Here is a 72,089-nt window from a genome sequence, read left to right on the forward strand (position 1 = left end):
TCGAGGTGTTGTGGCTTGTACTATCCAATTACTTTAATATCAGGTGCCTGGGTTTGTAGTAGGCAATGTAAGAATATCAAGGAGTCTGACTTACCTGGGGGAAATGGACGCGGCACTGATTTTACCTTAAGATTGTTCCACGTTACATAGTTGTCAGAAATTTGTATTCTTATTTGGGAAGAGGAGAATCATTTGAGGGGTTTTTCCTCACCATAATTATACCTAGGGAGAAAGTGTCGGCATCCTGAAATGAATGTAAAGATCACCAGTAATGTAATATTGAAGTATTATTATTATTATTATTATTATTATTATTATTATTATTATTATTATTAGTATTATCTAATTCATTTAGAATATAAATATCAATACTTTAAAATGTTTGAAATTGTGCAAGTTAAATATAAATCGATATAAATTAGAAAAAGATAATCAGATTAATTGTCAATATGAGCTATCATTCTGAACATTTCATTTAATTACTATTATGTATGTTTATTTTTTTTTTACATAACCTGTATTGTATCATTCATTGTACTTCTACACATATATCTTTGATATTTTTGTGTAACAAAAAACTTAATATGTTTTTACATTCCAGAAAGTATCTTTAACCACTTAATTAATAGCCATAATTTGTAATATTTTACAAATACTTTATGTTTACATTATTAAATTAAAATGTTGATATTTATTGTATCGGCGGTGGGTTGGGTAATTAATGCTTTAATTTTGCGATGAGCGTAATATATAACAATCCCGTTATAAGTGGTGCTTTCTTTAGGGATTCTGTATTTATCTATTTTGAGACCTTGCACCCCAACATAAGCGCTATATCTGGGTTACAATGTATTTTTCTTCAATTTTCAATAAATGTATGTATGCATATTTGTTATATTGCGAGTTTGTTTTGAGAAAATTTTCATTGTATTTTCATAAAATTTATATAAATTAATCAAAGCATGAACTATATCATATTGGTTTAATCATCATGGAGTTACAATAAATATAGATATCTGTGCAATCATGAAAAAATCACAGATAAGTATATGAAATTATGTCCCATGAATAAATCAAAACAGAAACACAAATAACTAGGAGCGCAAATGTTTATTCAAACTATTAGCATATGTATATTGTTGTCTTTAAAGTTAACACAGATATTAAGTTATTTTAAAAGAGGATAAATTAAATACCAATATTTATACAGCTACACAGAGGGGCCGGGAGTGAAAATTAAGTTTGTCATTCAAAAGAAACCTCTCTCAGTACTTTAGAGATGAGCTTAGATTTGGCGAATTAGTTTTAACTGACATTTTTGAAATCATTAAACTTTCTTTAAGTGTGTCTAGAAATTCTGCGTTACACATAGAATAAATTTGCGCCTGGGACATAATACATGTATGCAAATTTTTGGTCATCCATGATTGATTCATAAAATTGTCTGTTACAGTAACAATCAAGCAGATCCTTTCTTAAGTATGGTGGACATGTAGAGATTTGCAGACGAAAATTGAACATTTTTACCGAAATGTCGCGCGGAAAAGCTATAGTATGAAGCTAACATTTTATATTTTAGAATATATATTATTTCGCTTAAATTACTACGAGAAATATGTTCCAGGATTTGACTGTATGTCTTAGATCTATGATTATGTTCAGCATTACCTATTGTGACTTGACTGATTTCAGTTTCATATGGTGGGTGGGGTGATAAATATCTTAAAATAGAGATGACATTTTCTGTGCAATATTTGAAAGCTGGTGATAATAAAATTGATATCGTATATATATATGTGTGTGTGTGTGTTTAATTTATGATATGATTTCATGATGAGTTAATGGACCGTCTTTTCATTTGTGAAGAAAAAATTAAAGTTAAAGTGGAATCTATTGAATAGAGCAAACTGGTTAACATGAGATGGCTGAGTACTTGAAGGAAGGCCTTGGCTGGCATTCTCTCTCCTTATATGTAATATGTTCATTTTTTCTGAAAGCACAAAGGCAAGAGCTTAGAAATTTGGTGTGAAACATCTATCAGGCCGTATGCCTTATTCTCAATGATTCGTGCCTTCTCATCGATTCATGACCTAAATAATTGTCTGGTATAAATACTTCTGCAAGGACATACACCATCCGAAAACTACACACGTTTTATTAGACACTCGATTTGACAATTCTTTCCAATCAAAATACGTAATTGTACAGGTGTAAATGAGCTTACCCTTCAATCAGCTGATGACCTAATTACTTTAAAATATTTGATATTGATGTTTTAATTTATCAAACACACCTACAATTAAGCCAAAAAAATATTCATTATGCTGTCAGAATTTACTTAAGACTTTGAAACATACATTGATCAGATCGGACTGGAAATAACCATGCGAACATTTAGTGGTGTGAGCACCTATATTTTGATGACGTCACAGGGTGAATCGGATTTCACGAATCGATGGGTAAGCGTCCAGCTGAGCAAGACAGTCATGGTTGACATGTTCAGATGCTCTAATCTTTGAGTGGTTGTTTTTAGAAGTAATTTAAAGTTTTTGAACTTTTAGATAATGAATTTATTTAACAAATGCACTAATTGAACTGTATGTATGTCTGATATTTGTTGTGCAAGTGCAATTTTTCCAAATAAGAGTCACGAATCGACAAGAGAAAAGCATACTGAATTTTTTCTGGGTCGCACTCTTCAAATTTTCTTGCCTTCAGAAGATGCACTTGCCCTGCATTTTGAAGGACAAAATTTGTAAAAATCAAACATAAGACTCAAATTTAATAAATACCAGTGACAGTCTATATTGATATAATTGGCTTTATTTATTTACATATTGATAAATAATGTTTATGTAATACTTTTCATTCTTTTAATATATAATCTTCACCATAACATGAATAGATATTTTATTTAAATTCTAACAAATGCGCACACTAGGCTAAAATATCTACCTCATGGCCAAGTATAAAACATTACCGAACACATATGTTACAGTGTTTCTTCCAGCTCCATTTTTTTGGGGGCCATTTCTGGCCCCCTGTATCAGATATTAGGGGTCACTTATAATTTTTGAGGGTCATGCCAAACCATTTATTTTATTGACCAAGAAATACATAGGAGAACTGGAACCATTATTTTATTAGCCTCTTTCCAATAATTCATTCCGCCATTGAAAAAATAATAGATGAATAGAAAAGAAAATATTACATAAACATAATTTGAAGAATCTCTATAAACAGAAAGAAATTCTTTAATGAATTTAATTACCCCCAGTTAGCTTCTTTCAAAAGCCACTGTAATACATGCAGCTTAATATGCGAGTCAATTGTTTACACAGTTGCATCATCCTTTTCATAATTTTGGCAGTATACTGAAAGAGAGGTTGTGTAACACATACAAGTTTGTTTTGAAAATTGGATGATTAATTGATAGAAAAGTGGACAATAATTGGATATAATTATATTGTCCTCTTTGGGGTGCATGAAAGGGAATTTTAGTCTGATTAACAGACAATTAAATTTAAAGGTATTAAGTCGTAAAAAACAAAGCAGTGCATGATTTGTAGTCAAATTTGTAAAACAGTTTAGAAAGAAATCAATATGATATTCTTAAACATGGAAGATTATCATGGTTATATAGTAAGCTATATATAGAGCCTGAATCATCATGTTATGAATCTATACTTAGGTTATACTTGCGGTCAAATTGGAACTCTCAGTGGAGGGTTGGGGGGCGTGGGTTTTCCTTTTTAAAAATGAATATAACCTTCTAGATTCTTCTTCACTGGAATTCCAACAGCTAAAGTTTAGATATTTGGCACAAAACATCATCAAGTGGACCTCCTACAAGGCTGTTGAAATTATGTCCCAGTGGTTATCTTTGGTCCTTTCCTGGGATGATGGGTTTTCCCTTTATGTACAAAGTAAACAAACCATAGGTCTACAGGTCTTAAGATTTGGTGTGGATGTTTTTCATGACTAATAGCTAACCCCTTTTGATTTTGAGTTTATTAAAGGCTTTACAGGTTGATATAGACTGTAGAGAGGAAAGACAAAAGTCACTTCATACACATACACATGGTAGCTCAGACAAGTATTTAGACAATATGTAGTACTGTAAATATGGTAAGTTTCAACTCAATGCTATGACAAGAGTGCTTTATGATGTTACTGTGAAAATAGGAGAGAGAAACAATGACAGTAGTTGTGTCTCTCTGGTAAACTGGTTTATATCAATATTATTTAAACAAAGAAGAAAAAAAAAGAAATCTCTATTTGCAGGTTGTAAGGATTCAAAGTCCTGATGCAGGCACAAAAAGAATAGATACAAAAGGAAATGAAAGTGTTGCCGAATTTCTTAATAAGGTAATGCAAATAAAAGACAAAAATTTAATATTTTGGTTATCATATATCACAGAGCTTCATTAAACTTCCCTATAATTTAAAGTTTTCAGTTTCATCTTAGTTAAAGGGGCTACACTGTGGTTTTTGTGTCGCCTTGAAAAGGGGACATATAGGGATTACTTTTGTCGGCGTCGTTGTCGGCGTCCCCTAAAGCTTGTCCAGAGCATAACTCAGTCACTTCTAGTTGGATTGACTTCAAACTTGGTATGCATGCTTCTTTCAATAACACGAAGTGCAGTGCCAAAGGACCGGTACTCTGCACTTTTTAATTTTTGAGTTATTGCCCTTTGTAAATTTTCATACTTTAATTTTGTCCGGACCATTTCTATTCAACTATAAAAGCTATGGACATGAAACTTCATATGATGATAGATCTCATTAAGAAGAAGTGCAGTGCACAAGAATCGGTACTCTGCATTTCCTAATTTTTGAGTTATTTCCCTTTGTTAACTTTCATACTTTAATTTGTCCGGGCCATTTCTCCTAATGTATAACAGCTATGGACTTGAAACTTCATAGGATGATAGATCTCATTAAGAAGAAGTGCAGTGCAAAGGAACAGGTACTCTGCATTTCTTATTTTTTGAGTTATTGCCCTTTGTTAATTTTCATACTTTATTTTTGTCCGGGCCATTTCTCCGAAAGTATATAAGCTATGGACTTGAAACTTCATAGGATGATAGATCTCATTAAAAAGAAGTGCAGTGTACTCTGCATTTATTATTTTTTGAGTTATTGCCCTTTGTTAATTTTCGTACTTTATTTTAACCAGGTCAATTCTCCTCAAGTATGAAAGCTATAGACATGAAACTTCTTAGGATGATAGATCTCATTAAGAAAAAGTGCAGTGTACAAGAACCGGTACTCTGCATTTCTTATTTTTGAGTTATTACCCTTTATATATTTTCATATTTTATTTTTGTCCAGGCCATTTCTCATAAATTATAAAAGATATGGACTTGAAACTTCATAGAATGATAGATCTTATTGATAAGAAGTGCAATGCATAGAAGCTGCTGCTCTGCACTTATTATTTTTTGAGCTATTTCCCTTTGTTAGTTTTCGTATTTCATTTTTGTCCTGGCCATTTCTCCTAAACTATATTGTTCACAAGGCGACACATCCGACTCGCGGAGTTCTAGTTTGACATGAAGAGACTTAAAATATACATGATTTGTGAATTATTATTATATAGGTCTGGACATACAAAATTTTCAACCCTTCACCGTTCACTAGTATTGTTTTGCAGAACAATAATATTTATTGAGCAAACTAAACCAAATTGAAAGTATTTTAGCTGGAACCAGACAAAGAATCACATTAAAAAATTACAATTTTCCTCTTGATATATTTCTTTATATACCTTTTGTATGTTTTTCATTTAAAGAGTATATTGCACAAGTTGGTCTGAGTTAGAATTTCAAATTAATGCTCATGGGCTTTTGGGCCTCAGTGGAGTTTATCTGAGAAGGTCAATGTGTATTGTATCCTTTTTTTCAGCAATACTATATAACCATCAAATATGTTTACATGTACATTTAATGCCTTATGGTTGCCAATTCTTACCACATTGGTGTCTTTTGTTTCTATAGATAAATATATATTTGTGCTTTTCAACTAACATTCATTGGTATTGAAAAAAAAATTCTATGTTTGCTTACCAAATAACCAATTGTATGAGGACTTATCATCTCACATACAGTTTTCAATTAATGAAGTAGGTTGTTATATGCAGCTAGCAGTTATACCTGTATATACTGTTTCTAGGTACAGAAGACATTTGAGATAGGAGATATTGGCTGGACAGTATACAAAACACGAGAGAAGAAAGATGCTTTAAGAAACTCTAGAGCTAAAACTCTAGACTCCTATAAGATAAAGTAAGTTCATTTTTAATGAATTTCAGTGTAAGAGATGTATCAATATATTCCTTGCTGTCCAAATATGTAATGTATCAAGAATTATAACATTGTGAATATGAGACAAACGTTATATAATCTTATCACTGGAGTTTTGCAACTTGTTTTCTTTCGTTGAATTTGTATAAATTTCTATATTTGCAGACATGGGGATATGTTGTATCTTTTCCCTCAGTCGACACACTCTGGGGCTGGGGAGAGACCAGGAAGCAGTAGTAGTGTTGCCATGGATACAAGTCCATTTACCACAGACACAGTAAAAGAAGATGAAGTAGATCTACTTATGTACAAAGAAGATGGCAAAATTTACAGGAAAAGAGATGAACAATTGTAAGTGAATTAAGAACTTAATATTTAAAAGTTATAGGATATACATAGAAAATTATGATAACTTCATATAAATACATTTAACTGATGTAATAAATTGATAAAAGCTTATAAGTTAAGATATTTATGTTATTTACATATATTAAACGCATTTGTAGATTTTTAGCTTGTCAACATTATAATTACATGTCAATGATAACTTTCTCCTATTTCAGATGCCATCATGGTCCCTCAGGAAAATGTCTTCACTGTGTTCCTTTAGAGGTATGAGTTTAACATTTTATCCACTTGTGTAATGTAATTTTCAACAAAACAAAGATTTAGGTAGAATTTTCTCAATTCTATACAAATAAAATTTTGTGAATTGTGAGCATCCCTTTTATTACCTGAATTTAATTACAGCTAATTTAAGATATACTATGCTCAAATTTCATATCTGAAAATATTTATAATTGCTACACAGTCTCTTTGTAAATATGAAATAAACATGTTTATGAGGCCCACAGGGTAGATTGCCTTTGTTGCAACTGTGTAGCGTCTTCAAATACAGACTTTATTATTATGGTTTGACTTCAGACAAAGTAGATATGTTGTTTTTAAAATTCTACACACTATAGGTTGTTATAATTTGATATAAAGTATCATTAAAAAAAACTGGCAGTTTTTTTTTTTAAGAAAAGACAAATTTTACTTGACCTGTAATAGGGAATGCAGCTTCCAGTACATACTGCATTCATATGTTTATTCAAATTGTACATATTCTGTAAGAATTTCATAGATTTTGATAGATTTCAATGCTAAAATATTTTACTCATGGATGATCATAGTATATCTATAATTCATTCATAACTTATGAATTTCTGTGTTTTACTTTCAGCCATTTGATGAAACATACCTACAAACCTGTGATCCTCCTATCAAATATCTCTGTTTTACTTTCAGCCATTTGATGGAAACATACCTACAAACCTGTGATCCTCCTATCAAATATCTCTGTTTTACTTTCAGCCATTTGATGAAACATACCTACAAACCTGTTGATCCTCCTATCAAATATCTCTGTTTTACTTTCAGCCATTTGATGAAACATACCTACAAACCTGTGATCCTCCTATCAAATATCTCTGTTTTACTTTCAGCCATTTGATGAAACATACCTACAAACCTGTGATCCTCCTATCAAATTTCTCTGTTTTACTTTCAGCCATTTGATGAAACATACCTACAAACCTGTGATCCTCCTATCAAATATCTCTGTTTTACTTTCAGCCATTTGATGAAACATACCTACAAACCTGTGATCCTCCTATCAAATATCTCTGTTTTACTTTCAGCCATTTGATGAAACATACCTACAAACCTGTGATCCTCCTATCAATTTTCCCTGTTTTACTTTCAGCCATTTGATGAAACATACCTACAAACCTGTGATCCTCCTATCAAATTTCTCTGTTTTTACTTTCAGCCATTTGATGAAACATACCTACAAACCTGTGATCCTCCTATCAAATTTCTCTGTTTTACTTTCAGCCATTTGATGAAACATATCTACAAACCTGTGATCCTCCTATCAAATATCTCTGTTTTACTTTCAGCCATTTTATGAAACATACCTACAAACCTGTGATCCTCCTATCAAATTTCTCTGTTTTACTTTCAGCCATTTGATGAAACATACCTACAAACCTGTGATCCTCCTATCAAATATCTCTGTTTTTACTTTCAGCCATTTGATGAAACATACCTACAAACCTGTGATCCTCCTATCAAATATCTCTGTTTTACTTCAGCCATTTGATGAAAACATACCTACAAACCTGTGATCCTCCTATCAAATATCTCTGTTTTACTTTCAGCCATTTGATGAAACATACCTACAAACCTGTGATCCTCCTATCAAATATCTCTGTTTTACTTTCAGCCATTTGATGAAACATACCTACAAACCTGTGATCCTCCTATCAAATATCTCTCATTTCACTCATATCTGAGAAAATTGACAAGCGGAGTAGACAAGTATGTATTTTGTCATTGTAACTGACATTCCACTAATTTAAACTGAGCTTTGGAATCAAAATTTGACAAATATTAACCTTATCATGCCAGATATCTTAAATGGACTTGTCTGTCCGAAGAAGGGGGCACAGAACAAAAGAGAACAATAGAGTTCATTCCGTAACAATAGAATAAGGGGCCATGGCCCTCTATTAAACAATAAAAAAAGAAATGGCCCCTTTGTCCATTTAAGTGGCACGTCCGTCCATTTAGATGAAATAATTCATCATTGTTAGGGAAAATTTTAAAAATATGTGGTAACTGAATAGCAAACAGTGCCGACCATAATCAAATGGCAGGGATATACAAAATAATATTGGGTCTGCACAGGTCAGATGGGTAAATTAGTTACTGCCAGCAGGCTAAGGGTTCATATATCAATAATGTTAGAGTTTATTCTGTTGAATGTAGTTTAGTGATGTAACATAGAGTTGTTTTTTTTTTTAAAAATTCATTGAGACTCTGCACTAACTTGTCACTAAATCTAAAAATGTTTATGATTCCTGTCCACCTTGATTATTCTTAATTAGGAATATATTTGATATTACTGTTAATTACAGAGGGAAGTTTGCAAATTTGGAGAATGTTTCTTGCAAAATAAAGGAAGGTTGTAAAGAGCATCCTCCCTGGCCAGCGGGAATCTGTACAAAATGTCAGCCTACAGCTTTAACTCTCAACAGACAGGTAATCCTTGCAATCTGTCATAAAATTATATATTGTTATAGTAATAATACAAAGAAGGGTGTAGATTATTTTGATTGTGAGAATAAGAGATAAGTATTTTTTGCAAGTGAATCATCAACAAGCAATAAGCAGAAACTATAGGTATTTTAAACGAGGTTATGCTTGGTTTACTCTTTGTTTCATTTCAACATTTTCTTACAGTTGTTGGTCTACAAGTATATATACTAAGATTTGATGTTAAACAATGATTCTTTACTTGTTTACCACGAGAAAAAAACTTGATAAATGTAGCTTTTAAACTGTTCATGGATTAAATACATGATTTTAGAGAGAACACACACATATAAGGCAATGATAATATTTGTCAGTTTGTTGTGTATATTTCAGCGATATAGACATGCTGATTACATCATGTTTGTTGTGTTTATTTCAGCGATATTGACATGTTGATTACATCATGTTTGTTGTGTATGTTTCAGCAATATCGACATGCTGATTACATCATGTTTGTTGTGTATGTTTCAGCGATATCGACATGCTGATTACATCATGTTTGTTGTGTATGTTTCAGCGATATCGACATGCTGATTACATCATGTTTGTTGTGTATGTTTCAGCGATATCGACATGCTGATTACATCATGTTTGTTATCCCCCGCCGATGGAATCGGGAGGGGGATATAGTTTTGGCGTTGTCCGTCCGTCCTTCCGTCCGTCCGTCCGTCCGAGCCAACATTTGATTATTATGAGCTTCATTCCGTAGTTAAATAAAGAACATAAACTCATAAAATTTAAAATTAAGAGTTTTTTTTTGTTTTTATGAGCTTATTTTGCTTATGGACGTTGGTCCAGGTGGTGTTTATGAGCTCATTTGCCTCATAAACATCAAATTTTGGTACGTCCGTCCATCCGTCCGTCCGAATTTCGTTTCCGGAGTAGTTCTCTGCAACTAATGGCTGGAATTCAACGAAACTTTATGGGAATGTTGATCAGCATGTGAAGTTGTGCACCTGGGTATTTTCGTCTGGATATTTTTAGTATTTTTAGAGTTATTGCCCTTGACTTAGTAAAATCCGTCCGAATTTCGTTTCCGGAGTAGTTCTCTGCAACTAATGGCTGGAATTCAACGAAACTTTATGGGAATGTTGATCAGCATGTGAAGTTGTGCACCTGGGTATTTTCGTCTGGATATTTTTAGTATTTTTAGAGTTATTGCCCTTGACTTAGTAAAAATTTTTAATTTTCAACTTGTGTCGCATGTAACTCAAGAAGTATTTGACCTAGAGTCATGAAACTTTACAGGAATGTTGATCAGTATGTGTAGTTGTGCACCTGGGTATTTTTCGTCCGGATATTTTTACTATTTTAGAGTTATGGCCCTTGACTTAGTAAAATTTGCAATTTTCAACTTGTGTCGCAAGTAACTCAAAAAGTATTTGACCTAGAGTCATGATACTTTACAGGAATGTTGATCAGCATGTGTAGTTTTGCACCTGGGTATTTTCGTCTGGATTTATTTAGTATTTTTAGAGTTATTGCCCTTGACTTAGAAAATGTTTGCAATTTTCAACATGTGTCGCATGTAACTCAAAAAGGATTTGACATAGAGTCATTAAACCTTATTGGAAAGTTGCTCAGCATATTTAGTTTGTTCCTGGGGTTTCGCTTGTGGATTTACCCAGTATTTGTAAAGTTATTTCCTTTGACTTAGTAAAAACTGTTTCATTATGTTGTTATTTGATCCTTGAGTGCTTGAGTTAGAATCGACCAACTGAAAATGGCAATAAAGTCTGGAGATTAAGATGTTTTTACATCTAGGTGAGCTATTGTGATCCCCCACCGTCCGTCGTCGTGCGTCGTCAGCAATTTCTTTAAACAACATCTCCTCAGAAACAAATGACTGCACAGCAACCAAACTTTATAGGAATGATCCTAGGGTGGTCCCCTGCAAAAGTTGATCAAATGGTTCCGGTCTGTTGCATAAGTAGGTCACAGGGCCAGAAAAGGAGTTTCAAAAATGCAAAATTAAAAAATCTTCACTGAAAGTAGAAGGCCTAGAGCTTTGATATTTGGTATATGATATAACATATAGGTCCTCTACCAAAATTGTTCAAATTTTAGCCCTGGGGTCAAAATTGGCCCCACTTCAGGGGGTCATAGATTTACCTTATATGTATATAGTGAAAACTTCTTCTTGTTTGAAGGTACAAGGCTTCAAGTTCAAAGAATATTACAGTTTATGCCATGATTAATATATAAATAAAGCCTTATGTCTTCAGTTGTTGTGTTAATAATATTAATAACCAGTACTCGGCGGGGGATATAAATTCAACGAATTTGCTTGTTGTGTATGTTTCAGCGATATCGACATGCTGATTACGTCATGTTTGTTGTGTATGTTTCAGCGATATCGACATGCTGATTACGTCATGTTTGTTGTGTATGTTTCAGCAATATCGACATGCTGATTACGTCATGTTTGTTGTGTATGTTTCAGCGATATCGACATGCTGATTACATCATGTTTGTTGTGTATATTTCAGCGATATCGACATGTTGATTACATCATGTTTGAGAATCCTAACATCTGTAATCAGTTCTTAAACTACTGGCGTAGTACAGGTAACCAGAGGCTGGGTATAATGTATGGCAGGTATGGGCCACATAAAGATATACCTCTAGCTATCAAGGCTGAAGTTGCTGCTATATATGAACCTCCACAGGTAACAGTCAATTATATACACAATGTTTTATCTCACTTAATTTTGTTCATAAGTAAAAGTTTGGTAAATCATTACATATTTTTTATATTTTTCCCATAGTAATAGTTTGAATTTTTTCTTATTAGTCCCCTACCGGTTTAACCGGAGGGGACTTTAGGTTTACCCTCCGTCCGTCTGTCTGTCTGTCCGTCAGTCTGTCAGTCCGTCAGTCCGTCCATCCACAAAACTGGATCCCGCGATAACGCAAAAAGTACTGAAAATATTTTTATGAAACTTGATATATGGATAGATGGCAGTATGGAGATTATGCACGTCTTTTTTTTTTCTTCCTATGTTGAAAATTCTGGTTGCTATGGCAACAAATAGTCTGAAAATATGGCAAATTTAACACATAAACTGGATCCAGTGATAACTCAAAAAGTACTGAAAATATTTTTATGAAACTTGAAATATGGGAAGATGGCAGTCTGGAGATTATGCACATCTTTTTCTTTTCTTCCTATGTTGAAAATTCTGGTTGCTATGGCAACAAATAACCTGAATTTCAAGATTTCTGATTTAAATTTTTCAGCTTTTTCACTATATGTTCTTTATTTCTTAAGGTGTTTACTTCAAACTTTAAATATAAGTTTCTGGTCATCAACCACATCATATGTGAACAAGGTTTATAACTCTAGCACAAAAAATATCAGTATTACCTCCCTTGAACTTAGATTTTTTAGGGGAAAAAAATGTTGTCTTTTTTAAATAACTTCTTTATTTCCTAATACTTCATATATATGTTTCTTATTATCACTCGACATTTTTTGAGAAGGTTAAATACTCTAGCAAGACTATTTCCAGAATTATGTCCCCTTGAACTTAGATTTTTTTCGAGAAACTGGTATTTTCACTCCAACTTCTTCATTCCTTATAGGATTTACTTTAAAATCCCACATCGTAATAATATGACAAGGTTGTATAAACATAATTTCCTTACTAAGCATGGAAACTTAACACATTACTGTGATATAGACAAACTTATTTTATTAGCTCGACTATTCGAAGAATATGAGAGCTATTGTAGTCGCCCCGGCGTCGGCGTCAGCGTCCGCGTCGGCGTCTGCGTTGGTTAAAGTTTTTTGTAAATTCAAATATCTCAATTATTACTTGAGATATTCAATTGAAACTTACAATACTTATTTATAGTAACAAAGTACATCAGATTGACAAGTTGGATAACTCTGCCTACAATATTGACAGAATTATGCCCCTTTTTAACTTAGAAATTTTGGTTAAAGTTTTTTGTAAAGTCAAATATCTCAATTATTGCTTGAGATATTCAATTGAAACTTACAATACTTATTTATAGTAACAAGGTACATCAGATTGACAAGTTGGATAACTCTGCCTACAATATTGACAGAATTATGCCCCTTTTTAACTTAGAAATTTTGGTTAAAGTTTTTTGTAAAGTCAAATATCTCAATTATTGCTTGAGATATTCAATTGAAACTTACAATACTTATTTATAGTAACAATGTACATCAGATTGACAAGTTGGATAACTCTGCCTACAATATTGACAGAATTATGCCACTTTGAAACTTAGAAATTTTGGTTAAAGTTTTTTTGTAAAGTCAAATATCTCTTTATTGCTTGAGATATTCAATTGAAATTTAAAATACTTTTTTATAGTAACAATGTACATCAGTTTGCAAAATTGCATAACTCTGCCTGCAATATTTGCAGAATTATTTGCCCCTTTGAAACTTAGAAATTTTGGTTAAAGGTCTTCAAAGATATTTACTTGAAACTTTACACATGCACTTAAAGTCATAATTGGAGGGTCATAATTGTATGTCACTGACCAAGTTCCATAACTCTGTCTTGCATTAAGGCTGATTCATATCCCCTTTTCTACTTAGTGTCTTGGTTAATGTTTACATGCAAGTTTTACATATCTCAATAACTATTAAAGATATTTATTTGAAACTTCACATATGCATTCAGGGTCATAATTGTAGGTCACTGACAAAGATCCATAATTCTATCTTGCATTTAGGGTTAATTTTTCTCCCCTTTTTCAACTTAGAAATTCATGGTAAAGTTTTGCTTGTAAGCTGTTATCTCAATAACTACTGGAGGGTTTGTGCCTTTTTTGGGACAATTTTATGCATTCATAATAATAAAGCAGTGATTTACTTGATAAAACATCTAAATAACAAGCCTTTGTACCTTTTCTGTCAAATTTATGTATTCATAGGTAATTAGTATTATTATACGCAATAAAACACCCTTGTGACATTACCTTCCAAATAGTCAAGCCAATACTGTATAATTAGACTCTCTCTAAGGCCTATAACATGAATTTATAAAAAAAAATTAGCCCTTTTGTGAACTTAAAAAATTTAACAGTATCAAGGCTCTTTTACTATCAAGCACTTAGAATAGTCGAGCGTGCTGTCCTACCGACAGCTCTTGTTATGTTTTGTGGTTGATATTTTCAAATACAGACTTCATCCTCAAATTCATTATAAATGGCAATACACAGGAGTGTATGACAATTAAAGAACTTTTTGAGGGACCGGTAGGGGACTACTGTATTGCCCGCAATACTATCAAATGCTTGTTTATTATTTAGTTTCTGTGGTTAGCTTATTTTGTCATTTTGTTGAAATAGATGTGATTCCATGTTTATGTATATATTTCAGATCAATAGTAAGAACAAGATAGAGTTACTGGAGGACCCCCAGGAGGAAGCTATACACAGGTTAACACTGAGGCTTGGACTTGTCCCTGTAGGCTGGATCTTCACAGATCTGGTTGCTGATGATCTCACTACAGGAACTGTGAAAAACTTCAGAGGCAATGTGGTATGTTGATTATAGCTTTTACTGTATGAATACCACAGTGTTCCATCTATAAGTACAACATAGTGCAGTATACAAATTTCTTTGTACTATGACTTGTACCAGTTAATGCCCTTTATCTCACAAGATTTTATAACAAAGTTGTGTAGTTTACCTGTTGTCACATAGATAGTATTTGTGTAGATTACTATTAATATTATGATAATGCGGTGTCACACTAGATTCATGCATAGACATTTCCATGACTATAAGAAATGGTTAATTGAAAGAAAAATCATAAAAATTCCTTGACTAAAACTAGAAATTATATTGAAGTTTTAAATATGAGAGCTGGAACAGAAGGATGACCTGTTTTCTAAGATGATGATTAACATTACTTGATAATTATACGTATTTTCAGGACTCTCATTTCTTGAGTGCGGAAGAATGTATAATGGCTGCACAGTTTCAAAATAAATACCCAAATCCTTGTAAATATTCTAAAGATGGTCATTTTGGGTCTAAGTTTGTAACAGTTATTGTTACAGGTAAGATATAAATTTGTTCAACCCTTTCACCCAGAATTTGTTTGATAGTGTGGCTGTGCTTTGAATTGGAAATGATCAATTTATGTTACTAGATTAAGTTTAAATGTTTCATGAGCCAACATTGAAGATCTGATCATACTACACAGGTATGTTAGTTGGTGTGAATACACAAGTGCCTTGAGTAAATCAACTTTCAGACTTAAGTTTCAACAGTTGATTATGGTCCTGATTTGTCTTGACAAAATCTGGAATTTTTTTCATAAAAAGATATGATATACTTGTCATAAAACATATATCTTGCGTAAGTTTACACAGAATTTCCTCTGATGTGATTGGCTGAAGATCATTTTATGTCTATAAGTAGTAACATCTGTTTGGCACCAGTTAGATGAAGGACATATTTTATTTCTGCTTTGCCTGTGAATATTTATGATCATATATTGGGGTTGAAAGAATTACATAATATGATACAATAAGGTATATTATACTTACAATTTACTTTTTATAATATAATACATATAAACAGTAATAGAAAAAGCATCGAAACACGAGGCTATCTGATTTGTTCTATAGGGTGTAGACCAAGATTATAATCCAGACTACTGAGTTTAGATGTTCTTTCTCTTGTATGGTAGACAAATATAAAAACATGTTCCCTGTTGTCACAATATAAAACCCCAGAATAAATGAACCAATGTAAGAGCATCTGAATACAATATTTCTATCACTATCCCTTTCTCCATCAACACAATAAGTAAACCCCAGAAAAAAATGAGCCAATCAATGGGCATGCGCTGGAGTATGGGTAACTTATACCTGAACTCTAGTTTATGCACTGTGCATGTATATAGGATTTAACTGTGACACATTTTCATCAGAAAGGTCTCCAAACTATGATACAATTGGCTATAAAATACCGGTATATAAAACTTTGTATCTGACAATTAGGAAATATATGTTTAATTATTGAGTGAACTGTTGAACAGCGAAGCTATTTAACTTTTGTAATCTTTTCAATAGCTATGAATTGATCATTGAAGGTTAGTGTTTTTTCTTGACCAACCAGTACAGTGTGTGTATATATATATATATATTTCAGGTGATCAGAATGGTCAGATACATTTTGAAGGTTATCAGGTATCAAATGTGTGTATGGCTCTGGTTAGAGATGAATGTCTTATTCCAACTAAAGATGCCCCAGAACTTGGTTACATCAAGGAATCTTCAAATGAACAGTATGTCCCAGATGTCTTCTTCAAGGTAAAAGTTTCTTAAAAACGAATTTTCCTTAGAGATATGTTTTGAAAATATATGTTAGCTTTAATTTTCAAAGAAAGAATTATAAAAATTGAGATCTTACAGACAGCTCTTGTTTTACAATTATTTATAGGAAAGTAATTAGTTGAAACGCAAGCTAGCACCTGAAATTGTCGATTTTTGTTAACATTTTTTCTGTAATTATTTGCAGTAAATGTCCATGTATATATGCATATTTTTAATATTGCCAGTTAGTTTTAACAAATTACCATAGTATATTTATCATAATATATTTCTTGCAATAGGACAAGGATGAGTATGGTAATGAGGTTACCCAGCTTGCCCGTCCCCTACCTGTTGAATACTTGCTTGTTGATATGGGGGCAGCATTTCCTGTTGAACCACAGTTCACATTCAAAATGGCAGATAAACCATTCCCAAAGGAGAACAGAAATGCCACTGGAGAGGTTCAGGTTAGTAAACTTACAACATGCTTAAATATTTAGCAGTTCATGTCTGATGGAATCAGTACACTCATTTGGAATGCTTTTATGCACTGGATTTTATTCTCCATAAAAAACACTTGTTTGTATATAGTCTTTTTCCATCTCAAAGTTTCAATACCACATTTTGTTAACAAAAAGTCAAGCATATTTTCTTTGGACAAGTATCTCTTGTAATTAACCATTTGGCAACAGTATGAAGTACACTTTTTATGCCACCGCAGCATCTGCGATGCGGTGGCATATAGCGATTCACCTGTGTGTTTGTTTGTGTGTGTGTGTGTGTGTTATATAGATTATATAGTGAACTTAAAAAATCTTCTTGTGAAAAACCAGTAGTCCAATTTCAACCAAACTTGGCAGGATTGATCCTTGGGTGAAGGGCTTCCAAAGTTGTTCAAAGAATTTCGTTCCATGCAGAAATCTGGTTGCCATGGCAACCAAAAGGAATAATAAGAATAAATTAAAAAAATCTTCTTGTAAAGACCCAAAAGGCCTATAGCTTAGATATTTTGCATAAGGTATTGTCTGGTAGACCTCTACCAAGATTGTTCAAATTAAAGCCCTGGGTTCAAAATCGGCCCCGCCCCAGGGGTCATTGATTTTCACTATATGGACATATAGTAAAAACTTAAAATACCTTCTTGTAAAGACCCAAAAGGCCTAGAGCTTAGATATTTTGCATAAGGCATTGTCTGGTAGACCCTTACCAAGATTGCTCAAATTATAGCCCTGGGGTCAAAATCGGCCCCGCCCCGGGGGTCATTGATTTTCACTATATGTACATATAGTAAAAACTTAAAAAACCTTCTTGTAAAGACCCAAAAGGCCTAGAGCTTAGATATTTTGCATAAGGCATTGTCTGGTAGACGCTTACCAAGATTGCTCAAATTATAGCCCTGGGGTCAAAATCGGCCCCGCCCCGGGGGTCATTGATTTTCACTATATGTACATATAGTAAAAACTTAAAATACCTTCTTGTAAAGACCCAAAAGGCCTAGAGCTTAGATATTTTGCATAAGGCATTGTCTGGTAGACGCTTACCTAGATTGTTCAAATTATAGCCCTGGGATCAAAATGGCCCTCCCCGGGGGGTCATTGGTTTTCCTTATATGTATATAGTAAACACTTATAGTAAAAACTTGTGCAAGTGGTTAGATATTTTGCATGAAACATTGTGAAGTGAACTTCTAGCAAGATTGTTCAAATTATAGCCCTGTGGTCAAAATTGCCCCTGTGCTCCGGGGGTCATTGATTTTCAATATATACATATAGTAAAAAATCAAAAAACCTTATTGTCTGAAGGTACATGGCTTAGAGCTTTGATATTTGTTAAATGATATCATCTATAGGAACTCTACCAAAAGTTGTTCAAATTTTGCCTCTAGTGTCAAAATTAGCCCCGCCCCCGGGGCCATAGGTTTTCCTTATATGTATATAGTAAAAACTTAAAAAATCATATTCTCTAATAATATAGATAAATACAGAATCCCTAAATTTTTAATGGCTAGAGTTAAGATATTTTGCATGAAACATTATGTAGTGAACCTCTAGCAAGATTGTACAAATTATAGCCTTGGGGTCAAAATTGGTTCGCCCCGGGGGTCATTGTTTTTCATTATTTACATGTAGTAAAAAAATAAAAAAATATTTTTGTCTGAAGGTACAAGGCATAAAGCATTGATGTCTGCTATATAATATCATCTATAGGTCCTCTACCACAGTTGTTTCAAATTTTCCCCTGGTGTCAAAATTGGCCCTGCCCGGGGGGCAGTGATTCTCATTATGTACACATAGTAAAAACAAAAATAAAACAAATTAATGTTTTCTGAATGGGAGAAAGCTACAGCTTAGATATTTGACTTGAAATGTTGTTTGGTGGACCTGTATCAAGATTGTTTTGAATTAAACCCTTGGGTCCAAAATTTTGCCTTGCCCGAGGGGGACAGTGACCTACTTTCTTGTCCTTTGATGTACAGCAATGAAATTTTGACCATGTGCACAGTTTTAGTTGTAAAATTGAACTTTGATATCAGGTGAATTAGATTTTGATGATGTGACCTACTTTCTTGTCCTTTGATGTACAGCTATGAAATTTGAACCATGTGCACACTGATTAAGATGTAAAGTGAACTTTTATTTCAGCTGACCTAGATTTTGACAAAGTGTCTTACTATGTTGTCCTTTGATGTAATTTAGGCTGTGTGAAATATGACCTTCATCACCAAATTCACTAGACCTGAGTGCAATGATATATTCCTACTCTGATCTTTTATTGAGTTAACAACAGATTTAACCACTAATCTGATAATAAGAATTAGATAGGTCAGGGATCTATGCATTATGACAATCTTCAAAATTGAATAGAAACAAAAAAATCTGTTCCTACACTACTATTAAGTGTTGTATTAATGCGGTGGCATAGCATTTTTCTCAAATGCAATCTTGTTTTATACTACTTTAAAGATATAAAATTCAATACATAAGAATTTAAAGAGATACTGTCATGAGTATTAATTAACTTTCTACATATATCTTTCCAGGATTTTAATGCATTGACTAGTTACATGCATCAGTTCACTCCAGACAAGTTTTACGAAGCTGTGTCCGACTTTCATCTCTTGTTATACCTATCCACTACAGACATGCTGCCTCTAAAAGTAGGTTATATTTCTCCAAAAATATTCTAGTTCTATTCCTTACACTTAAAATAAATTTTCAAATATATGAGTTTTAAATGAATTGAAGATATTCAGTGAACAAGATTTCCTTATGCAGATATTCTGAAATGGATTATTTTTTGTTCATGTCATTAATTTATCAAGTAATTGTGAACTAAAATATTACACTGCAAATAATTTTGGCAAGCTGTGTCAATTCACTGTAACGTGTTTGTTGTTACCATTTACCAAATTATGCCTATACACTTTTCCTATACATTTGCTATTGAAGTTTAATTTACAGATCATGTATCAGGATACAGTGTTAAATGATTAATTTATGAATGTTTTAAGGAAAGGATTGGATCACTGTTAGAAGCTATAAAGTCTGGAGATGAGGGTTTGGCTCATCATTTCAAGAAAACAGAAGAATGGGCAACTGTTGAGGAGATGATGGCTGCCCATGGCAGTAAGCTGTCCACTCTTATATAATACTTTAATAATGAAGGCAGTTTTACTATTTCAGTTCTAAACCATATAACTGCAGATCTTACCCCACTCTGAATTTAAACTTAAAGGGATTTCTTTTTCTCAGAAGTACTAAATTTGAGTTACTGATATAAAAGTCTGGGAAGACTGCATGACATTGCATGAATTATTGTTTCTATGCAAATGGCAAAAGCGTTGCAGGTTTGATTCAATCATTACTAGGGTTGAAGTTTATAAAATATGTTGTCATTATACATGTATACACTATATATATTAAAAGTTGACACATGCAATGACATAGGAGTTTACTATATTTAATATTGAGATTGATTTTACAAAATGATGCATTTCATTGATTTTTTCTGTTGTGTGTTTAATAATTTAAATTCTCTTCAAGTTTTGTGATAGTTTTTTTATGACCGATGAAATAAACTTGTTTATTTTGCAGCTTCATCACCAACATTGACACGAGAAGGGTCGTATGTGGGTCCAGGAGCATCCCCTCTACCACCTATAGGTGCATCTGGTGGTGTTTGGACATGTGCTCATTGTACCTTTCATAACAAACATGAAAATCAGAACTGTGAAATGTGCTCTTTGCCAAGGCAGTAAAACTGCCAAGTATTTTTATTTATTTGACATTTACTATTCCTTAACCACTCTAAAACTTTTGTGACTACATGTATGTTAAGGTAAACAAGTAAATATACATTTTTTTTGGAATATCACCGCTTTTTATGTAGTACATTGGTATTTGGATTTCCCAGGAAGAAAATGTATGAAAAAATTATTGACAAGTTAAAACAGTAAAGTCGATTAAAAAAAAGTCAATATAATATACTGCATTGCATTCTTACTGTGCTAAAAGACAGTTAGTGGACAGGATTGAAGTTTCTTTGACTACCAAGGTCTGATGGGTTCTCTATGAGCAGATATTTATTCACTGTTTGAATTAATTTATCAATTTCAACAATACGAGGGCTGTCCCAATAAGTCATGGAATTTCTGTGATAATGCAAACTGAATTTCTGACATAGTTCTAACTGTTTGATGTCTGACTTTATTACAATGTTTTCAACTTTCTCCACTATTCATGATCACTTTTTTCTCATCTCATTTTTTCAAGGCCCCGACTGTGTAACCCTGTTCATTTACCCTGTAATAGGTATCCCCCTAATGCCTTACAATATTTCATTTATATATATATTATATATATTTTATCTCATTCTGTTAATTAATCACCTGTTATATATTTTTTGAAACACTTGTTTGCTAACACTAGCAAAACAATCTTGTACTTTTCCACAGTTTTTAACTTATTTAAACATCATCGACTGTTTTGAAGATAATACAGTCATTCGGTTTGTAAAATGAGAATTTTTGGCCTGTGCCTCATTCACCACTTCAGGTCTCTTTTGATGCTTTAAAATTTAGTGTATGCATATTTTCCTTATAGTAATATTTCTTATTTTACTTCAAATTGATCAAGATACATTTGTGCAAAGTTATTTAACCCATTACTTCATGAGCATTTTGTGAAAAATGGCTGTTTTCATTGAAAAGTCTCCCGTTACAAGTTCAAATTGCTATAATACTATAAAAACTGCTTCAACACTAATCAAACTTGCCATAAATGTTGACTGGACCATTGCCCTTGCAATAACATGCTCAGTCTTTATTTGTCTGTTACCATGGCAACGAGGGGACATCTCAAAATTGCCAAAAATCACTATTTTGCGTTGATTTTTTCCATCAAAATTGATTTCAAAGTGCTGCAACTTCTCAATGGATTGAGATAGAGTCAAATGCTTTTCAGCATTGGTTACACGTTACCTTATGATCAATCTGGGGTCATTTATAGCCTCTCACAAGTCCAAAATTTGCTTGGCACATCCCCCTTCTGGTAACCCCCTGATGTATCTTTTGGTTGGGGGGCCGCGCCGAAAATGTGGTCACTTTTTTTAACAACATTGCTCAAACAAAAACAAGTGTTGGGGGCCTAAATAAGGCATTTTTTTCACCATTTGAGACAACAAAAAGGGGGGGGGGAAGTGAAAAAGGCGTTAAAAGGTGTGTATATCGCGTAATGGGTCAAGGCTTGGGCATTATTATTTTTTTTTGTTTTACAGTGATTATCCATGACTTAGTGGGACAACCCTACTACATGTATCCAGTTTATGACTGCACAAATTTAAGTTAAATGAATGTTTAATTTTGTTTTAAAACACTTTGGTTTTTGTTTTTTTTGTTACAAACATTATTTATTGGTTCATATTAGATTTCTTTCGGTTTTGTGTTGAAATGTTTCTCTGGTATTTAAGTTTCACACTAGTTTTGTATTTATATATCCCCCCCAAAGAAAACTTTGGGAAGCATATACATATAGTTGCTGCTTCATCCTTCCAAGGTTTCTACATGCTCTCATACAATTTCTCCTTTTAACATCATTTCTTGATCGGCATCTGTCATATTTGGTAGGCACATACCTTCAGTGTTTTTTAACTAGGTTAAATTAGGGTATCTTCGGTCAACTTTGGGAAATACTCAAAATAGATTTTTACACTTGCTTGTACTGCCTTCCATTTATTGACTGATGTCTTTCATATCAGGTATGTACATGTGTATACCTTTGATGGACCTCTTTCTCTGGACAGTGTTAGGAGTCACTTAGGTCAAGGTCACTTGTGCTGAAACAAGATATTTACACAGACTTGCCTTGAAATACATTGACAAATAATTAGGTGCAGGGTCAGGCATCATTCATGGTAATATGTCTTGTTTCATTTAGATATGTCACTGCTGATGCTTCATATCTATTCTCTTCCTTACAGGTATTTTATATACATGTATATAATTTGATTTTCTAGGAAAATCATTAAATATATTATCTAGTTCTGATAATAGTGTTCTGTTTGTTTTATGCATGCAACCTGTATAAGAATCTGTTTGCGTAACAAGTTTATTTATAATTTGTAAAAGTATATGGCCTGCCAAGATGTTTTACAATATGTTGGTAGGAGAAATCAAGTGATATATAATGACAGTGCTACAGACTTTATTTATATGTGAAAATTGTTGTACAGGAAGATATATTTAATAAAATACTGCATACCTATTGTCCTTGGTTAGTTTCTCAAAACTTTTATTTCCATTACAATGTTAACACAACAGGGACTCAGCTGGTAACAAACAGGGATGTTTAAAGATTTACAGAGTCTATGTCAGTTTGTCTGTCTGTTCCTAAAAACTGTTTCCTAAAATCACTTTTAAAGAACTTTTCCAACATATTTTAGTTAAAATAGAGAAAAAAATGAAGCATTAGTTATACATCTTCATCTTGAGAAAATTGGATCTTTATCAAAACAATTTCCTTACTAGACAGGGAAACTTAACACATTGGTAAGATAAAGACAAACTAAGAACTCAAAAGATTGAAGTTCATTCATGTCATTCATTCAGTGGCATAATTCAATGACCTATGGCCCTTCAGAATGTTGCTGGGGTTCTGACCTGTAGGGCACTTATGGATTGCTTGCAATACTTTGATTATTGCTTGTTCTTTTGTTTTTTGCTATTTAAGCAAATTTTGCTATTGTTTCTTCGTTTTTGCTACTTTAAAATGTGTGTCATTTGACCATGAGAAGTAGCTAAAATTTGTAACATAACTCTGAGGAAGATTTTTAGCACTTCCGAGCATATGGTGTTTATGTGATTTTTTATGTGGCATCATCACCATTATTGTTGAAAATTATTTCTCTTCTGAAACCACTGACCTATTTCTGAGTTTAAGTTGCACATGTTGTTTCTCTTATGAAGATCTATCAGAGTTGATGTGGTCCATTGAAAAATGTTATGTTTGGTTACAGCAGCTTGAACTAGTTTAATTGCAGAGCCTTGAGTTGAGGTATATGATATAAAAACAGTCTTGTGGACTTCTATCAAGTTTATTCTATTCACTACTCTGGTGTCACTTACTTTACATAATCTATCTTTGAAATCTTAATAATTATGCAACATTGCCTTGTGGTCAAAATAAATGTAGATTTTCAGCTTACAGCTTTTGTAAAATGACCAATGTTCCTTAATTTTATAATTTAGGCATATCACATGACCCTCTACCATTCACTGGGATCAAGGTCAATAATGCTAAACAAAAACAAGATGTGTTTGGTTAACTCACATGAGCCTGATAGCATTAAACTTGAGAACATGGTCATCCTGACACTGTTAAATTTATAATGTCCATCATCATCATTCTTAAAGTCTTTCCACACACTGAGGTCATGCACTATTGTAATTAAGTGCCATGCCGGGCATTTAATTCTGAATGACTTAATACATTCAACTTGCAGACAAATAATTCCTTACATTCAGTAGGGAGAATATTCCTATGAAAATGGTTGATACATTATAAAACAATTCAGACAGGAATTAAATTTGTTGAAAGTCTCCAATTTGTAAGCTGAAAAGTATCAATTTTGCCAACAAATTGACTGTCCATATTAATGGGTCAGAGTTTTTTTACCCTTTACTTGATATAGACGTGTTTTGACAGCTTTTCGACCCCCCCCCCCTTTTTTTTTGAGGCCTCCATGAAAAATTACCCTATTTAGGCCCCACTGTTTTTTCATTTGGGAAATGTTGCTAAAAAAAGTGATCACTTTTTCGGCGCCATCCCCTATCCAAAAGGTACATCAGGGGGTTGCCAGAAATGGGATGTCCCCCTTCTGTTATGGCGGTTCAAAGGGGGGTGGTAGTCCCCCTCATCGCCAAGAAAATTTTGGACTTGTTAGAGTAAATGGCCCCAGGTTGATCATAAGGTAATGTGTAACCAACACTGAAAAGCCTTTGACTCTATCTCAATCCATTGAGAAGTTGCAGCACTTTGAAATCAATTTTGTTGGAAAAAATCAACGCAAAATAGTGATTTTTTGCAAATTTGAGATGTCCCCTAGTTGCCATGGTAACAGGAAATTTAAGACTGAGCATGTCGTTACAAAGGCAATGATCTAGTCAACATTTGTGCCAAGTTTGATTAGTATTGAAGCATTTTTCATAGTTTCATAGCAGTTTGAACTTGTAACAGGAGGCTTTTCAATGAAAACAGCCATTTTTCACAATTTGCTCATGAGGGAAAGGGTTAATGTAGACTGGCATGACTACTAGCAGCATTGGAAAATCATGCTCTGAATTGTTTTAAGTGAAGAAGCCACTCAAACTGTTTAACAGGCCAGTTGTTATCTTACAATGCTCATCTTTACCTAAATCTTGTACAACTATACAGCAATCAAGATGTGTTGATTTTCTCAACTTCAAAAACTATAAATTTGTATCAAACCAGATATAAACATTTGACAAAATACTTGAAGTTTGTATTGGAACAAACTTTTCAAATATGAACTTGACAATGTTTGAACATTTTTTTACCTTTATTTGATGCAATAATCTTGCAGTTGATTGTAATAAACCTGGTTGAAAACATAATCACATATCAATTAATGTGAACATGAACATAAATCTATTAACCAAAAACAAAGAAAATCAAAACAATGAAATAAATTAAAACTGGTTTTCACAAAATGACAAAACATTTTCTTGCTAGGAATCTTTTGTTTCTATTGTTTCATTTTCAATCAGTTCACTTTCATCTATATTATTTTCGACACATTGTGTAATTGTGTCACCTTGTTCTTCCTCTGACTGGTTAACTGTTTGTATAACATGTGTTGTTATACCATCTTCTGTTTCTATATCATGTACAAGACCGTCATCTCCTTCTATAAGTTGAGCAATTGTAACCATCTCACTAACATCTTCACACGTATTTGGTACCATAGTCACTGTAGAAACTTCTCCTTCCTCCGACATAGTGATAGTCTGAACCTGATTATCTGAGTTATCCATGTTTGCCATAGGGACAATAGCTACAGTTTCTCCAGTAGTTCTGTCTAATACTCTCATCACAGCATTACTTTCATCTGTGATCACAAGATAATCATCTGTCACTTGTACTGCTTCCACCACAGATGTTTCCTCACCATCCCCAGTAACTACTTCAACATTTTCTATCTCGACATTCTCTCTATGTGCCTCCATATCCCCTGTCTGAACAACAACAATCTCTGCTGTCTGAAAACAAAAATAACAGTGGTATAAAATAAAAATGTTCAGTCCCAACAACGATTTACATCAACAGACTACTAGTATTCTATCCATGACAAAACATATTTAAGTACATATTGCTAAATAATGTGAGAAAACCTTCATTGCAAACAAAAACTGCAAAACTGTCCACTCTATTTCTTCTCAAACTAGGAATATATTCTGAATCTGACTTTTTATGTCATTTATTATATACAAATGTATATATGTCTGACTAAAGAAACAACAATTCATAGCATGGAAATTTTTAGCCATATCAATTACCATCGACAATATTCGAAAATTTATAACAATTGTTTAAAACAGAATACAATGTTATCTTCAAACTTAAGAAATGATTTTAGTATCTATAATGTTAAAATGTTTTTCATCATTTTACATATTAGCAAATATAAACCTGTCTTGAATCATCTGTTTCCTGAGTGACTTCCTCTTGTTTTTCATCCTCCCCGTCAGCCTCTTCATGAGGTACTATATATTGTTGTGTATCAGCTACGACGGAGGAGAATTCGGCCAGGACAGTATAATCTGTGTCATCCTCATCTTCATAATCCTTCATCATCACAATCTGCTTCTTACATGATACTGAAATATCACAACTTAAACATTACAATCTTAATCCCCTTACATTACAAAACTCAATCTATGAAATCATAACTTAACCATTACAAACTTTGTCATTGTTTAGGTTTACACTTAGCATTACTTTTATTTTCATAACATTCATATAAACAAGAAACATGGCAATGCCATGAAACCAGGTTTTCAATTATCACCATTGTAGATAATATGTTGTATTTGAAATACAAATACAAGCAACAAACAATGTAACTATGTGCAATGTAAAACATGAATAATGTAGGAGGAATTGCCACTGAAGAAGTGTTCACTATATATTCTGTATAAGGAAAAAAAACAAAGGGCCATAATTAGGTCAAAAATTATCCAATCACAAAACCCCGACAATATGTGCCAGGGCACTTAATGACAAAGCTTCTGTGAAAGTTTGAACAAAATTCGTTGAGAAATGTAGGACAAGTTCAGCACAGAAGAATTTGTTCACTATATATTGATAATTCTGTATAAGGAAAAAAAACAAAGGGCCATAATTAGGTCAAATATTATCCAATCACAAAACCCCGACAATATGCGCCAGGGCACTTGATTACAAAGCCTTCTGTGAAAGTTTGGTCAAAATCCGTTGAGAAATGTAGGAGGAGTTGCGCACGATAGAAATTGTTCACTATATATTCTGTATAAGGAAAAAAAACAAAGGGCCATAATTAGGTCAAATATTATCCAATCACAAAACCCCGACAATATACGCCAGGGCACTTGATAACAAAGCTTCTGTGAAAGTTTGGTCAAAATCTGTTGGGAAATGTAGGAGAAGTTGCGCACGATAGAAATTGTTCACTATATATTCTGTATAAGGAAAAAAAACAAAGGGCCATAATTAGGTCAAATATTATCCAATCACAAAAGCCCGACAATATGCGCCATGGCACTTGATGACAAAGCTTCTGTGAAAGTTTGAACAAAATCCGTTGAGAAATGTAGAGGGAGTTCAGCACAGAAGAAATTGTTTACTATATATTCCATATAAGGAAAAAAAACAAAGGGCAATAATTAGGTCAAATATTATCCAATCGCAAAACCCCGACAATATGCCCCAGGGCACTTGGTGACAAAGGTTCTGTGAAAGTTTGGTCAAAATCCATGGAGAAATGTAGGAGCAGTTGCGCACAGAAGAAATTGTTCACTATATATTCTTTATAAGGAAAAAAAAACAAAGGGCCATAATTAGGTCAAATATTATCCAATCGCAAAACCCCGACAATATTCCCCAGGGCACTTGGTGACAAAGCTTCTGTGAAGGTTTGGTCAAAATCTGTTGAGAAATGTAGGAGGAGTTGCGCACGATAGAAATTGTTCACTATATATTCTATATAAGGAAAAAAAACAAAGGGCCATAATTAGGTCAAATATTATCCAATCGTTAAACCCCGACAATATGCGCCAGGGCACTTGATGACAAAGCTTCTGTGAAAGTTTGGTCAAAATCCGTTGAGAAATGTAGAAGGAGTTGCGCACAGAAGAAATTGTTTACGCCCGCCCGTCCGCCCATCCGCCCGCCCGCCGACATACCTCAATCTAATAACCAGTTTTTTCCTTCGGAAAACCTGGTCAACTTCGGAAAACCTGGTCAAATATCAGAACCTAAACATTACAATCTTAGTGCTCTTTAATACATTATCATAAAACTATTTCTGGTTTGATAAACATGTAATGACAACATACAAAACGATTTTATATTAAGTTGTACATATTTTGTAAAGGCATTTTCAGATTAAATTCAAGAACATGCCTAGTTTGATTTTCTACAGTATCAACAAAAAAAAGAAGAACTAACCTTTAGCTTTGAGATGTCTGTTGAGTGTTCCATGTTCAGCAAAGCGACGACCACAAAACTGGCACTCGTAGGGTTTCTCTCCAGTATGCATCCTCATGTGGCGTACAACTGAGCCCTTCTCTCGAAATCGACGGTGACAAAATGAACACTCATAAGGCAGGATATCTGTGTGTGTGCGGAGATGTACTTTCATTGCATTCTGGTAAATATAATAGTAATACCAGTAAAAGAAAAAGTTGAACACAAAAGCATATCTTTCAGGTGTATTATGAAATTTCTTTAGCTAAAATTTCAATCTCAACAAGAAAAATTCTAAGTCATTTATAAATGACCTCTAACAAGGAGTAATAAAATTACTTACATTTGTTTTGAAAGTCTTTTCACAAAAGTTGCATGGGAAAGGTCTAACTCCTGAGTGAATTTTGATGTGTTCTCGAACATGTGACAACCTTTTAAACAGTTTACCACATTCTCCGCACTTAAAGTTCCGATCTTCTATATGAGTAGCCATATGTTTCTTCAGCGTATCTCGGGTAATAAAAGATCTCTCACATTTGGTACACTTATGTGGACGTAAACCTTTAAACAAATATCATAATTAGTTAACTTTGAATAAAAATTTTACTTAATAGCATAACTCATCTTGCTCAAATCTTGAAATATAACTATATACTGTAGAATGTTGCTTAACTTGTCATTAAAAGTAATGTGTTTATAAATGCTTTAAAAAAATGCAAAAGATAGATAAATCTTATATCTAGCAGTCATAAGGTGTAAATTTGTGTATGTGTATATAACATATACAGTCGAAACTGTACTAACGGTCACCTCTTATCGGCGGTCACCTGACCTTAACGGCCATTTTGTGACGCTCCCGACGAAAACCACTCTATTTTATACATCTGTTCAACGGTCACCTGCTGTCCGCGGTCAACGGTCACCTAAAATGCTTCCCGAATCTTAAAGTCGGTCATCTTAAGCGGTCAGCCAGGTGAAAAGGCCAGGCAATCTTCTGCGGTCAGCCAGGTGAAACGGCCAGGCAATCTTCTGTCATTTATTTTCAAAGATGACACGTGTCATGGATTAACAAAAGCTACATGTACTTGTCAGGTGCTAGATATTATCACAAACCACAACATTTCATGAAGTTTGCATAATTGCTCATCCTTGTCGTAATTACAAATGTTTGGAACGTCTCAACGCACATGCAATTCGTTCTTTTGAGTTACTGTACGCTAGTTTTTTATTTTTCAATTTACCGATTTTAAGAAAAAAGAAAGAAGAAAAAAATGCATTGTCGATGGCAGAAAGAAATTTCAGTTTATCCCGATTCAGATAAATTTTGTGCGTACTTGGTACTTACCAAAGAAATGAAAATGAATTACATCGCCGATTGTCTAAATTCCTCAGTAATAAATTCATAAAAACACTTGCTCCATGTGTGAAAATAAAATTGCATGAATATAATAAGGTCACTGTTATCACACCCATTAAGTTTACACACTAGATGACCTCTAAGAGGTAACTAGCGGTCTCTTCAAAGGAATCTTTGATGTTTACAAACCTGTAGCCCTGCCGTTTCAATCCGAAACATCAAAGGAAGTGCCGACACTTAGATGACGTGTACACAATATTCATTTGATCAAAAGTTAGAAAAAGAAACTGTCATACTTTTTTTGTGAAAAAAATATTACGCATTTTAAATTATTGTGCAAGAAGATATTTTTATGGGATAAATAGTTTCAATTATTGACATAATAAATCGTGTGTGCATTTGTTTATCTGTGTTACATTCATGTAAAGCTTTATATGTTGGAAGGATTTTGTACATGTTAAACCATTAAAAACATACGTTTGTAAATGGTTAAAAACTGATGATGATGATGATGATGATGAATCAGACTGGTTTATTTATACTTAAATCAGATTTATTTTACAAAGAAATGAATAATTTATTTGGATAAAAACTGAATCCTCCATTCAGCAGCCACCTGTCTTAAGCAGCCAAAATGACTGCATCCCTTGGCTGGCTGCTTAAGACAGTTTCGACTGTATAGAGAGTGTCATAAACTTGTATATCCAGGGTATTACCTGTATGATTTCTCATGTGAAGTTTGAGGTAGTTACTTCCCCGGAATTGTTTATTACAAACAGGACATTTGTATGAATTGCCAGATAATTCTCTATGTGTTTCACTTTCCACATCATCCTGTGGTAGCTCCATTAATTGTTTCAAAGCAGTTTTAGCATCTCTGAAAAAAAGTACAATGTCAAATTTACTATTACTTCACAATTGCAAACATCCATTGTGTGTGTGAAGTTAGATAAATCTTAAAAATATACATATTTATGGCAATACAATATGTGATGAGGCTATTCTAACTCCAAAACAATGGAAAATTATAAAGAATCTTTCATAGCACATATTATAAATTGGTAAATTGAGAAAAAAATAATTGTAAAATTTAATAATTCTAAAAATAAGGAAACTTTTTTCCCTAATATAAATCACAAAGAGGTTCTAACTTTATCTTTTAATACTGCAATAGAAAAATATACTACAAATAAAATATCTTCCTGAGGTCAACTTGGGTTTATTTTTAAACAATATTTTATTACAATATTTGACTAGGAAAAATCCTATTATACCCAATTAAGCTATCTCCATCTTTACTGGTGTCATTTTGCTCTGCTCTTGTTGATACTAAATCAGTTAAAGGATCACTGCTCTGTAACAACAAAATTGAGCCGCGTCATGACAAAACCAACAAAATGGGTTTGCGACCAGCATGGATTCAGACCAGCCTGCACAGTCTGATTAGGATCCATGCTGTTCGCTATCAGTTTCTCTACTTGTTATAGGGTTTGTAAGCGAACAGCATGGATCCTGATCAGACTGCGCAGATGCGCAGGCTGGTCTGGATCCAGGCTGGTCGCAAACGCATTATGTTGGTTTTGTCATGACGCGGCTCAAATGTTTTAAGTATTAAACAAAAATAAGTGCCATGAAAGTTAGTACAAAATATTTCAACATCAAAATGTAGAACATATCATTTCATATGATTTGATATTAAATGCCATTCCTTTTTTCTAAAGAGAAATCATTTTTGAGACTTCTTATTTCTTCTGAAAACAATGTCTTATAATTTAACAACTTATATATTGTATATTATTTTAACAGTTACTGTTAAAGGTGTATAAAGCTACATATTTGCTGTCTGTGGTTTTAAAATTATTGTTTCTTTTGTAATTTAAATGGTTACTGAATACCTAAAATGAAAGAATTTTTTCAAAGTATTATATTGAAAGGAAATGGGGCGTGCATGAAATCATTGGAAAACTTGAAAGTAGCAGTAGAATATTTTGTTCTGGGATTTTTATTATGTTAACTTATTCATGTATATATCTTTCAAGAAACAATCATAAAGTTATGAACATATTTTTACTGATTTAAAATTTTTACACAAATATTTCGAAACAGCTTTACACATTTGAATACTTGATTAATGCAACCTTAACAGCTTGTAATAAATTTTATCGTTTCAACTACTACATATTGACTAAAAACAATGCTAATTAAATGTGTCTTAAAAATCAACTAACCAATTATACATCATTCAATATAAGATGGCCTATAAAATTTAATCTGTGTGGTAATTTTCAGACCAATAACTTCATCCTAAAAATATTTAAAGGCCTGCTGACATTTACATAAGTAACGACAAAACTTACTCTGATTTGAACATGATGATGAAGAAACATGTGATTCTCAAAGTCTTCTTTATTGTCAGTGATATAATGACATAACTGACATTTACAGGTGTCTTCTGCTAAATGTGTACGTAAATGAATTCTTAATGCTTCCAATGATAAATATTCTTCATTACACACCTGCAATAAAACAAGTTATAACAAGAAATAAAATATACAGTACACTGTTTGAAAAAGTGAATTTCAAAAACTTGATCTTGAAAATCAAGGTGAGGCTAAAAGTCAAATTTCAATGCATCAAAGTTAGCTCTAATCTACAGACATGTTTTATCCAAGAATGAAAGCTCCAGCTGATAGAATACAGGGTAATGTCAAGTTTAAAGTTGTCTTTAGAAATATGGACAAACATACTTGTATACAGGAAGGACTATAACAAAATGCCTTTAAGCAGAAATAGACATTTATTAATGCAATTATTTGGACATATATCATTCCTTGATTCTGTGACTAATATTACCCTATACTTCCCTAGTATCTATTTTAATTTCATCTGGAATCTGCTATGGAGGACAAATTATATTGTACATAGTGTCCTAAACTAAATTGCAACAAAGATATCAATAAAGGACTAATGTAATAAAGTGACACCTACTTTACAAACACTAGCTGAGGATTGACTGACAGTCTCTGAATGTACAAACTGCTGGATATTTTCATCTTCTATAATTGTCTCTACACCATCTGCTATCACAACTTCTACACCAGCACTTGCCTCATCAAACTGTAATAAAGAAGTTATGCAATACTTGCAGTGACTTGTTTCATCTTTGGCCACACTCTGTGTAAGTAATCATAGACAGAAAGCAATGTAGATTTGCAATTTGTATGGTAAAATCTATGTAAATATTTGTTTGTTTTATTGTTTTATTGGGTTTTATGCCACAGTAAAGGTCATATGGCGACATTCCAGCTTTACTGGCAGAGAAAAACCTCAGGTGTCCTTCCGTGCATTATTTCAGGCACGAACTGGTAACTAAGTAGAACCACCGACGTTCCATAAGCTAGCTGGATAGCTTCCTTACATGAAAGAATTCAAAGTCCCTTTCGGGATTCGAACCCACAGTGGTGAGGGGCAAGTGGTTTGAAGTCAATAACCTTAACCACTCCGCCACGGACGCCCCTATGTAAATATTAAAGTAGAACTTCGGTAAGTCGAATTTGGAGGGACTTGCGTAAAAACTTCGACACATCGGGACTTCGACTCATGAATCGGTCTGAATTTCATGACAAAATTTCAACCCGTGACTAGTCCTAATTATAAGATCTATAACGTAACCTGTTTCATTTTTTTCTTTCATTCATTAATCTGATATTTTACATTATACAATGATAAATATGACATGTAAAATAACTTTTCACGGCTAATGATTTGGACTACCTGTTGACGTATACAATGAAGTTACAAAAGGCAAAACAATACGAAAGGGCAATAACTAAACCAGCATATAGTAAATATTTTGTGTGTGATTATCACGCGACACCGGGTCACGGAAGTACTCAAATGATAGTTTAAACTGTTTACATGTACTTTCAAATACTGCTACGGCAATTATAATAGTAATGATTAAAGCATTTTTTCACAGTCATATTTTAACGCATACAAAGGCTGTTTGAACACTCGGCTGTGTAATTAACACCTGTCACTAAAGTTGATCGGAAATCATCTTCGCCGCCAGAAAAGGTGTTAAAAATGTCTAGAGATCGAAGGTGTCAAAATAATCGAAGGACTTCGACTTATTTGTGGTAAATTGTACTAGATTTATTCTATACGGTCCACGAAAAAACTTCGACACATTGAAAAATTCCACACATAAAATCTCGACTCATAAATAGGTTTTTATCAGGAATATATAAGGGAAAAAATCGGGACTTTCATTTTACTTCAACACATCGAGAAAATCGACTAATCGAAGTTTGACTCATAGAAGTTCTACTGTAGTAGATATATTAAAGCAAGCATTAAAGACAAGAGTATTTAAATTATCATACCAGGTGTTTGTTCTCGTCATTGTGTACAGTGTTATCTAGAACATCAGATACTGTATGAATGTTAGACAGTTGTTCCTCATCCTCCTCCTCACCTTCCACTGTATCTAACTGCTGTATGTTTATAACTGATACAAACTGAAAACATCCAAACATAAACACTACCATAATTATATCAACTGAAAACATGCAAAACTTAAATCATGACTAAAATAAACAGATTCAAAATTACATGAACTACATGTAATAAAACTCTATGGGATCATCCTGGCATGTAATGACAATCCTGAATCATGTACAAGAATCTAATAAGGTATGCAGACTTGGGGTGTGGCCATATTGTTGATGTGTCAGACTAGTAATCTAAAGATTGCTGATCAAGTGGGTTCAAAACTCAGTAGGGGCAAGTCCTTATCTACTTCAAAGACATAACTTACACTTACTGCTTAATAATAATTTGCTCTTAAAGCTGATATCATCCTACACAATCAAACTAAATAAAACTTTGTATAAAATATATTAAAACCAGCTTGCTAATAATGTTCATTCAAGAGGCTAGATGGTTCAATTTCACTTAGTAAATTCCTAATGCCAATAAGGTTAACTTCAGAAGGCTAGCAGTTACAAACTAAAAAACAAGAGGGCCATGATGGCCCTAAATGCGCTCACCTGTATATAGGCCCCCCCCCCCACCCCCAGGCCAATTTTTACCCAAGGGCTTTTATTTGTTTATTTGAACAGACTTGGTAGACACCCATAAGAAGATGTTTCATGCTAAACATCTAAGTTCTAGCTCATTGGGTTTTTTAAAAGAAGATTTTTAAAGTTTTTACTATACACATATAGTTAAAAACAATGACACCCCTGGGGCAGGGCCAGTTTTGACCCCCAGGCTTTTATTTGAACAAACTTTGTAGATATTTACTTAAAGATGTTTCATGCTTAATATCTAAACTCTAGCTATTTGGGTTTTTTCAAAGAAGATTTTTAAGTTTTTGCTATACACATATAAGAAAATCAATGACCCCCCCGGGCGGGGCCAGTTTTGACCCCAGGGCTTTTATTTGAACATACTTGGTAGACACCCATTAGAACATGTTTCATGCTAAATATCTGAGCTCTAGCTCTTTGAGTTCTTTAAAAGAAGATTTTTTAAGTTTTTGGGGCGGGGCCAATTTTGACCCCAGGGCTTTTATTTGAACAAACTTGGTAGACACTCATTAGAAGATGTTTCATGCTAAATATCTTAGCTCTAGCTCTTTGGGTTCTTTAAAAGAAGATTTTTTAAGTTTTTACTATATGCATATAGGGAAAATCTATGACCCCCTGGGGCGGGGTCAATTTTGACCCCAGGGCTTTTATTTGAACAAACTTGGTAGACATTCACTAGAAGACATTTCATGCCAAATATCTAAGCTCTAGCTCTTATGGGTCTTTAAAAGAAGATTTTTTAAGTTTTTACTATATGCTTAAGGGAAAATCAATGACCCCCCGGGGCGGGGCCAATTTTGACCCCAGGGCTTTAAGTTGAACAAACTTGGTAGACACTCACTAGAAGATGTTTCATGCTTAATATCTTAGCTCTAGCTCTTTGGGTTCTTTAAAAGAAGATTTTTTAAGTTTTTACTATATGCATATAGGGAAAATCAATGACCCCCTGGGGCGGGGCCAATTTTGACCCCAGGGCTTTTATTTGAACAAACTTGGTAGACACTCACTAGAAGATGTTTCATGCAAAATATCTAAGCTCTAGCTCTTAAGGTTCTTTAAAAGAAGATTTTCTAAGTTTTTACTATATGCATATAGGGAAAATCAATGACCCCCTGGGGCGGGGCCAATTTTGACCCCAGGGCTTTTATTTGAACAAACTTGGTAGACACTCACTAGAAGATGTTTCATGCCAAATATCTAAGCTCTAGCTCTTAGGGTTGTTTAAAAGAAGATATTTAAAGATTTTTCTTTCGGTTGCCATGGCAACCAGAGTTCTGCATGGAATTAAATTCTTTGAACAGTTTTTAAAGGTGACCACCAAAGGAACATTCCTGTGAAGTTTGGATGAAATTGGCTCAGTGGTTTATGAGGAGATGTCATTTAAAGCAAAAGTTTACGGACGGACGACGGACCGACAGACGGACGGACGGACGCCGGACGAAAAGCGATCACAAAAGCTCACCCTGTCACTTTGTGACAGGTGAGCTAAAAACAAGAGGGCCATGATGGCACTAAAAGCGCTCACCTGTGTATAAGCCTGGAGCGGGGCCAGTTTAAACCCCAGAGCTTTTATTTGAACAAACTTGGTAGACACCCATTAGATGTTTCATGCTAAACATCTTAGGTCTAGCTTGTTGGGTTTTTTAAAAGAAGATTTGTTCAAGTTTTTTTCTTTACACATATAGTTAAAAACAATGACACACCTGGGGCAGGGCCAGTTTTGACCCCAGGGCTTTTATTTGAACAATCTTTGTAGACACTTACTAGACAATGTTTCATGCTTAATATCTGAACTCTAGCTATTCAGGTTTTTTTCAAAAAGAAGATTTTTAAGTTTTTGCTATACACATATAAGGAAAATCAATGTCCCCTGGGACGGGCCAATTTTGACCCAGGGCTTTTATTTGAAACAAACTTTGTAGACACTCACTAGAAGATGCTTCATGCTTAATATCTAAACTCTAGCTATTTGAGTTTTTTCAAAGAAGATTTTGTAAGTTTTTGTCATACACATATAAGGAAAATGAATGACCCCCGGGGCGGGGTCAATTTTGACCCCCAAGGCTTTTATTTGAACAAACTTGGTAGACACTCACTAGAAGATGTTTCATGCTTAGTATCTAAACTCTATCTACTTGTTTTTTTTTTCAAAAAAGATCTTATAAGTTTTTGTTATAAACATATAAGGAAAATGAATGACCCCCGGGGCGGGGCCAATTTTGACCCCAGGGCTCTTTTTTGAACAAACTTGGTAGACATCCATTAGAACATGTTTTATGCTAAATATCTTAGCTCTAGCTCTTTGCATTCTTTAAAAGAAATTTTTTTAAGTTTTTACTATATGCATATAGGGAAAATCAATGACCCTCTGGGGCGGGGCCAATTTTGACCCCAGGGCTTTTATTTGAACAAACTTGGTAGACACCCATTAGAAGATGTTTCATGCTAAATATCTTAGCTCTAGCTCTTTTGGTTCTTTAAAAGAAGATTTTTTTAAGTTTTTACTATATGCATATAGGGAAAATCAATGACCCCCTGGGGCGGGGCAAGTTTGGACCCCAGGGTTTTTAATTGAACAAACTTGGTAGACACTCACTAGAAGATGTTTCACGCCAAATATCTAAGCTCTAGCTCTTTGGGTTTTTTAGAAGAAGATATTTAAAGTTTTTTCTTTTGGTTGCCATGGCAACCAGAGTCTCGTACCTGAGATAAATGAGAGAGTCTGAATATCTGATTCGTTGTTAAAGTGCACACTCGTCATAAGACGTAACAGCATACAGAGACAGTGATCGAGATAGACGTTCTGGATATGTTTCATACTGAATGATTATGACTGCCCTTATGGTTTTCAGAGAAGCTTGTCGGTTTTAGCATAATATGAATATAGGATACACAGACGGCACACAGCACCGCGTATAGTTATTGTCGACTGTATGACGACGAGCACACGATCGAGTGATCCTAATAAGCTCAGCACTGTATGTATACATAGGGGTCAGGTGAGCTAAAAATATCAGTGACACTTTATTATTATGCTTATATTATGCTCAAAGTTAACCATTACAACAATAATGGCAATAAATTAACTTATAATAACAATTAATAAAAGGAATGACCAAGGCAGTAAAATCTTTACATTATCTTGATCAACTTGTAGGGACTGGTTCTCGTTTTGGTCTTTATTCACCATTGCTGCCACTGATGCAGGAACATTGGTACCCACAGACCATTTTTTACGATATCTCGGCAGATCATCATCAGACTTAGATGTGCATGGAGTTCTAATAGACAGAAAAGAATACATACATAATCAACTTGCAACTTACTGACAGATATTTGGTTCATCAATTAATATTCTAATTTAATGTATTAAAGATACTATTACTACTAAAGATTCAATATAATGGGATTGATAGAAGAAACAAATATAAATGCAACTGATAACAATTTTCAGAATAAATTTAAGATCATAATAAGATCGGAAATTGATGTTGTGCATGTAAAAATGTGTTACAAGAACTGAAACTACGGTGCCAGTGACAAAATTTTAAAAGTTTATCATAATAAGGAATAAACAATGTTTGCATTATCTACTTTAAATTGTCTACCTCGACTTGAGATGTCTTGTAAGAGCACCAGATTCAGTGAATGTGCGGCCACACAACTCACAGGGGTATGGACGTTCTCCTGAAATAACAGTACATACTTCTTCAAATTTACATTACCAACATAATGGGTTTGCTACCAACATGGATCCAGACCAGCCTGCGCATCCGCGCAATCTGATCAGGATCCATGCTGTTCGCTTACAAACCCTATAACAAGTAGAGAAACTGATAGCGAACAGCATGGATCCTGATCAGGCTGTGCGGATGCGTAGGCTGGTCTGGATCCATGCAGGTCGCAAACCCATTATGTTGTTTTTGTCATGGCGCTGCTCATTTTATTTAAATTTAATCTGTCTTATGTTTATCATACCTTTCATCAGTTAAAACATTGTAGTAAAAACAATTTGCAGACTAAAAATCTTGAAAATATCATATCACTATTACTTTACATATTAAATTGATAACCTGTCCACAAAATGCATCATGCACACAACAGCTGATATTACAACAAATATTTAAAGCACAGAACAATAGCACTGGAAAGATTAAAGAATAGCAAAGCTCTGTGTACATATCAAGGTATAAAGTAGACATTTTTGCCTTGAAACACATCAAATATCAACTGATATTATTACTTCTTAAATTGTTTCTTAACAATCATATACTCACCCGTATGCCGTCTTGAATGTCTTTTTAAAGATCCCTTGGTCTTGAAGGCATAAGTACACCCCTCATACATACAAGGATATTGGCGCTTGTTTGTATGTGTTAACATATGTGCTTTTAATACTGCAAGCTAAATAGTTAAACAAACTATCATAAGTAAACTGAATGCTGTTATATATGACTTACTAGTCAATAAATTATCCATTGTATGAAATTTGTAAGTTACATCAGCTTGACGGTTTTTAATAAGGAACATTTGCAAAACTAAATGTTGAAAGAAATGATTAACAATTTGAAAGAATGAAAGAAAATACCTCTTTAAATTTGTTGTCACAAATATTGCACATAAATCTTCTACTGGCTTTATCATCATACATCAGTTTTTGTCGTTTAGCTGGTTGATTGTTTGGTTTAGGAGCTATTCTATAGCTATTATTTCCTGGTGTTGCAATGACTACTAAATCTTCTTTGACTACTGCACCTGTTTCATCATGCACACTGACTTGTATCTCATCCGAACCCTGTACTTGTTGACTAGCCTCAGCTTTCTCTACGAGGGCAGCTGCCATGATGACCTGGTCTAAACTGTCCATCTCGGGAGCAGCTTGTTGCTGCATTTCTTCCTCGGCCTCCTCATCCTCCGCTATCTCCTCCTACAATAAACACAACTGGTACATCATAACTGAACAATTACATTTATATACATCAATACTCTTTCATAAGAATTGATTCTCAAATATAAGTTCAACTTAAAAACCTCTAAAATCTAATCAATTATGAATGTGTTTTGTGCATTGTCAATTAAAGTAACCTGCATTGGCCTCAACATTTATGTGTCTACCCAAAGATATAAATATAATACCAACAGATAAGTAGAGATAATTAATGGCTAGACATTTCTTTTAAAATAAAATCTTAGAAAAAACTAGACCTGTGTCCAAAGGACACGGATGCCCCCACTGTGCAGATGTGCTCGTAAACAAGAGCATGCATATCTGTATGTAAGATTTTTATGTGGAACTTTTTATTAAAATCTGCCATCCGGTTTAAGAGGAGTTGCGTTCACAAAATTTCTATATGGTATATGGTGAAAAAATCAACAAAGGGCCATAATTCTGTTAAATTTGGTCGCAGCAAAAATTCCTTCCTTTACTACCATCTACACATTAAGGTTGTTCATCCCTGCAAGTTTAAGCAAAATCTGCCATCCGGTTTAAGAGGAGTTGCGTTCACAAAATTTCTATATGGTATATAGTGAAAAAATCAACAAGGGCCATAATTCTGTTAAATTTGGTCGCAGCAAAAATTCCTTCCTTTACTACCATCTACACATTAAGGTTGTTCATCCCTGCAAGTTTAAGCAAAATCTGCCATCCGGTTAAGAGGAGTGGCGTTCACAAGATTTCAAGATGTACAGACAGACAGACGTACGGACGGACAAGTGAACGCTATATGCTCCCCACTTTGTGGGGGCATAACTAGAACCGACAACTGACAACATATATATGGTATATAGTGAAAAAATCAACAAAGGGCCATAATTCTGTTAAATTTGGTCGCAGCAAAAATTCCTTCCTTTACTTCCATCTACACATTAAGGTTGTTCATCCCTGCAAGTTTAAGCAAAATCTGCCATCCGGTTTAAGAGGAGTTGCGTTCACAAAATTTCTATATGGTTGAAGTGAAAAAATCAACAAAGGGCCATAATTCTGTTAAATTTGGCCGCAGCAAAAATTCCTTCCTTTACTACCATCTACACATTAAGGTTGTTCATCCCTGAAAGTTTAAGCAAAATCTGCCATCCGGTTTAAGAGGAGTGGCGTTCACAAGATTTCGGGACGTACGGATGGACGTACGGACGGACATTCCAACATTTTGGCTTTAGGGGCTATTTTCTTTGTTATTTTCTTTGTTTTCTTAAGGACTACTAGCCCCTAAATCCTTTGATCACGGAATGAACCTATTGTTCTCTTTTGTTCTCTTTACTGTTATATAGCCCCTAAACCCAAAATGTATGCTCGGACAGACGTACGGACGGACAAGTGCAATGCTATATGCTCCCCACTTTGTTGGGGCATAAAAATTCTTTTTTTAAAAAGGAAACAAAGTGTAAGGCACAAACAATATAAATAAAATCTAATTTCTCACTGCTACATTACCTTAATTGCTTCTAAATTAGGTCTATACTCCTTGTCTCTATCATCATCATAGTCATCATCACCTGCCTCATCATCATCATCATCATCGCTATCTTCTTTATGATCATACTCAGTGTGACGTTTCAGTGAAGCTTCTCTACAAGGTTATAACATTATAAACAATAAAAGAATTATCTTACAGTAACAAGTTAAAATCTAGAATAATAATATTCCTTTAAATACTTCACTGTCTAAATGTTTACTCTTAAAAACACTCTTAAAAGGCAAAGAAATATCTATTATAATAGGAAAAAACAAATAAATATATAATTATGTTGAAAAAAATTATCTTATTTTATGTATTCATGAAACATACAAAGTACCTGTTCCATTTGAAAAATTGTATATTATATTTGATTTATTTATGAAACATAAAAAATACCTATTAAATTTTCTATCACATTTTGAGCAGATATACGCTGGTCTTTCAGTAATGACAAGATTCTGGTTGTGTATCTCATTAAGTTTACGTTTCCCTCTTTTTCCTTAGGTAAAAAATTTATTACAATCATTATGGTGGTTAAGGTTTGTACAAAATTAAATAAACAATGAACTTAAAAAATAAATATTCTTGTCCCAAATTTGTTATCAAATAGCTTAGTGAACTTTCTTAAATGAGTACAATTTAACCTTTAAGGTCTAACAACATCATTTATAGGTCAAGGTTATATTTTAATATGTCAAAATGAAACTTTCTTCTGAACGTATGTAGATGTTATGATCACTTATAAAGTCCTTCACAATATATATGCATGAGCTTTTATTTTAATGCCGGGTCATGAAAGTAGTGATGTGAGATATGTATCCCTTATAATAATGACAATAACAATAATGACATAAACATATGACATAATAATATATTGATACTACGTATACCTGTTTTTGTTTGTTGATCATTTTCTTTCTCACTATCTTGGCCAGCATGATGAGTTACAACCCTTTCCTTCTTTCCTCGCACCTGTCTCTGGATCAGTGTGGGCATAATCATCCTCTTATCTACATCAGACTTGGAATACTTCACCTTCAAATAAATAATATCTTTCACTTTAAAGGGTATAAAGTTATATGCAATGAAAAAAAAATCATATGCTCAATTCTAAAAAAGTTGAGGTTTCGGGGTTTATCTGTCTGGCAATGATTCAGCTCTTAAGGAAATATACAAACATATTTCTTTCATATAGTATTAGATAATATGGAGGTTTTCTTTTTTTTAATTCAAATAACAATTTTTGCAGCAGTTTAGCAGCTTTATACATTTTAACTGAAATATATTAACCAGTAACTAGTGGTTAAGGTGCTTGAGACCTCTTGTGATCATAATAATTTTCAATCATAAGGTACAAGACTTGTTTACTTCAAGGTAGTGGATCTGAAATTGGTTTGAATAAACTCTAAACCTTCAACATAATCAAGCTCTTTTAAATATCTCAAAATTTAAATCTTTTAAATCTTCCTGAATGTATTGTCCTTTTTCTGTAGTATGTCTGAACAAAATCATGACTGTCTCACCTTGAAATTATCGTGTTTAACTTTATGTTCGAGGTACTTCTGGATGTTATAGAATACCATATTACACCTGCGACACACATGAACATCATCATCAACCTCATCCTTAATAATAATCTCATGAATTTCACGTACTTCTCCTGTTAAAAATATAATTACTGATTCATTTTTAGGTAATACATAATTATATCTTTAAGACAGCTGCCCTAATAACATCCTATTGTGGTTATCAAAATAAATATACATATTAACCCAATCACTGTGATGGTGAGGCTCACAATTTGTCCTTTTAACTACTTACATAACTTAAGTGTTCATTTCTACCACAATAGTGATGCATTGCAATTTGCTCTGGGAATTAACTATGCGGTACTTCATAACTGTGTATGAAAGTCCCCTTTAGAAAGTTAGTTTAGACAGCTCATTCCTAAAGGATGCCAAAGAATGAGCCTCAGCAACAGATGCTGGCAGGTAGTTCCACAGAGAAAACAAGTTACAATGAGGAAAGAAGCTAAACTTCATAAAGTCAGTGGACGCTGAATACTGCATAGGAACTCGAGAACGGGACCGCAGATTGCGGCATATATTTTCAATCGTGTAACGGTTTTTAAAAACGTTTCTGCTACATCTAAATATCTTTTAGTATTATCCGAGTGTATGGACTCAAAAAATATATTATCAATTGAACCCAATCTGTCTCTTTTAAAACTGGTCAAATTTTACGGTATTATAAAAAAAGACAAGGAGTGACATCCGCCATTTGCCGAAACGTTTTCGGCATGAGTTTTTCCCCTTTGGCTACAATTGATTACTATTTTTTCAGAATTTTGTTCCCGTTATTTTTGTCAACTATCAGGTATCGTCCAGATATAACGTTAACGGTTTATTGTTTACACGTGTTGACATGTATTGGCGGCATTATAACGGGCGTATTCGTGTATTGATTTGTTAAAATGGAGAAAACAGACACTTTAGTAATATGGTCCAACTGATTTTGCCTAACTGAAAAAAGGAATATTAAAACATGATCCATAGATAAATATTTTAGGCACTCATCTCGTATTCATTACTAGAAAAATTAAAACAAAAATCAAGCATATCGAGGGGGATAACTTACGCCGAACGTTGCGGCAAATGGCGGATGTCATTCCTTTTCTTTTTTCAATATATCCTACCGTAAATTTGACTGATTTTAAAATTAGCAGATTATATTAAATTGAGATTAGATAATTAAAGACCACCCGCTCGCATAATATGAAAAGATATTCAAAGGTCGGACAAACTATATGTAAAGACAGTAAGGATTCGGATTTATGCGCCGCAATATACGGTCCTGTTCCAGAGTTCCTATGGAAATTACTGCAGGAATCTGGTACTGTGGACGACCTTGCTCTGGGTTTAGTTGATGTTAAGAAATGGCCGGGATATATTTAACATACATCTAATATTATGAACTTATCTAGGAGATAAGGAGTCTTGACTGCTGGGGTATCCTCAGGATAAAACACCTGCCAATGGTAAATTTTCCTCCGAATATATCAGTCAAGAGCAATGCCAGTCCATTCACAGATCTTAAAATTGACCAACCTGTTGTTGGAATGAAATAAAGTCAAACAAAACTACTGCATTAAAATATCAATAACTTTTTATAGCAGACGAATATCCGAAAATGGAATGTGTCCGATTATTCTACTTCATATAAAACATTCGTCAACAAATACAGCGTCAGTGCCTCATAAGACATCTATCTTTAATACAATTGCATATTAATTCAACTTATTTTTGTGTTACCTTTTCCTTCAAAATACCACTTAAGCAAATTTCTCGTGCAAAAAATGAACATAAACCTTCAAAAATGTACCTGTTTCCTGAAATCGGCCAATCTTATCGGTTTCTGGTTCGATGTCGTTCTCCTCCATTCTTGTTTTACGACAACTTTAATTTTCGTGAGTTTCCGTTATTTTCCGTGATCAAAGTACTTAAAGGTTGCAACATATATTTTTAAATATGATTGTCATTTTTCATGTCACTTATGATATAAAACCTTTAAAAATCTTCGTGAGAGTGTAACAAGAGCCGATATTATTTAACTTAGGTTCAATAGTCGATTAAAGATATGAAAAATCTATGATATATAAGAACTCTTTAGTCAGTGTGGCAATACCACGTGACATTGACGTCATTTTCGGCATCATTTCCAAGACAAATGTTGCTCGATTCGGAAAAGAAAATAGCCGTAAATATTTTATTTCTGTACCAATTTCTTTGGGATATGCACCAGTCTACGGGGAAAAATATAAGCTTTCCATAGAATATTGGATCTTCGTCAGTATATAATCCGTTTTATCAAACACTTTGCCTAACCTTGGAAGTTGCTTGTATTAGAGCGGGCTTCAGTTGCAAGCTATTTCGTTTTCTGGCGTTATCTGGTCTACGCCATGGGTTGTAATAGAATGCGAAATGGACTCCATTTCGCGAAATGAACTTACCGCCTACGGAATGGACATTTTTTTGTTTAACCGTGATGAGAAATATTATTTTTATTAATTTATGTTTAACATATGACATAAAACTACAGATTGAATCAATGAATATTACTATTTTCCTATTTTATAGTCATATTTCTGAAAATAATCTGGCCTCTACGAAATGGAGTTTTCGGCCACGAAATGGAGTTTTCGCTTACGGAATGGACATTTGCTTTACAAATTATGGTGTAACTGACATGTCACAAAGGGTATCTTTTCTATTCACTTATATTGGGACGACAAAAATATTTTTGTCCCAGGTTAAACATATGATATTAAACAGAATCTTTCTATTTGAAAGACCTTATGTATTAAACACTGAACTACGTTATTTTCAAATGTACAAGCATAAATAATGAAAAAAATATTACCAAAATTGTTTAAATAGTAATTTTATGTCATATATCACTTGTTCATTATTAAAAATGATATTAAATGGTACACTTAAACCAAAATTTAAGAAACAAATGTCCATTTCGTAGTTGAAAAGTTCATTTCGCGAAATGGAGTCCATTTCGCATTCTATTACTACCGCTACGCCATGATTAAAAAGTCAGGTTTACATCAACCGGGAGTACGGAAGGCAAAACTCTACCTAAATATGTTCATTTTTTTATTATGAATGACATAAATCTTACATTTTTCTTCAATTGTCAAATCTGGCACCAGTTCCAAGTCGAAAAAAAGGACTACAGTTTAAAGCCGATTTTAGAATCCGTTGCAAATGCGAAGCAACATGCCTACCGTTCTCTTTCTATAATTATGTTAACCATGAAAAACTTTTTATTTTCTATACAATTTACATAAACACAAATGAATATTTAAATAAGTTTTCCTCGCTGCGAATATTGAAGTGATTTTAAAAGGAGTAAAATTGTTGTCTGTACTGCAGTATTTGTAAAGAAATTGATTTACTCTTTAATCATTGTTCTTTCACGGTAATGATTATGAAACATTTATTTGTGTCATGTAGCAATACTAAACATGGAATAGAAAACAGAAACCCTAAATTTCCCCTAAAACGGCAAAATTGAAAATGTTTCAGGCTCTGAATGACTTAGCTAGCCTGTCCAATGAACGTGCACATTCCGGATCACTTCGATTTGTATGCTGTAAAAAGGGTTACGCCTCGACGCGGCAATTTTAAAGTCAAATGTTATTCTTTTGTAAAGAGCCTTTGTACATATATAAAGAAACTGTAGCAATCTTTTAGTATGATAGATTAAGCTTTTTAACACAGTGGCACTCGTTGATAAAAAATATTTCTACATCCTGTTTTCATACCCACGGTAACCGTTTTCGTGAACTGGTTATAACTTCGTTAACTTAAGAACACTATTAAACACTATCTATGTTATAATTGCATTTATTTCTGTTGATGAACTGCATATCTGACAAATTTAGTTAATTATATCAGTCAACTCAGCTTTATCAGAGAGCTCACCAATATACATTGTAAAGAGAGGAAGGGAACGGAATATTTGTGGTTTGAAAACATTTAAATCGAGTAGAACTTTTTTAACAATAATGTCTCTTTCAACTGAATAAAAACGATAGGGCTATTTGGGACTATTTCTTATCGATGTGGCCATTGGCTGTAAATGCATGGATTATTGCACGCGGCATGACCTGCAAATGTCCTATACAGGCTTTTTGTAGCATTTTAAGATTAAAAAAGGATCGCACATTAAAATCTAAAACATGATAAACGTGACGCATATACTAAATAAGTGAATTATCTGATATGTAAATAAAGAAGTAAGTCATTTGACAGTTGAAGGATAAGAATTGAAATTACTCTTCAAATGTAATCGTAATTTTACTAAGCTTATGTTCACCGTAGGGAACGTGTTACAGTATCGCCTTTTTCGGTTACAGTATAGAATTTTAAAGATGGAGGATTATTTGTTGGGAGGACAGGTAGGTGATTTTTATTCCGGTCCATACTACAAGAAGTTTAGTTTCTTAAAGATGTTTTGTGCTTTGCTTGTAAGGAACAGAATCCGGTATCTAGTCATATATTTCTTCAGACTCTGCACCCCAGATTTATCGTTATATTGTCTCATAAATATGCAGATTTGACAGTTTGAAAATTTGAATCGAGAGACCAACGCATTTTTCTCCAATTTCGACATTATTTATGCATGCCTAGAAAAAGTAAATCAGCAAAACGTTAGTCCTTTATGTTAGGAAACGTTTATAAAAGTAAATGACCAGTTGAACCTATTTTCCTGTTCGTTAAATGCGTTTGAAAAAATAAACAATGTTACAGTATAGAGCGAGGTGATTTGTGCAGGGTTACAGCATAGACCTAGCGATTTCTTTCCGATTTTGTTACAGTTTATACTCAGATTTCGGTTACAGTTTAGACTTCGGTATTTTCTATATATACTAGGTAAAATGTATGAATGTTACATAGACTTTTAAATCTCTGTGAGCTTATTGGCCCGATGGCTTTTCGTCCGTCTGTCGTACACATGTGTGTTCAATCTCATTCGCTCAGTAACTACTTGACTAAATGTGATGAAATTTACATGACTTTCTACCAATTAGTTGTTCAAATGGTTTCGGTTGCAATCGGGGATTATAGATTTTTAAAAAAGGCAATGTTTAAAGATCCTTCACGTCTCGAACCAAAAGCATTCAAATCAAATTAGATCATGGCGTCATTTCGAATGCTTCTTTGTTGAATTTACGATTATTTTGTCATTATTAAATTCAAAGTCGTTTTTTCTTATTTCAGACATTCTGTATAGCAGTTTTCATGTTTTTGAAAAAGAAAATAATATTGAAAGTTATAGAGTATAAATTAAGGTCAGACAATTACAATATCTTCTTTATTGAGCCTGATGGAGGTACATAAAAGTGGCAGAGTCGGGATAAGGCCGTCGACTTCAAATTATCTTTCATTTACTGCTGTAGTTGAAATCCAATCGTGACTTTGGATTCTTTGTATGTGAGGAATCTATCAAGCTAATTTACGGAAGGTCGGTGGTTCTAGTCAGGTGCCCACTCGTGTCTGAAATGTTTCACTAAGGGATTCTGGGGTCCTCTTTACACTAAAGCAGGAATGTTTTCACATGACCTCAGTGTCGTTGAAACTTAAAATCCAAGAAAGCCAAACGTAACAAACCCTTTTAAATACTTACAAAATACATTATGGTAGATGGAAATTCCAACTTAAAATAAAATTTAAGATTGAAATATTGCTCACTTAAATACTGTTTAATCATTTTTAGGGTATTGCCTGCTTGTTAATTGTGTCTTTTGACAGCTTATCTATGGTATGTAGGCTACATAACCTGCGATCCCTTCTCAACATTTCATTTTATTTAGTTTCACTCATTGTATTCTCGTTTGGGGCACAAGAAATTTTTAACCTGGGAGTAATATGCCGCTTTTCATAGAATGACAATAACTTGTCACATTGAAGGTTCCATGATAACCGCCATATGAACACATCCACTGATGTTAAAAATCTAAAGTGTACCAGTTCATGTTTAATGTGAATTCTGCTGAAGCCGGTGCTAGGAGGCGTAGACGGTAGCTTGTAGTTACCACTACCGTCCATGAACAGGTTTAATCAAACTGAGTCTGCAACATTTTCATGTTTTCCGTGTTGGACTTCTGTTAATGATTTTTTTCTCTATTTTATTACTAATAGGCATTATTATAATGTGTAATGAAATCAAGCAATAATCTTTCTTCTCTCAATACAATTCGATAAAAGTTACTGTTGTTGTCGTGAAAACAGTCCTTACTTAGGACATTACTTATTCTGCAAAAAGTCTCAATCTGAAACTTAAAGTAAGGAAAATAGCAAACTATAACTTTTCTGCTGAAGAAAAAAGTAATACAACCTTTCAAGAATATATTAAATAGAAAGGTATGAGTTATTTCATAAAAATAATGGATACACGAACTGTGTTTGAAATTTGGCAAGTATCTAAACTGTAACCGAAATCTGGGTATAAACTGTAACAAAATTGTATCAAAGTCGCTAGGTCTATGCTGTAACCCTTCAAAATTAACCTCGCTCTATACTGTAACATTGTTTATTTTTTCAAACGCATTTTACCAACAGGAAAATAGGTTCAACTGGTCATTTACTTTTATAAACGTTTCTAAACACAAAGGACTAACGTTTTGTAGATTTACTTTATCTAGGCACGCTTAAATAATGTCGGAATGAGGAAAAAATGCGTTGGTCTCTCGATTCAAATTTTCAAACTGTAAAATCTGCACATTTATGAGACAATATAAAGATAAATCTGCGGTGCAGGGTCTGAAGAAATATATGACTAGATACCGGATTCTGTTCCTTACAAGCAAAGCACAAAAACATCTTTTAGAAACTAAACTACTAGTAGTATGGACCTGAATAAAAATCACCTGCATCTCTTCCCATAAATAATCCTCCATCTTGAAAATTCTATACTGTAACCGAAAAAGGCGATACTGTAACACGTTCCCTACGGTGATGTTAGCTATCAATTATTCAATGGACGCATCAGTGGCATATGGACCCCAGTCATAGATCTTGCCGATGTTGCTATTACAGATGTTAATGTAAATATTTATATAATTATTGATAATCTTTGTTATTTCCGTCTTGTTGAATGTTTTGTTTCAAGAAATTTGATTTTGATCGATGGATGTTGGTTTGTAAAATCATTTATCTGTTAACTATTTTCTACTTTGTTTACTCCACATGGCGTCCATTTTCGTTCTTATTCATGGCTATTTTGGGTCTTTTTGATAAATAGAGAATTATAAGCAATGCAACTAAGTAACAATTCTATCAGATTTACAAGGCGAAGTTCCAAGTTCAAATTGTGTTTTAGTTTATCAAACTCTATAGAACTTTATTATACAACAATTCCAGAAAAATATATACCTTTTAAAAGTCTCTCTTTTGAGGACAGAAGAACCTGTTCGTCACATTCACGAGTGTCAGTGTTTGTCAGAATAAACTGAAAACATACCTTAAGCTTAACAACACTCGCGTTAAAGTGTAACCCTTTCCATATCATACATAAGTGTTTTTATATTAACTCTTTCTCTCACTGAGAGCACATATATTTCTTATCAATTTCGCCATTGTGAAATAGAATAAAACACATTTAACTACATAGGAAAAGATGAGCAATACTTTAAACATCTTCAAAACGAAACAAAACATTATTTTCCGACAGGACTAAATCTACGTGATTTGACGTGCACTATTGCGATACAAGTAAGTGTTGTTGCTTTAAGGAACAATCAGTTTTTTCATAATCTCTCTGTGAAAGATCAACAATGAAAAACTAAATTGTAGAAAGAGAACGGTAGGCATGTTGCTTCGCATTTGCAACGGATTCTAAAATCGGCTTTAAACTGTAGTCCTTTTTTTCGACTTGAAACTGGTGCCAGATTTGACAATTGAAGTAAAATGTAAGATTTATGTCATTCATAATAAAAATATGAACATATTTAGGTAGAGTTTTGCCTTCCGTACTCCCGGTTGATGTAAACCTTACTTTTTAATTATGGCGTAGACCAGATAACGCCAGAAAACGAAATAGCTTGCAACTGAAGCCCGCTCTAATACAAGCAACTTCCAAGGTTAGGCAAAGTGTTTGATAAAACGGCTTATATACTGACGAAGATCCAATATTCTATGGAAAGCTTATATTTTTCCCCGTAGACTGGTGCATATCCCAAAGAAATTGGTACAGAAATAAAATATTTACGGCTGTTTTCTTTTCCGAATCGAGCAACATTTGTCTTGGAAATGATGCCGTTTTATATAATCTGATTTTAAATGATAAATGTAAAGATACTGTTCTTTTTGGCTGTCAACAGTTCGTGTTGGGATGATAATATCGCAAAAGTGATTTACACTACTGTATCTGTATCTGTGTAAATACGTAGGAGGACCACTTCTGGTATATGTCCTACGGGGAGTGGAGGAACTCTAGTCGAGTTTCTGAAGGGCTGATTTGAAGCCCCCTATTGTAACTGCATGCACCACTGAATCTTCCAGATGGTTCCAATCCTCAAGTGTTTTCACAAAGAAGGAGTTTTTAAATTGATTTGTTTGTGCGTTTATGGTTTTAAATGATCTAGTGTTATTGGCTACTCTTATAATGTTTGTGGTTTCACAGTCACTGAATCTCTTTGGTTTAATTAAGCGTCCTTCAACTTTCTGAGTCAGGTACAGTTGAGTTCACACTAAAGGTTACACAAAGTGCACTAGGAGTGCACTAGATGTGCACTACTAGTGCACTACAAAGTGCACTAGTAGTGCACTACTAGTGCACTTCATAAGTGCACTTTGTAGTACACCAGACCTACTATATGTATTAAGCAGTTACCTACTATTTCAATGAATAACAATTTGACTTTTACAAAAGATAGAAAAATATAGATATCTGTATAATAGTTTTTCATAATAAATTTGATGTTGTGAATATTGGATTTTGTAAAATTTGGCATAAAATATTAGAACAATAATTGTTCATTGTCATTAATTTTACTGATTTTGTACTTTATAACTTAATTGTTAGAATAAGTAAATACATGTATAAATAATTATAACTTTAATGTTAATAAGTTAGTGCATAAATAAACAAAAGTAATTGATATTTAATTTGATTCTATTTTATTATAATCTGGTAATGAAATAATTATGAAACGTTGGGGGGGGGCATATTATACAAATTAGTTATTTTTTTATCGTATCTTATAATTGTTTTAGTTAAAGGTTATGGTTTTAAGCATTAATAGCCTTTAATACATTAAATAATTAATATGTTTATAATTGGCCTAAATTTTGTCAATTTTATCTCATTTAAAATCTCTCTTACCTTCTCAAACCAAAATTTACCTAGGATTAATATAAATGATATATATATTATTCTGAAAATAAAAATATTTACATATAATGGTGGTATGTATGAGTTGTGGATTAAGTGGATATGTACCTGTTGGACACTAGTATATTTTAACTGACATGGATATTAACAAAAAGATTAGAAAATATTTCATTTACATTTTTTGAGACAACACCAATCTTTTATCTTCTTTTTTTTCATGCATTGTAACATAATTATGCAATATGATTATTTTTATGAGTTCATTATAAAATGCTAAAATATTTCAGTTTTCTTTTTGTACTACTTGTAATGAAATTTATTTGCACATACAGAATTTACATTCCCTACTTATATTTATCATCTGCCTTTTGTTATTTACCCCAAGGGGCTCTCTTATCAGCAGGGTACGTACTATAATAAAATACCAATACACAGCACGACTTTTGACACTTTAATCTTCTGTAACTGTCTTCTGCTCATGTATGATATTTTATTAAAAAAAAAAAAAAAAAAAAAACAGATCTGCATTGAAGATAAAAAGGAGTTTGCAAAGGTTTTATAATCATGTATTTAAATATTTTCTTTAAAATATATTATCTTCTAAATGTGTTAAAACTGACAAGGCAAATTTGTCAAATCTATAATAGAAAAAAATAACATTTCCAAATTCAGAAACAAAAAGATGCTGAAAATTTTAATGCAGAATTGCAAAAAATATTGATATGAGGTCTTTCTAGAATAGTTAACACTGATATTGATATTAAACCAGTTTTTTATGATAAGATTAGAAAATTCCACTTCAAAGACAATAATGACAATGATATCTAACATGCGCTTATGCCATTGTGATTATTTTTTACATTTGATTATACAAACATTATAGTCATTTATCTATGTCTTACCTTTATTTTGGAAAAAAAAACAGGAAATTTTAAATAAATATTGCATACATCTGCATATTTGTTATTTACCCTGAGGCCCTCTTATTTATGTATTGTCCAGGTCAAGCAAATATAACTGGCAAGACGAACTTGTTTGGTATGAGATAAAACACAACACTTAGGTTGAATGAAATAGGGCATTTATTAAATGCCATAAATGACAAATGTTACATAATAACAAACATGACAAATGTTACATAATAACAAACATGGCATGTACATATTTGTATCGAAATAACCAAACTGGGAGGTAAAAACCGCAAAAATAAATGACAAATGTTACATAATAACAAACATGACAAATGTTACATAATAACAAACATGGCATGTACGTATTTGTATCGAAATAACCAAACTGGGAGGTAAAAACCGCCAGATTATGATAACATAGTAATGTAATTCAAATAGATTACAATTTTAACAAAAGTTATGTAAGATGACAAAGTTGAACCAAAAACCATCTACATAAATATAATAAAATGGAATGCTGATCAAAAACAATTGACCAGAAAAAAATAAATATTTTCCAAATCGTGGTCGACTCGCCCAGGAAAAACCATAGTTTGGAAACCTGTGCCCTTTTATCTTGTGTCTAGTACCACTTGATGTAGGGCTCCATCCTTTGAAAATAGTTTAAACATTCTATACATTAAAAAGTGTATAACATATGACTAGATCATAAGTATTTATGACAACAAATAGAAAAATATTTTGAAAGAGATAATATAACATCGACTAGTTTTATAAATCTTTGCATGAACAATATACATAATATTATATATATATATATAGTCAGTGTATCTCATGAATAGTTGCACAAATAATTGAGATAAACAATAAGTGAAACAACTGATTCATTAAGAATAAATGAAATGGTATTTATATCAACATCAAAAATTGAAAGAGGAGGATGGAGTTGGAGGAGGTGGATTTTAGTAAACAGAAAGGCGAGAATCATTCCTCGCCAAAATTATTTCTTTGTGATAGATCTAATGTAATCATTGGTTAATTAACATCACATGATTTAAGTCTTGATATCGATTGGCTAAGACGTACTTGGCTAAAACCTGACCCGTAACGGCTAAAAACCTGACCCGTAATATTCTGTACAGTAATGAGTATAGGGACAGAACAATGACATAAATTATTTTATGTGGGCATAAAATCTATTTTATGTATTGTCCAGGTCAAGCAAATATAACTGGCAAGACGAACTTGTTTGGTATGAGATAAAACACAACACTTAGGTTGAATGAAATAGGGCATTTATTAAATGCCATAAATGACAAATGTTACATAATAACAAACATGACAAATGTTACATAATAACAAACATGGCATGTACATATTTGTATCGAAATAACCAAACTGGGAGGTAAAAACCGCCACACTTCCGCCGACTGTAAACTAACCTTGTGTTGTAATCGTGTTTAAACTGTTGTAAAACCAGTCATAGAATTTAACACTGGTCCTAGGCCAGTGAAAATTAGTTCAGGTCAGTGTAAATTTAAAGAAAATTTGATTAAGTGTATAGTAGAATAAATTCAAAATTAGAATTCAGAACAGTAATTTTGAATCTTAAATTCAATGACTGAAAAAAAAAACAACAGTGAAACATGAATGTATGGAAATTATAAACTAAATCACACTTACTGTATTTAGTTGGAGTCAACAAAAAAAAAATGTAAAATTAAAAAGAAATAAGGCTAAATCGCTCCAATCTGGACTGTTACTTAACATGTTGCTAAATAATACTGCTATGATGATGTGTGTACAAATGTATAGTAGACTAGCAGAAAATCAACATGTACTATTATCTACTCTAATTAGAAGTTTGTGTGAACTGTAAATGAATTGGAAATAAGTGATAACTAACATGACTAATATAGAATTTCAATTATGTGTCCAGGAAAAATTATGTCTGATTAATACTGCATTCTTGTACATTATCATTAGGAGAATAATTGATGACCAACAACAAACCCGGCAATGAATAACCTTATATATTATAAATATAAAGAAATTTACTCACTGATAAATTCATTAAGTAGATCTACTTCGAGTCATAATCAAAGCTTATTATATTAATTTGTTAAGACAAAGCAACAAACCTAGACTTCATCTGTTCATAGTTTGTATAACAGGGCAGGCAGACAATGCAGTAAAATACTGACTTTAGTACAATATAACTTAAAGACATAGTAAACAAAATACTTATCTTTTGAAATTGTCTGACAAATGAAATGCTGCGGGGCGGCGACCAAGCTGCTGTTCTTATCTCATTGAGGAGACGTAGCTGATCAGAGTAAACAGGTGGCATCCATCTGGTGTAAGCAGGTAAATGTTGTTTAGACATGTCAACCATGAACCATTTATTCGCCATAAGTATGATCGTTTATGTTTGTTTTGGCATCTGTACAAAACTTGAACTGTTGAACAATGGTAACTTTCAGGACTCGTAAATAGTATGGTATCTACGAAATCTGTAATATGACGAGCAACGTTTTGTGGATAAATTCTGATTTGTAAATGTCATTAGTTCCAACAGTGTCCAAAGGCCGGCACAACTGTTTCCCGACTGATGATGTCTCAAACTTTCAAAGCTCCCAAAAAAGTTGCATTTCTACAAAAATATGTCTGTGAAAATTAAATCCATATCGTAGATTACAATCGTTCTGTCTAAATTCCCGAGTCTCAAATGAGGTGAAAATTAATAACGAATGTAGAAATGTTCATTTGATAATAAATTGTATCCTGTTACGATATCCTGCCCGTGTTGCCGTGAAATGAATTGCCATTTTCGTCACGAAATTGAATATGAAACGGGGGACACCGTCCCTAAAATTCGCTCCCAGCAGATTAATAAGATAACTGTTCATAGTAATACGTAATTAGTTCACTTTAAATAAAGCTTATGACTTCAAAAATAGATAAATTTTAGTAAACAGAAAGGCGAGAATCATTCCTCGCCAAAATTATTTCTTTGTGATAGATCTAATGTAATCATTGGTTAATTAACATCACATGATTTAAGTCTTGATATCGATTGGCTAAGACGTACTTGGCTAAAACCTGACCCGTAACGGCTAAAAACCTGACCCGTAATATTCTGTACAGTAATGAGTATAGGGACAGAACAATGACATAAATTATTTTATGTGGGCATAAAATCTATTATATCAGCAGGAGACCAGTGTAATGAAAATAGTCGCTCTCTCAGAAAAATACCAATACACAGCATGACTTGAGACTTTCCTCTTGTATTAAAGCATTCCCATTATACATTAAATCTTTAATATAGAAATCTTGAATAAAGTTATCAATTTTATTTATTTCATGGAAATTTTTTAATTATTTATATCTTTAAAAAGAATGCAAGCATTTCATGGTTGAAAAACATAATATCACAGTGTATGGATTGTTTTAAAATTAATGAATTAATATTCTCTTCAATCTTGAACATCAGGAATGTCCTCTTAAGTTATTTATTATTATTCAGAATGGGAAGAAATGTGGATAAATGAATAAATATAGAAAATTCCGCTTTAGAGACAATAATATATCTAATACGCATTCTGCCATTTTGATTTTTTTTTGTATATTTGACCATACAAAAATTATGGTCATTTATCTATATGACTAAACTAACCTTGAGAAAACAAGGGAATTTCAATGCATACTTATAATCTGCAAAATTGACTGTTCTTTGTTATTTACCCTGAGGCTCTCCTATCAGCAGGAGAGTTGTATAATAAAACAGTCCCTCAATACACAGGATGACTTGAGATTTTCCTCTTCAATAAAAGTAATTCCCCTTATACATTAAATTTTTAATATTGAAATCATGTATAAAGTTATCAAATTTATTTATTTTATGGATAATATTTTAATTATTTATATCTTTAAAACATATGCAAGCATTACACAGTTGAATACTAAATTATCACAGTATATCAATTTTTTTTTAAATATTCTCTTTCAATATTCAACATGAGGAATTATCTCTAAGTTATATATTATAGAAATAATATTTTAGCTTAAATATAAACCTTTGCTTGATTTGTTTGAGCTTATGAAAAACTAGATTAATGACAAACTAGATTAATTAGGCCAAAATTATCAGATTTTCCAATTTGTACACTAGAAAAGTTAAAATGCATGGCCATTAAAAAAGTAAGCTTTAAAAACACTTATTTAAATATCCATTATGGAGCATATTTATTATTTACAAATAACCTTATTAATTCTATAAATTTGATTTTAAGGGGTATTATTTTACACTTACAGTTAAATACGGGTTAAGAAAAATATGATTACAATAAATATATTTGTTTTTAATTTAAGCTTTAACATGATATCACTTAAAATGTTAAAACTGCTTATTTTAAAATTTACTTATTATATTAATGAATAGGCCACAATTATATTCCCAAATTTTGTTTTTCTTACAGCAGATTAACAAAAGACCCCCCCCCCCTTGTCACTTGATATGCAATTATCCAATAAACCATTTAGGTGTCACCTTCCCTGGTCAGCCTGGTCATATGGTCTAGTGCACTAGAAGTGCACACGGTGTGCACTTCTAGTTCAGCTCTAGTGCACTAGAAGTGCACAAGGGTGGGAAGTTAAGTGTGAACTCAACTGTATTTATCAGGGTCCACTGCTGGCACCATACCCCCTGCTATCTTGTAGAGCATTACAAGGCGGTTGTAGGTCCTACGGTCTTGTAGTGAGCCGAGTTTCAAGCTGGTCAGCATATCTGTAACACATCCTGGTTTTCTTGACTTGTAGTCGTTCATAATGAATCTTGCTCCTAGTTTTTGTATATTTTCCAGTTTATCAATATCTTTTTTCAAGAACGGGTCCCAGATGATTGAAGCGTATTCTATTTTCGAACGTACAAGGGCTATAAAGGCTGTTTTTCTACAATCTAGAGGGCAATGTTTCAAATTTCTTCTAAGAAAGCCCAAGGTTGAACTTGCTTTTTTACATATATTTGTAATATGGTTGGTCCATGTCAGATCGTTGGAGATAAGTACACCGAGATAAGGATTTAAGTCCACGTGTTTTAAGATAGTATTATTGAGTTCATAGAAGTGTGATGTCTTGTTTTTGATGCTCAGTATATAGCATTTACAAGCGTTGAACCTCATTCCCCACTCTGACGCCCAGTTCTCAAGACTTTTAAGGTCTTTTTGTAAAGTTATGTGATCTTTATGGTTTTTAATTTCTCTATAGAGGAGGCAATCGTCTGCGAACAGTCTGACTTGTGATTTAACGCTTAATGGCAAGTCGTTTATATGACAAAGGAACATCAGTGGCCCTAGTACGGTACCTTGGGGCACGCCCGATTCAACATGGGTGCTCTTGGAATGTTCTCCCTCGACTACTATATTCATTGTTCTCTCTTTCAAGAAGGACGACAGCCAGGTCAGTAGTTCTCCTTTTATTCCATAGTTCTCTATTTTCCAAAGCAGACGATCGTGGGGGACGGTATCGAACGCCTTGTATCGTTTGTCTATCATGATGCTACTGTCAACTATTCCATGGTCTTTCAAAACAAAGGTCACCAAAAACTGCCACGAAAAACCCGTGCTAAATAAATCTGTTTTAACCTCAAATTTTGAGAAAGAAGGACAAGATCGTCCTTTATTAGTAAAGACTCATATAACACTAATATTATAGCTCCATGGTATTAGGCTAGCAAGTGCAACATTTACATGATGATGTATTTTAAAGTTGGATGTCACGTAACATAAAATTGAGTCATCTTGGCATCGATTTGCAGACAATTTTCAGGTATCATGCACTTATCATGGATAGGTTTAAAAAGTATGGAAAAAACGAGTCTGATAATGAAAAATGCAACTAGCTGTAGCCACACGGAATGAACTAGATATCTAGATTACTCCCATGTATGCTTTAAAAAGTAATTACTTGTCTTTTAAAAATCGCTAATCTCTTGGTAGATTTAAAAAAACGAGTTGATTGAGTCATATCTAAAAAAGGGATAGACCAAAGATATCGATACACACACATATATGCATTCTGTACAGTTAATATTTTATCATAATTGTATTTGTAGTCAACACATGTTACCACGAAAGTCTCGTGCATGCATGATTCTCACTTAGTTATATATTCCGCATATTACGGTACTGCTGCGCAAAATACCAATTTCTCAATTTCATAATTTAACAAAAACATATTTAAGAAAAAAATCTGCTATTTGCAAGACATGAAAAATCGAAAGAGGGAATATTATAGTCGCCGTCTTGCCGACCCCACTTCCCATTTCATACAGCAGACGACAACGATATTGTGCTTCCTTCTATTCGAATATAATTTATTATCAAAATTTCAAAATGGCGAACGAAACCCCTCACGCACCGACTCAAACTTGGGAATTAAGTCTCTATGAGCTGCACAGAACTCCTCAAGAGGCAATTACTGACAATACTGAGATTGCTGTTTCTCCTCGTAGCCTTCATAGCGAACTGATGTGTCCAATATGTCTCGACATGTTAAAAAATACAATGACAACAAAAGAGTGTTTGCATAGATTTTGCCAAGACTGTATCATAACCGCACTGAGAAGCGGAAACAAAGAGTGTCCGACATGTAGGAAAAAGCTGGTCTCCAAAAGATCTCTTAGGCCGGATCCTAACTTTGATGCCCTAATCTCTAAAATTTACCCAAGCCGGGATGAATATGAAGCCCATCAGGAGAGGGTTTTGGCCAAGTTGAATAAACATCATAGTACTGCAGCCCTCACACACAGGTATACTTCGGATGAAAAATGAGTTTATAATTTTTGGAGATACTGAACAGGCAGCACAAATTTAAATTGTAGCCGCTGCCTGCCCTTGTGGCTGAGGGGTTTACTTTGCGGCTTGAGGCAACGGAATTGAAGCGACCGTTTAAGTTTAACCCTGCGTGATCCTTAAAGGCGACTAAATGGGTTAGATTAACTGGTGTCTGTGCATCTCTTGGCTCCAGCAGGTGAGGTGATTTTGACCCCTGGTGTTGCTTAAAGTTTTGTAACACCTGAAGTTAATCAGAGTCATCTTTCCTGTTTTGGCGCCAATTGCCAACTGTGTTGAACAAACAAAACAAAAATTCTAGTTGCAAAATAGGTTATTTTCTAATTTATCTATCTATCTCTGGATACTGACACTCACTGTGATAGTTCTGGCTTCCAAAACTTTATAAGCCGCTATTTAACATTTTTGTTTTTCATCTGATGCGGCATTAAAGTTTTGGATTAGACCCGTTACGAAACCTAACCAGAATAACATAAGTTGATTTATTCTTGTTTTTCACATGCAAATACACTTGACCCAATCAATTCTTGTGCATTTTACGATAAAAGAATTATTTTAATATCGTTCTATACCAATTAAAGTATCAAAATATTAATACTGTCATTAAAATTGCCTATTAAACTGTAAAACATCAATTTACGCCGACTACAGTCGGCCATGACATTCAGGTGCCACGCGAGATCTCGTATGACGTCATTCGCGGGAACAGATTTGAATAGAGTCGTGTACTATATTTAGAACATTTTGTTGACATGATTTTCATATTTTTATTTAAGATCATGTTTTTATTTATTTTCATTAATTTTTTAGTACTTAAATATGATTTTATTGAAGATAAAAGTCAGTAAATCACGTTTTTCAATATCAATAAAAAAAATAATTTATAAAAATATTGGAGGCACATGGGTTCATAAAGGTCAATCTCGTAATCACGTGGTCAAACATTTTGGCAATATGGCGGCCAAGTGCCGAAATTTTTACCTGTCGGAAACTATTAGGTAGTTTATGTTCGTAATAAGATTTTTATTTGTCCATCCTTGGCTTATCAACAGATTATATATAGTTTTATCAAGGTATGCTTCACTTTACTTCGTGGCATGTTCGATGAATAAATACGAGCGTGTCAGATTCCTGGCACGATTATTGGTGGACTTTCCCTACGGGGTTATCTTCAGCATTCACGTCATGTCATAGTATATAAACGGGTACGCTGAAGACCTTAAGCTATCACTGTGAGTGTTATGGAAAGAATTGTGTTATTGTAATTACTTTATCTTAGATAAATATTTAGCAAATTAAGGCAATCAAAGATGCCTACGTCTTGGCAAGGGGTATGTTATATTACCTGGATATAGATAGGTAATATAATGTGTTGTGCCACTGACAGTTTGAAGTATGAGAACTTGCCCAACACTTCTACCCTCTCACAACTATCAACAACTGAAGAAGGCAAACGCATACAAACAACTTTTGTAAAGTTGAGGGTATTGTCAATTAAGTGGGGTGAATTATCACTAATTAATGTCACTAGTGATAATTCACCCTAGTACAGGGCTCTCGTTAGCATTTTTTCACTGGGGCCAGGGCCCATGCAGAAGGGGGGGGGGGGTTGAAATTTGCATGAATTTCAAATATTTTTCATTTCAATAGAAGAAAATTAATTCATTAAAAACAAGTGAAAACAAGATTCAATTAACAAATTTATCATCAATAAGCTGCTGTCATGAAATATTTTGGTTATTTCCAATGACATTGAAAACATCTTTGATACTTTGTATAAAAATTCAACTTAAAAACATGATCCTGATCTATGGCCATTAATATTATTTTCAAAGGGGATTTTTTCCGGTTTTAGGGGGGAAAAAACACACTGTTTTAATGGGGGAAGGGGGCCTTGCAGTAACAAGCGATAATTCACCCCACTTAATTGACAATACCTTCATCTTTATAAACATGTTTTTATTTGTTTGTCTTGTTCAACTTGTTGATAGTTGTAAGAGCAGAGTCTATTCTAGGACGCGCGATTGCGCGATTCACGCTAGTATTTAACAGATCGCGCACAATTCAAAATCATGTGCGTGAAAATCGCGCATCTATAAAAATAGTTAATAAAACCGTAAAACTTCCATCCCGCATTATATTTGGTTGTTTTGTTTACATTTACACCGAAAACCGAAGGGAGGTAACTGTAAGCTAATTATAATAATTTAGTACCGTATGGTACTGGTTACATGAGTTGACGGAAATTAACGGAATGTTCCGTATCAACCGGAACTAGTGTGCTAGGTCTGACAGTTGGGCGCCATTTTAGTATAGTTAATAATCAGGAAAAATGAGGTCAGGCAATTCCTAGCTTGGCTACGATCTAGACGTGAAAGATAGTTCGATTATTTGTATTGCCAATCCCTTATAAAGGCTTTATAATCAATCGCGGCAGTTCTGTAATAATTTGTTTTCGTTTAAAAATTAAGGGGGGACAACTTCTGCTGCCTTAAATAAATATTATCGTTTTAAATATTTCATCGGTTGAACGCCTTAGTGTATCCCTGTTTCTCGTATTCTCGGGGTTTCTCGTATTCTCGTGGAATCATTAAAACGGATGGAAGCGACGCTCGCGACTTCCGTCGATATCCGAAAACATGTCTATTTAGCAGAGCATTTCATCTCCATTAAAAAAATAAAAGAAATGCGGCAAAAACCGATAAAAAACAAAAAAACTGTGGAAATAATCGTAAAATCCAGAAAATTTAATTAAATTTATCAATTTCCCCCCAAAAATCATCAATTTTCTAGTTTTTTCCATGTTGCAGAAACCTGTAGCGGGTCTCTGACGCAAGATGCTTCAAATGACGGTCTCACACTACTATTTATACAATACAGCTCAAAATATTTGTACTACGAATAGATAATATAAAAAAGATATGAACTCCAATTAAAAACCAATAAAGAAACATTGTTTGTCCTAAACACATTTCACTTTTGACAACTGCAATGGAAAACAGTAGTTGTCATTGTTTAATGCTCATATAGCTAATAAGTAACTAATAAATAAACCTAAACTTAATATATATTAGAGAGATTATGTGAATAACAACACTAAACTCAGTTCAAACTATTTTTGGAACAATCAAAATCATTTGGTACCAAAGAGGCATCAATATGATCCTTAAAGTTTGATATGGACTGCCAAGCTGTTATTAAAACACAATAAAATTACAGATTTAGGCCATTTAACACTTAATTAGGTGTGGCACTAATGATTTGAACTGGTATGTAGAATAAAATCATCACATAGCGACCAGCCTTAACAACCAATCAAATTCCACGAGAATACGAGAAAGCACCTGCTTCACATAGAGGGTGAAGGTCAGTATATACAAGCAGAAATATCTTTAGTTTTGCTTACAGTTACGATCTTTCTTTCTTTGTATTTTGTTAATAAGGTATTTCTCTGTGTATCAGGCTAAAAATACTGTAACAAAATGTTTTATAAATATTATGCAACCAAGTTTAGTCCTTAACCCCCCGAGAATACGAGAAAACAGGATAAACTTAATGCAGACGATTTAACACTGGCAGTTTATATTGGCACCCTTTGATTTTGAAAATCGCCCCCTTTTTTGAAATAGAGGGGGGAAAATCACCCCTATTTTTCAATTCCTAGAATAGACACTGTAAGAGGTTACTTTTTGTCCATAGTTAACAGAAACATTTACAGTCCTAATTCATATTCTGTCACATTTTTCATATGGATGTACTGTATATTTAAAAGATGACACCTACTCTCTTCTCCTCAAAAAACCATTTGTTAAATTCATCAAAAATGTAATTACAAGGTGTTTCAAATCGGAATCACAATTAGAAATGTAGAAAAAAAAGTTGAATTAAATATATACATTTTATTTTGGCATGCCAAGTGTATATTATCATTCTTTAAGTGATTCAAGCTGTATAAAAACTTCAGATCACAATGGATTTAGATATATACGTGAATGTATTTTTTCTTTATGAGTAGATGTGTCAGCATGACATTAAATGAATAAACAAATGTTGATAATCTTTTTATATTAATTTGCAGTATTGAAGAGGGTTTGAGACAGCAAGCATTAAATAGAGCACAGAGGGTGAGAAAACAAGCTTCTGACACTGATGTATTACTGAGAAATGACACTGGTTCATGTACATCAAATGATAACACTCCAAGGAAGAAAATCAAACAGTTTTCAGATGATTCTAGTACAGAGAATTCCCTGCTAGATGGATTGCCAGAGTCAAGCCAGCCCGAGGTCCCACAACTAAATGAGATTGAGCTTGTATTTAAACCGTACCCAAAAGAAGGTGCAGACAGAAGTGACGAGTCAAGATATATCAAAACAACAGCAAATGCTACAGGTTTGTCGTCATTCTTTTAGAATCATTATACTTATCAGTGCACAAGCCTTTTCTATCTGAATACTTCTTAAATAATTGCTAATGTAATTATAAGACATTGGTTTACATATATGATGTAAAAATATGTTGGGTCACATTGCCAAATGAAAGAAAAATATAGTAATAAATAAAGGTAAAAAATTTAGTCTTATGATTATGATGTTTGGTCACAATTTTTGTCTTATTTACATTATATTTTACAAGTTTGGTGTACATACGGGTTGGGTCACCAAATTAGATTTAAGAGTATTGTATTTTACTCTTAAAATATCACAAATTTGGCAATATTATCATGAGAACTCTTAGATCGAATGTCTGTGAATACTATGTCTTAACTACAAATGTCATATTACATGTTTGTGATTACAATATTTCTACTTTATTAACGGGTCAATTTTAACAGTGTAATGAACTGTATGAATATAATTTCTGTTTGTGTTTTGTAGTGGACCATCTCTCCAAGTATCTGGCTATCAGATTATCACTGGAGGTTCAAAGTGATGCAGGTAATAAAACATTTTGTTTTGTCTGTAAAATATTTTATATTGTTTTACTTAAATGGCTTTATTGCTATAATTATGGAAGGCAATTGAGCCGCATCAGGACAAAACCAACATAATGCGATTGCGACCACCATGGATCCTGATCAGCCTGCGCATCCGCGCAGTCTGATCATGATCCATGCTGTTCGCTTACAGACCCTATAACAAGTAAAGAAACTGATAGCAAACAGCATGGATCCTGATCAGACTGCACTGTGCGGATGCGCAGGCTGGTCTGGATGCATGCTGGTCGCAAACCCATTATGTTGGTTTTGTCGTGACGCGGCTCAATTTATTATATTATGTTTGATTTAGATAAAGAGCTGGGTTCAGAGGCAGACCTGACAACAGTAAGCTTTGTCAAAAACTTTAAATTATTTTTGCAGTGTCATTCTTTTATGACACCTTAACCGAAGTTCATTATGATCTTTTTATTCTGCTTGCATTGGTTCTTAATTAATTGATTATAACTGATATGAAAATTCTGTTACCATGTAAAAATATAATTTGATATTCTTTTGCAGACTTCCCGAAAGTTGAAAAAAACTGTCAGACATTCGGTCTGACAAACCACGAAAATCTGTCGGACCGAAACAAAATCTGTCGGACCAAATAAAATTGATCAAAATCAAAGAAAAACTTGTGTTTGTATTTCTAAGACACTTTTTGTCTTTTATTTTTTCGCCGTAAAAATCGGCACAGTCTGTACAGCGCATTTTCATCTCCTCCCTGTCATACACCAATGATTCATGGTTCTGCTTCCATTTTTCATTAAATTTTGTCTCAGGTCTATTCTTTTCATCCTTTTATTGCTGTTCTGCGCACTCTTCTGACGTAGATTTTCGGTTTTTCCCAGGTTTGGCACCTTTAGCGACGCCATTTTGTATAAATGTGGCTTGGATAAAAGCCGGACAGTCGGACCGATCCGGAATAAAAAATTGTCGGACCTGATCAAAATTTATCGGACATGTCCGTCGGACCGACGTATTTCGGGAAGTCTGCTTTTGCTACTAAACATGCATGTATAGGTAGTACATTAGCCATTTCTTTCATAAAATAACTATAAACATTTGTATTTTCAGATCCCTCATCAGCAGATGAAAGCAAGTATGCCATCTTTATATACACTGGTGCTAACAATTACACTCCACTCCCTGGCTCTATGACACTTGAACAAGTTAATGATAAATTCTGGAATGTTAATAAACCTCTAGAAATGTTTTATGCCAGACAGAAAAAGTCTGTAGAGTCTCCTGTGAAGAAAGGCATTGAGAAATGAAGGAAAACATTGTGCATCCAAACCTTGGTGTAGAACATGGTGGACTTGCACTTACAGATACTGGTACTCTGTATATATAGCAAGTTTTAACTTGCATGTTGTATTGACAGACAGATGAATACATTGTTTAAAAGCTTTGTAAATACAGGACCTGCAGATGGTGAAATGTTACACATCGTAGTTATATCATGTCAGGACCGTGTAATACAGCAGCAATATTTTATTGTTTTATATGTTCATTTTTAACAGAAGAAAGTTTTATTTATCAGTTAGTGTCTTCATTTTGGAATTGTTCTGTAATTAGAAAGTTAACAACTAAGTTCCCCTAATGAGAAAACATTACCAAAGTTTTGTAAGTCATTAATGAAACATGTAATGGTTTTAGTTTGTCTTCTGTATGCAAACATATATTGGTAAAAGACATGTTTTGTTCCTGTATGTATGTTGGAAAAATATTCATTCAAAGAGTAAATAGTGTCTTGTATAAATGGTAAATTCCGACAGAAAATAAAAGTTATTTTTATGACATAAATGGGGATCTGATTATAGTGTAACTATGTAATATCTGTTGTAAACATGTGAACATTGCATTAAACAAATATTAATGAAGCAAAATGATTGTGTATTTAGGAACACTTTGTTTTATATTACTGTAAAAATTAAAGGAGTTATTGTCAAAAATGTTTAAAAACACCTGTAAATTCACAAATACATCACATTATTTTGATTTACCTATATAGGTAATTTTCTGTACAGATTTGTTTATAAGTTATCTTTGAATGTTATTGTGTACATGTGTATGAACAGACTGTAACATAAACTGTGTAATTTCTGTTCTGGTATAATATAATAAAATCATCGAAAATGAACCAGAACAAGTTTCGTTGATAATTGCTCCTACCTCCTCTTTTCTCCACCAAGGAGGAAAAAGCGGAGCTGTTGATATGAACTTTTTGGCAGCAGCAACAGCATTTGTTAAGTTTTTAGTCCCCTACAGGTTTAAACGGAGGAGAATTCAGGTTTACCCTCTGTCTGTCATTCCACAAAACTGGATCCTGTGATACTGCAAAAATTACTGAAAATATTTTTATGAAACTTGAAATATGGGTAAATGGCAATCTGGAGATTATGCACATCTTTTTTACCTATGTTGAAAGATGTGGTTGCTATGGCAACAAATAGACTTAAAATATAGCAAATATAACAATATTTGTGATAATATAAAAAATACTGAACTTTTCTTTTGAAACTTGAAATATGGATAGATGACTATATGGAGATTATGCATGTCTTGGTTCAAAACTTTTGAACGAGTTACCACCCTTGAACTTGGAATATTCATGAATTTTTTATTATTTTTTTTTTAACTTCTTTATTTCTTATGCATCTACTTCAAACTTAGGATATATGTTTCTTATCATCATCCACATCATATGCCGCAAGTTTAATGTAGCACCTATATTATCATCCTCTAACTTAGAATTTTCATGAAAAAAATGTTGTTTTCTACTTAAAACTTCAAGTATATGTTCCTTATTATTGCTCATGTGTAAAAAGATTCAATACTCTAGCTTGACTATTTTCAGAATTATGTCCTACTTGAACTTAGATTTTTTTTAAAGAAATTATTTGTTTCTTCATTTCTTACAGGATTTTCTTCAAACTACAAGATAATATTAATGTGGCAAGGTTTATAAATCTATCGTCCCTATTTCTAGAATTATCTCCCCTGTAAACTTTGATTTTTCCCTTTTTAATTTTATAACATTCTTATTTCTTCTTATTAAACTTCAAATATATGATCATTATAAACACCTACATCATATGTGATTAATTTATAAGTCTAGCACCATGGTTTCCACGATTATTTTCATTTAGAAATTTGAATTTATTTGAAAAGTGTTATATTTTTTAATGCTGCTTTGTTACTATAAATTGTATCTACTTCAGACTGAAAGGTAATTATGTGTCCCAAAATTTTTGGAAGAGATTGTTTTTGCCTTCAACGTCTGTCCGTTTGTCCGCACTACTGAATAGGGACAGGGGGCCATCTAACTGTAAACAACAAAAGAGAACAATAGAATTCATTCTGTAACAATAGAATAAGGGGCCATGACCCTCTATTAAACAAAAGAAAATGACAATAGAAATGCCCCTTTATCCCTATTCGGTCCGCATTAAGCTTGTCCGGCCTTCACAGGTCAAACTACTGGTGGGATTTCAAGCAAACTTTACATCCTTAGTTGTGCATATCCGGGGCATGTTCTGCTTCGCTGCACAAAATGGCTACCAGAGCAAAAATAGAAAAATCTTGTCCAGCATTCATAGGTCAAATTGATGGTGGGATTTCCACCAAAATTCACAGGAGTGATCAGAACCATACATTGTTTTGGGAGACATGTTTTTGTGACAAAAACCCTTATAGTTGTTTTTTGTCACCACTCACATCATGTATGATGTTATTCATAATTCTAGCATCTTAATTTCAAGAGTTATATCCTTTTCAGTTTTTAAAAATGTTATATTCTGGTTACAATCTGGGATGTTTATATTGGCCCTCCCTCAGTCAGTCTGTCTGGCCAACCCTAACTGTTTCCTGAGATTATCTAAAAAAAAACAAAAAACTTGGAACTTTCAACAAATTTATTTACAATAGTTAAAAGTTGAAACATTAGTAATACATATTTATTCTGAGAAAATTGGATCTTTTGATAATCTGTTGTATAGACACAATTTCCTTATTATAATAGGCATGAAAACTTAACACATTACTATGATATAGATAAACTAAGAACTCAAAAGATTTAAGTTCATTCATGTCTTCCACAATGACATAATTGTACCGGACTTTTGTTTTGCTTGCAAAATTTTAATAATTGCTTGTTTTAAGCTGGCCAACCCTAAAAACTGTTTCCTGTGTTTAAGGTGAGGTATAGTGATGGGGCTATGTCCGGCGTCCGTCCTCGTGCGTTGTGCGTCGTTCGTCGTCAACAACTGGGTTGTTAACAGTCTAGCAGTCACAGTTTTGATTGGATCATTTTCAAACTTTGTCAGAATGTTTGTCTCAACTAAATACAGATCGAGTTGAAAGATGGGTCATCTCCGGTCAAAAACTAGGTCACAGGAGCTAAAAATAGAAAAAGCTTGTTAACACTCTACTAGCTGCAGTTTTGATCCAAATATTCTGGAAATTTGTCAGGAAGGTTGTTTTGATGATTTCTAGGTCAAGTTCTAATATGGGTCATCTCTGGTCAAAAACTAGGTCACAGGAGCTAAAAATAGAAAAAGCTTGTTAACTCTCTACTGGCTGCAGTTTTGATCCAAATATTCTGAAAATTTGTCAGGAAGGTTGTTTATAATGATTTTCTGGTCAAGTTTCGAAGATGGGTCATCTCTGGTCAATAAACTAGGTCACAGCAGCCTAAAATAGAAAAAGCTTGTTAACACTCTACTGGCTGCAGTTTTGATCCAAATATTCTGGTAAATTTCTCAGGAAGGTTGTTTTGATGATTTCTAGGTCAAGTTCGAAGATGGGTCATCTCCGGTCAAAAACTAGGTCACAGGAGCTAAAGATAGAAAAAGTTTGTTAACACTGCAGTGGCTGCCGTTATGATCCAAACATCCTGGAAATTTTTCAGGAAGGTTGTTTTGATAATTACTAGGTCAAGTTCGAAGATGGGTTATCTCCTGTCAAAAACTAGGTCACAGGAGCTAAAAATAGAAAAAACTTGTTAACACTCTACTGGCTGCAGTTCTGATCCAAATATTCTGGAAATTTGTCAGGAAGGTTGTTTTGATGATTTCTAGGACAAGTTCGAAGATTGGTCATCTCCGGTCAAAAACTAGGTCACAGAAGCTAAAAATAGAAAAATCTTTATAACAGTGTAGTGGCTCCAGTTTTGATACAAATATTCAGGAAATTTGTCAGAAAGGTTGTTTTGATGATTTCTAGGTCAAGTTTGAATATGGGTCATCTCCAGTCAAACATTAGGTCACAATGCCCAAATATGGAAAACCTTTTTAAAAACACTAGATGTCACATTTTTTACTCAATTGTCATCAAACTTGGCCAGGATGCTTGTCTAAGACATTGCTTGGATGCGGTTGATGGGTCAGGGGAGTGATCCAGTGCCACCATGGCCCTCTTGTTATGGTTATTAGCTTCAATTCAAACAACGAAATACATTGAAATATACATGTAATATGTGGACGCACCCTCGTGAGTTCTGTGAACACGTTTTCGGGTCAAAAGGTCAATGTTACCTGTACTAGCAAGATTTAAATTTGACCACACAAGCAGTGGAATTTCGAACATTAAATGTAGATACGCCTTAATGAGTCTATCCAATTGGGGTTAAAAGTCGAGGTCACTCATTTTTAACAGTATATATTTCATGTCCTGCTGAAACCGAAAATGGTAAGCCTTTGTCAGCAGTATATAGCTAGGGCAGCCCGCTTATCCGTAAAATCTGACCAGGCTCTATACTGTTGGCAGCTCAGATTTTTTATTTTGATATTCCAAATTCAAAGCTGGGCAAATCCATTTCACAAATTGGCAGGTTACGTGTTTTTGTTTATATTTTGCTTGCTGTCCGGGAACATGAGTGATATTCATAGAATAGGGGGGGGGGTCTATTCTCACTCTTTGTCTACGTTGATGTAACATTTAGTAAATGTTTTACATGCTTTGTTTCTCATCGTCAACAACAACAAAAACAAAACAATATTTTTGTCCCCACTGGCCACAGGCTTTGGTATTTGGTACATAGCATCACTGAGCGCTTATCTATAAACCATAAATATATGACACGATTATCACTTTTGATTATCCAAATAAAATTTGGGCTAAAACTAGGTCTCTTGGTCAAAACATCTACATCTATTTGAATCATCGGCAATACTTTTCTATTGATATTTTTTCTAGCCAATGGGCATTAAAGGTGACAAACTTTGTGACATGGTCATTTGATTAAATTATTTTGTGTTTAGAAAAACCTTAAGCTTTTCCTTACCCTGACCATAGGATTGAAGACATGGCTTCGTTCAAAGCAGATGTACATTATTAATTGTTACATAAACCTGGACATGCTAAAGATTTTAGGATCATGTTTTATCTACTGTATAATAAAACCTAAAGCGCTGGATACAAATAAACTTATTTTATATCAAATATCTCGACTTCTGTTGCCAGAATACCTCTTCAAAGTTTGTGTTTTTCTTTATTCCCATTAATACTTTTGGTGCTGAAATGATTTGGTTTGTT

General features: G+C 33.4%; 3 protein-coding genes across 4 annotated transcripts; 2 read left to right on the top strand and 1 right to left on the bottom strand.

Annotated features, from left to right (window-relative positions):
* Window positions 1-1,436: 1,436 nt before the first annotated feature.
* LOC132734733 (nuclear protein localization protein 4 homolog) lies at window positions 1,437-23,520 on the top strand. The gene is made up of 15 exons (XM_060721580.1): window positions 1,437-1,552; window positions 4,285-4,368; window positions 6,175-6,287; window positions 6,471-6,656; window positions 6,869-6,917; window positions 8,575-8,669; window positions 9,269-9,392; window positions 11,936-12,115; window positions 14,809-14,970; window positions 15,368-15,494; window positions 16,594-16,754; window positions 17,057-17,224; window positions 19,798-19,914; window positions 20,269-20,383; window positions 20,852-23,520. Exons 1-15 carry the CDS (start codon window positions 1,532-1,534, stop codon window positions 21,013-21,015), a joined length of 1,866 nt encoding a protein of 621 aa, XP_060577563.1. The 5' UTR covers window positions 1,437-1,531; the 3' UTR covers window positions 21,016-23,520.
* Window positions 23,521-25,806: 2,286 nt separating this feature from the next.
* Window positions 25,807-45,422, bottom strand: LOC132734732 (transcription factor E4F1-like). 2 transcript variants are annotated; one of them, XM_060721578.1, is made up of 18 exons: window positions 45,286-45,422; window positions 43,428-43,564; window positions 42,795-42,939; window positions 42,301-42,403; window positions 41,880-42,015; window positions 40,035-40,373; window positions 39,724-39,850; window positions 39,055-39,133; window positions 38,583-38,727; window positions 34,739-34,873; window positions 33,342-33,470; window positions 32,711-32,869; window positions 31,628-31,707; window positions 31,070-31,230; window positions 29,340-29,557; window positions 28,979-29,177; window positions 26,963-27,150; window positions 25,807-26,532 (listed from the first exon to the last, which is right to left on the bottom strand). In XM_060721578.1, the coding sequence occupies exons 1-18, from the start codon at window positions 45,341-45,343 to the stop codon at window positions 26,002-26,004; spliced, it is 3,069 nt and encodes a 1,022-aa protein (XP_060577561.1). In that variant the 5' UTR covers window positions 45,344-45,422; the 3' UTR covers window positions 25,807-26,001. The 2 variants fall into 2 exon arrangements, with proteins under 2 accessions (XP_060577561.1, XP_060577562.1); XM_060721579.1 differs by lacking the exon at window positions 45,286-45,422 and adding an exon at window positions 45,216-45,285.
* Window positions 45,423-60,090: 14,668 nt separating this feature from the next.
* On the top strand, window positions 60,091-67,695 carry LOC132734734 (E3 ubiquitin-protein ligase RING2-like). The gene is made up of 4 exons (XM_060721581.1): window positions 60,091-60,531; window positions 64,653-64,966; window positions 65,452-65,511; window positions 66,630-67,695. The coding sequence occupies exons 1-4, from the start codon at window positions 60,116-60,118 to the stop codon at window positions 66,824-66,826; spliced, it is 987 nt and encodes a 328-aa protein (XP_060577564.1). The 5' UTR covers window positions 60,091-60,115; the 3' UTR covers window positions 66,827-67,695.
* The last annotated feature ends 4,394 nt before the right edge of the window (window positions 67,696-72,089 follow it).

Source organism: Ruditapes philippinarum, unplaced genomic scaffold (genome assembly GCF_026571515.1).
Source record: "Ruditapes philippinarum isolate M1 unplaced genomic scaffold, ASM2657151v2 ctg6858_1_1_1_1, whole genome shotgun sequence".
NCBI classification, from domain to species: Eukaryota; Metazoa; Mollusca; class Bivalvia; order Venerida; family Veneridae; genus Ruditapes; species Ruditapes philippinarum.

Bases quoted from the DNA above. Each gene is read 5' to 3' on its own strand.
- LOC132734733 (XM_060721580.1), top strand. From the start codon at position 1,532: ATGTCGCGCGGAAAAGCTATA. The intron at 6,918-8,574 runs GTATGAGTTTAA...TTTTACTTTCAG, and splicing joins TTCACTGTGTTCCTTTAGAG to CCATTTGATGAAACATACCT. The intron at 17,225-19,797 runs GTTAGTAAACTT...ATATCTTTCCAG, and splicing joins ATGCCACTGGAGAGGTTCAG to GATTTTAATGCATTGACTAG.
- LOC132734732 (XM_060721578.1), bottom strand. From the start codon at position 45,343: ATGGAGGAGAACGACATCGAACCAGAAACCGATAAGATTGGCCGATTT. The intron at 40,374-41,879 runs GTAATGTAGCAG...TGTTTATTGTAG, and splicing joins CTAATTTAGAAGCAATTAAG to GAGGAGATAGCGGAGGATGA. The intron at 27,151-28,978 runs GTTAGTTCTTCT...GTGATATTTCAG, and splicing joins CAGACATCTCAAAGCTAAAG to TATCATGTAAGAAGCAGATT.
- LOC132734734 (XM_060721581.1), top strand. From the start codon at position 60,116: ATGGCGAACGAAACCCCTCACGCACCGACTCAAACTTGGGAATTAAGT. The intron at 60,532-64,652 runs GTATACTTCGGA...ATTAATTTGCAG, and splicing joins ACTGCAGCCCTCACACACAG to TATTGAAGAGGGTTTGAGAC. The intron at 65,512-66,629 runs GTAATAAAACAT...TTGTATTTTCAG, and splicing joins GGAGGTTCAAAGTGATGCAG to ATCCCTCATCAGCAGATGAA.